The sequence below is a fragment of the Phoenix dactylifera genome, unplaced genomic scaffold (genome assembly GCF_009389715.1).
Source record: "Phoenix dactylifera cultivar Barhee BC4 unplaced genomic scaffold, palm_55x_up_171113_PBpolish2nd_filt_p 000941F, whole genome shotgun sequence".
Lineage (NCBI taxonomy): Eukaryota > Viridiplantae > Streptophyta > Magnoliopsida > Arecales > Arecaceae > Phoenix > Phoenix dactylifera.
Genome location: NW_024068300.1, coordinates 103060 through 169286, shown reverse-complemented (window position 1 = coordinate 169286; position 66227 = coordinate 103060). Strand labels below are relative to the sequence as shown.

Here is a 66227-nt window from a genome sequence, read left to right as displayed (position 1 = left end):
CTTCCGAGCATACCAGCCAGCACATTTCAGTTCAATAACACTGGGTTCGAGCCCAATGCCCAACTGACATGCATGCACCCAAGCACTGTCCACCGTCCGTGGCTCCCCAAGTGATCCAACGGTTCAGAAATTTCCGTCTCCGCATCATGTTTCCAAACTAAGCAAAATAAGGGAGACCTTTTAAATCCATATATGCCCATTTTCCCGTTAAAATAGAGCAAGAAAAAGAGTTTTTCCCCAAATGCTGAAAAACTGTTCATATGAACAGTGTTAAAAAAAATATATATATAAAAAATGACTCAGCCACTGTTCATCTTCTTCCTCCCCGATGAACATCTCACGCGCAGCCCACCGACGGTCCCCCGCGGCATCTTTCGTTGATCTCGCGGCCGCCCACCGTCCGCGGCGTCTTCCCGACGATCCCGCGATCAAATCCGCCGGCGACCAGTCCTCCATGATTCCAGTCGGCCGCAATCAGCCGCGTGCCCACCGTGCCCGTGCGGTCGACTCTTCCCAGCAGCGGAGATCCAGCCCCTTTGCCATCACATCCCGCGTCTTCAGCCGAGATCCAGCACCACCGCATCAGCTCTGTGCCAGCCGCATCAACCGCGTGCCATCCGCCGCCCGTTCCACCTCCCAGCAGCCGGAAATCAGCCATTTCCTCCAAGCATTCCAGCCATCCCGAGCTTCACCCGGATTCGTTCCAAGAAGAAATCCCATCGATTCCCAGCTCCAATCCCTGTGATTCAGCCTTCATCGCGATCCCAGCCAACTGCATTCAACGAGCCGGTAACCCAGCTCCTTCCGGATCGGCACCCGTTTCGAGCTCCATCCCCATCGTCGCCCGAGATCCAGCCATTCTCCCAGCATCACGCCCTCCTCCTCTCTCGGGATCCATCACCGGCCTTCGGCGATCTATAAGAGCAAGATGAAGAAAAAGGGAGAGGGGGGAGGGGGAGCTCGGTTCGAAAGAAAACAGGGGGGCAGCTCGGTTGAGAAGAAAGAAACAGAGAAGAGTTTCGGTGAAGAAGAAGAAGAAGAAAGCCGAGAGAAAGAAATAAAAAAGAAGAGAGAAGGGAGGAAAGAGAAGAGTTTGTGATATTCTGGGAAGAATGAGAGGTGCTCAATTTCATTTGAAGATGGGAGGTCGTCCAGAAGCCATGCTTGGCTAAACGTCTAGTCTAGGGCTGGATGAAGCCCTAGCAATGTATCAGGGCAATTGTAGTTCTTACTTTTTTATTATTTTGGAGCTTGTTTAAATTCTTATTTTCAATAAAATATTTCTTTATGATGTTTAAACCTTGAGCATGCCATTTACTATTCGTGTTTGCTAAAGTAGTCTAAGATAATCCATGCCTAGGAAGATGAGGTGTGCTGCACCCTAGATTAGCATACTTAGGTAGACACTTCATTCTATACCGAAGATGAATTTTCTAAAACTCTTTATGTTTTTTTTTAAAAAAAAGGCTTGTAGCCAATTTGCATGCCTCTCCAAAAGATAAAAATTAAGAACACAATCCCTAATGCCATGCTACGCGGTGGATTCCAAACCCTAGATCCATCAACTTTGATAAATTTCAATTCGTACTTATAGATTAATTTAGTTAAATCAAGTTAGCAAATTCTTCTTCGTGATTTATTTTTAAAAGAAAAATAACTTATCTCCAATCCCTGTGGACCGACACCCGTAATCACTATCCTACGGGATACGTGCTATTGCGTGGTTTATTTTCAAAATTGAAAGAACCGATCAACGACTACCTCACCCTCCGGTTCCGGTCGACGGAGGATCGGGACCGTGCCCTGAGCGAGGGCCCGTGGGTGGTGGCGGGGCAGCTCCTCGCCATGAGCCCATGGGTCCCGGATTTTGAGCCGGACGCCGACGCGGTGAAGACGGCACTGGTGTGGCTTCGCCTGCCCCGCCTTCTGCCGGAGTATTGGTCGACCTCGACCATCCTCCACATTGCGGCTAGGCGGGCCGGCCGATTGCGGTGGACGGGGTCACCGAGCAACAGGGGGCGATGGGCTTTGCTCAGGTAAAGGTGGCTATCGACACCACGGCGCCCTGTTGCCGGGGGTTTTGATCCAAGGATTGATGAAGGTGCGCTGGCAGCCCTTCGTTTTCGAAAACGTGCCGGCACTCTGCCCCCGGTGTGGGCGCATGGGTCATGGGGACGCCGCCGCCTGCCGTTTTCTCAGCGACTGGCCGAGCCGCGGGTGGCTCGTCCTCGGGGGCAGTGGACCCTGGGGGCGGGACAGACCAGTCGCCTCCGACCACTGAGGAGGAGAACCAAGGGCCAGTCTATGGCCCTTGGATGGTGGCGACACGGCGGAGAGTTCCACGGGAGACCCTCTGCCGCGACCGGGGGAGACGATCGGTCCCGATAAGGGGCCTGGGTCGTCATCGACCCGGTTGCCACCCCGGCGGCTTGCCCGACCTCGCCGGCGTCACCGGCGGACACCGACGGTTGGCAGAAGCCAACGAAGGTCGCGCGCCGCCGGTCGCCGTTGGCCGGTGGTGGGGACAGGCCGGCCCTGGACCCCCTAATAGGCCATGTCCGGGTTGCCTTGGTCGGCGACCCAGGACTCGACTCGGTCGAACCGGGGGACCGGGTGCCAAGCCAGCGGGTCGACCCGGTCGTCTCGGTCGACCCGACCCTCCCGCGGGCTGACCCTGGGCCCAGCGGGGCGGTCGTGGCGCCCAAACGCAAAAATGGCCCAAGCCCCAGCGGGCCTTGGCCACAAGGGGGCCCAGGCCCGACACCCAAAAGCCAGGGCTGGCCCAACGCGCACGGGCCCAGCGGGCTGGGCGCCGCGGCCGTGGGCCGGCCTGCATGATTGGCGCGCCCTGCGCCAACGACGCGCCGCTCCCTGATGACGCGCCAGGCGCAGGCAGCGCGCCCCACACGGGGTCCGCGCCCGCTGTCGCGGGCGCGCCCATTGCTGAGGGCGCGCCCGTTGCTGAGGGCGCGCCCGTTGCTGGGGTCCCAGTGAGCGGGGCGCGAGCCCCTTGGAACAGCAGGGCCCGTGGGCCCATCGCGATGGGGCTGCAGGCCCTGATGGATCCGGGCCTTGGGGCTGGCCCGGGGGCCCAGGCGACCCAGGGCCTGGCTAGTGGGGGCCCACAGCACTCTGCCCAGCCAGCCTTGGGTCCAGGGGATCTGTTTGACCCGGTTCCCTTGGCCCAGGACGAGCCGACCATGGCTGGGGGCCCTGTGGCACCAGCAGGGCCTTTCCAGTTTAGCCCACCACGCCAGGAGCTGGCGGTGGGTCTGGGGCTCCCACAGGCCGACGGCCAGGACCACCCCATGGTGGGTGCGCCGAGCGAGCCGCGACTGTGGGATGCATTCGTGGGCCTTGAGGGTGGCCCGGATGGAGTTTTCCGCTTTGGCCCATCCCCCCGGCTGCGGGGGTGCAGGAGGACGCTACCCCAGGTAGGTGCATGGTGGGGGACCACCCCACCCCACACGCAGGGGGAGCATAGCTGAGGCACTGCCATTAGGAGGGGGTACGGACCATTTTACTATCGTGCAGCGTGTCAGGGCAGCAGTCATGGGGGTCGTATCCGTAGCTGGTGGCGAGGAGGAGGGGCGAGACTGCCGGGGCGCCGAGCCTGAGGATGGTCCCGCGACTCTGGGAGAGGATGAGTCTGAGGCCGACTATGTGGACTGTGACCCATGATGATACTTGCTTGGAATTGTAGGGGGGCGGCCAAGCCGTCCTTCATGTCTGCCTTCAAACGACTAGTGTAGGTCCATAGCCCGGAGATCTGTTTCCTATGCGAGACTCGATTATCTGGCGACGGGCTCAGCCGCTTGAGACGGCGCATGGAGAGGGATTGAGAGACCTATGCAGTCGACTCCCAGGGGTTGTCAGGAGGCATCTTGGTTCTATGGAGGCGGGTGTGGCGACAGTCGATGTCTTCCACAATTGCTCCCAATAAGTAATCATGATCGTATCACGACCCGACGCTGTTCCATGGGTACTGTGTGGTGTGTATGCTAGCACGGACCACCGGGCCAGGAGAGTCCTCTGGCAGGAGATCACCAACCTGACCGCCCAGGATATCCCGGTGGTAGCGATTGGTGATTTCAATTGTATCTAGAGTGAGAATGAGAAGCGGGGGGGGGGGGGCGCTGCCTTCACGGATCGAGTGGACAGGAGAGAGTTTCGGGACTTTGTGTCACGGAATGGCCTGGTAGACTTGGGTTTCTCGGGACTACAGTTTATCTGGTGCAATAATCAGTTGGGCAGTGCTAGGGTTTGGGAGCGATTAGATAGGGCTCTTGCGTCCCCTGATTCGATCCTCCGCTTCCTTATAGGCCGGGTTAGTCACTTGCCTCGGATTGCCTCGGACCACTGCCCACTGCTACTGTCCACCTCATCAGGTCCTACGCACCGCATCCCCTTCCGCTTTGAGAAGGTTTGGCTGTCGTACCCCCAGTCTTGGGATATTTTTCGCGACACGTGGCAGGTCTCAGTGCACGGCGATGCCATGCAACAGGTCTCACGCAAACTTGAGCTGACTAAATGGCGCCTTCGCCGATGGAACCGTGAGGTTGTGGGCAATATCTTTCAGCGACTGGAGGGGGTTGAGACTTCGATCGCTGAGCTGCAGAGGAAGGAAGACCTAGGAGGCGTGCTTCCGGAGGACGATATGGCCGATCTCCGGGGACTTCTTGCGACTCACCACTCGCTGCTACGGCAACATGAGATCTTTTGGCGATAGAAATCTCGGGTGCAGTGGGTAAGCGAGGGTGATCGTAACACCAGGTTCTTTCATCGGTCGACGGTTATCCGGAGACAGAGGAGCATGACCCACTCTCTGCGAGCTGGGTCTGGACATCGAGTGGAGGGTGAGCCTGCCATCCGACAGATCTTACTCGATTTTTTCCGTACTAGATGGACGGAGGATGAGGAGGCCAGTGATGGGACCCCCCTCTGACGGTGGATGTGGGTATTTGTGATGCTGAGAGTGTATCCCTGACCCGGCCGGTGTCGGCATAGGAGGTACAGGAGGCAGTCTGGGCCTTGGCCGCAGACAAGGCCTCGGGACCTGATGGTTTCCCCCCTTCTTCTTTCGGCAGTATTGGGGTATTATCCGACCAGCGGTGGTGGAGGCTATCCAGTATTTTTTTGCCCAGGCAGCTATGCCTGAGGACTGGAAGGCTACCTTCATCACGCTAATACCTAAACATCAAAATGCGGCTGAACCTTGTCACTTTAGGCCCATCAGCTTGTGCACAACCCTATACAAGGTTGTGGCAAGAATTATGGTGGGCAGAATGAAGCCCCTCCTGCCTGGTATTATTAGCCAGGAGCAGGGGGCCTTTGTGGCCGGCAGAAATATTTCCCATAATGTTATGTTGGCCCAGGAAATGATGGGATCTCCGACGAGCATCGAAGCGGCACAGCCTGATGGCAGTCAAGCTGGATATGGAGCGGGCTTACGATAGGATCAGGTGGAGCTTTCTTCAGCGGGCGTTGGAGGCGTACGGCTTCCCCAGGCAGTGGATCGGCTGGGTCATGGGGTGTGTCCGGGGGCCAAAGTTTTCTATCTTGGTCAACGGCACACCATCACCTTACTTCGAGTCCTCCATAGGGCTACGACAGGGATGTCCCTTATCCCTTACTTGTTTATTATCTGTGCTGATATTTTATCTCGATTTTTGCAGAGAGTGTGCGCCAGCCGGGAGCTGGAGGCCTATATCCCAGCCTTGGAGGCTCGCCCTATCCCATTTACTTTTCGCTGACGATTGTCTTCTTCTGGCCAGAGCACGGACTCCAGAGGCTCGGGTCCTTCGCATGGTGGTGGCGGCCTACTGCACGGCGTCCAGCCAGAGAGTGAATTTGCTCAAATCTACCATCTCTTTCAGCCCCAGCACAGAGAACGGAGTCAGACAGGAGATCAGAGGGATACTGCAGATACCGGAGCAGGAGGGATGCTTGCCTACCTAGGCGTTCCTATTATTGGCCGGAGGCTACGGGTGGCAGAGTGCTCGGGTTTGGTGCAGCGGGTCCAGAGTAGGCTGGAGGGATGGAGGGCGTCCTCCTTATCCATGATGGGGAGAGTGACACTGGTCAGAGCGGTGCTGGGATCTATACCGGTGTATTTTATGGCCAACACAGTGGTTCCGAAGACGATCCTGTTAAGGATCGAGCGCCTTCTTCAGAACTTTCTGTGGGGGTCATACGGTGGAGGTCACGGAGTGCACCTGGTGCTTGGGAGCAGGTTTGCCGTCCCACTAGTGAGGGTGGTCTGGGAGTGCAGTCTCTTATTGAGAGGCGCAAGGCGTTCATCGCTCGGCATGCGGCTAGGTTCATATTAGAGCCACACGGCCTCTGGAGTCAGGTGATGACAGCCAGATATGGTCGAGGGGCTTCAGGGGTGGCACAGAGGGGTCGCCGAGTCTCCTTCATGTGGCGTGAGATCGGAGGTACCTGCCGTCAGTATCGGCACACATCAGGTGTTTGATTAGCGACGGTCGGAGTATTGATGTGACCAGCGACTCATGGGTGGACTCCTTGTCCCTGAGCTGTTGGCCGACTATGTTTGATACAAAGGCAGTTGAGAGGCTACGGGTGTGCGACCTCCTAGCACCAGGAGGGGCAGTGTGGGATGAGGCCAGACTCAGGCTATTGTTCGGGGTACACCTAGCTGCGAGGATTCGGTCCCTCCCGTTACCAGGATGCGGGAGGCCAGATGTCAGGGTGTGGGGCACCTCGAGCCGGGCCAGTGTCAGGCTGGGAGATCTCACGCGCGCCATTCAGCCAGGGTACGAGCTGGGGCCGGATTGCACTTGGATTTGGAGGTCCGGACTTCACCCGAGGGTAGCTCTCTTTCTATGGAAGGTGTTCTGGGATCGACTTCCTACAAGAGTAGAGCTGAGCAGGCGAGGTTGGGGGGTTCCGGCTGAGTGCGGGACGTGTGGAGCTGAGGAGTCAGTGGACCACGTGCTCTTCCAGTGTACATGGGCGAGGTCGACATGGCAGTGGGCTGGGATCCCGCAGGGGGCCCGGAGTGCGCGGCTACAGTTTCTTAGGGTGATACGGCAGTGGTTAGCCAGTTCACGGACCCGCGAGGAGGGCATTAGAGCTACTTGCACAGCACTTCAGATCTGGCTGGCAAGAAATGCCCATACTCTCGGTGAGCGCAGGGTGTCACCGAGGTTTGCGGCAGAGTTTGCTCGAGCACAGGCCTCAAAGATCAGACCCGCCCCTCATACAGACAGACCTTTGACAGCTCGGGACACCTGAGGTTCCCTCCTTGCTTCGGCAGCTCCTCAGTTGGTGTTCTTCACCTGGGAGCCCCCACCCCGTGCTTCCTCAAGGTCAACTTCGATGGATCGGTTTTGGATGGCGCACACGAGGCGGTGCAGGCTTTGTCATACGGGGCCCGCATTCCAGGGTAGTGGCCGCAGGAGGCTGTCAGTTGTTCGATATATCGGTTCCTGGAGCAGAGCTGCGTGCAGCCTGGGCAGGCCTTCGACATGCGCGGGTAGTATTGCGGGCCAGCTCGATTATTTTGGAGGGTGACTCGGCCACTGTCGTCCGGTGGATTCAGAGGGGATTGGGGGGTGAGGGCACAGACCATCCCTTGATTCGTGATATTGTGATGATGATGAGTGAGGGGGGGCCATTCTGGCCAAGCATGTATTCAGGAAGGCCAATGGGGCAGCCGATTGGGTGGCCTGCCCATGCGGCCACCACTTGGGGTATGCCCTCTGGTCGGGGGAGGCGGAGCTGCCATTGGCACTCCGTGAGGTATTGTATTTTGATCTTATTGGGTGTATTCGTACCCGTACTGTATGAAGCACCCGTTTTCAGCAAAAAAAAAGAAAAAAGGAATAATCTTGCGAATATTTTCCTTTGGAAGTTGAGGGATGGATTTCCATGATTAGTCTTGCAGCCAACTAACCGAGTTTGGACAAGTTTGGACAAGTTTGGATGTTGGAACACATCAGCACAGGGATCCATCGTCAAATCTGCACCCAGATTGAACAAAACTTGTTGCTAAACATCCTAACTCTCGTGAAATGATTGTTTTAGTGAAGCATAGTTGTGGTGAATGGAAACCATGGTGAATCATTCAGTTAATATGTGCCAAATTGTTAGAGCAAGATTAATACTTCACCAAAGCTTGAGATGGACAGCCATCTAATATGGACAACTCTCTGTTCCCTTCAGGAAAGCATAGTTGAGATGGTAAGCATGACCTCGGCAGATATGATCTCGGCTGAGTTAAGCTCGATTGACCTCAAGGTCGGAAAAAAACCCAGTTAAAGGGGAAAACTGACTTCCCACTCCACCGAAAATCAAGCCGACCCCTACATCGTAACATCCACATGAAGAAGGAGTCATCAAGTCCTCCGTATCCGGGATCCAAATTCCGCAATCTTTTGCCACAATGGCTGCCATATTTGAATCCTCACAATCTCAACCGATCGCTAGCCAGCCTGAAATCTCGCGTCGTCTACAGTAACCTATTTAATCCAAGATCTGCGCATTGTAATCAAGGATGAGTAACGCCACAACCTCCTCCTATAAAGAGGGGGCAACGCTGGCGAGGCGGGGGACCTCTCTCTCGATCTTCTCTCCTGGTCAAAAAATGTTTCTCAATTATCTCCATTAAATACCTCCAAATCTCTCTCGGACTTAAGCATTGGAGGGTCTTCGCCGGGACCCCCGGCCAAGGGCTTTTTACAGGTCCGCCGGAGTCAGTCACCTGCCACCGCATCACAGCCGGAGCTCCTCCCCTCGGTTCCGCGGTCACACCCTGGTCCAATTTCCAGCAACAAATACCTTGCAACTCTTGGTTCTAATTGATTTATGGCAATAATTTGATTTTTGTTCCACAATCTCTTCTGAAATTTAATTCATGATTCATAGACATAAACGAATCGAGGAAAAATGATAGTTGGCTCGAGCAGGGACGAATTCATAGAAGATGATATTTGGCCTTTACGAGATGAAGGGTGGTAGCAAGCTAGGACCAGTAGAGCCAAACCCAAGATACAGGTTCTAAATTTTGGTGAAAATGGATTCACGTGATTGCTACATGACAAATATCAACGCAGGGCTGCTTAACACAATGCTTGCTGTTGGCGCTAGAGGAAGAGCCCCACTGAAACTTTCCCTTACGAATCCTTTTCGCTGTGGGGGTAGTGTTTGGGGGGCGGATGGAGGACCCAGGACTTTAGTCCCACATTAGAAGAGTAGTGGAAAGGATTGTACCTTATAAAGAGGGGTCATCCCTTTCCTTCTAGAGGGCCCTTTTAAGAAGGACAAAGTCGTGAGGGGAATATTGAGCATTAAGAGCTGCACACGACATGCGTCGCGCGATACGTATGCACTTCCCCAAAGCGGACAATACCTCTGGTCGGGACGCCGTCACTTTCCCGTTCTAACAGTTGGCACTAGAGGAAGGGCCCCACCAAAACTTTCTTGCACGAATCCTTCCCACTGGGGGGGTAATGTAGGGGGGCGGATGGGGGACCGGGACTTTAGTCCCCACATTAGAAGAGTAGCGAAAAGGAATGTGCCTTATAAGGAGGGGCCACCCCTTTCCTTCCAGAAGGCCCTTTTAAGAATGACAAAACCGTGAGGGGAATATTGCCCATTAAGAGCTTGCACACGACATGCGTCGCGCGATACATACGCACTTCCCCAAAGCGGACAATACCTCTGGTCGGGACGCAGTCACTTTTCCACTCTAACAGTTAGTGATGGGGGGAAAAAGTGGACCACCCCACAAATACAATTAAAGCATCCGAATCCGACGGCAGGCATCAATCTCGATAAGTGTGGCCTCGGCAAGAACACCTCAGCAGGCTTGACCTCGGCACACATGGTTCTCGGCTGAGCAAAGCCCGATTGACCTCAAAATCGAGGAAGACCTAGTCAGAAGCTGAGATTGACCCCGACGTCACCAACAGTCAAGCCGGTCCTCCTAAAGAAGGGATCGCCAAATCCTCCATATCGGGATTAAATCCATAGTCTCCGCCAACAACGACTGTCAATATTTGAATCCTCGCAATCTCAACCGATCGCCAGCTAGCCTGAAATCTCGTGTCATTTAAGTAAATCAAGATTTGTGCAATCACATTCGATTGCATGTAATCGCTACACCCCATCCTATAAAGAGGGGGGGGGAACTCCGGGGAGGAAGGCATCTTCTCCCCTCGCCAGAAAAACACCTCTCCATTAAAAAATATCTCCAGATCCTTCTCTGACTTAAGCATCCGAGGTCCTTCGCCAGATCCTCCGGCCCAAGGCTTTTTTGCAGGTCCACCGAAGACAGCCATACCGCCACCGCACTACAGCGGAAGCTCCTCCTCTTCGGTTCGCAGTCACCCCCGGATTTGTTTTCGAGCAACAGTTGGCACTAGAGGAAGAGACCCGTCGAAACTTTCCCCACACAAATCCTTCCCGCTGGGGGATAGTATTGGAAGGCGGATAGGGGACCCGGAACTTTAGTCCCATATTGGAAGAGTAGCGGAAAAGATTGTGCCTTATAAGAAGGGGCCACCCCTTTCCTTCCAGAGGGCTTTTTTTAAGAAGGACAAAGTCGTGAGGGGAATATTGCCCATTAAGAGCTGCACACGATACGTGTCGCGCGATACGTACGCACTTTCTCAGAGTGAACAATACCTCTGGTCAGGACGCAGTCACTTTTTCACTCTAACACTTGCAATGGTTGAAATATCAAATGGAAGTGTTTCCTGAGCCTTGCATTTCAGTTGAATTTAGTAACTAAGATAACTAAGATAATCCAATGGCAACTAATGAGGAAAATATGGGATATCTTGATCTCGGCCTAAATCGACTTCCTTGACCTCGGTATTAACCCAAAGTGAACAACCTCTATGAAAACCGATGTGCCACTTTGCTCTAGCTAATAAAGACCGAAAGTTATGGTAATATTGCAGTCAATGCACAATCAATGTAATTACCGCCATGTGCTGCTCATATGGGATGATTTCCATATTACTAACATACAGCCGACCGTTACCTTACTATTAAAAAATGTTGCGTCAAATTAGATAACAGATTAGTATTTTATCCCATATAAAGGGGTGGCCCAGAGATCCTTAGGTAAGCTCATTTTGGACTCTACAATTTTTTTTCCTTCCATATTGTTGCCCTTTAGGCATTGGAGGGTCCTCCGTTGGAAACTTTCCGGCAAGTAGACTTCTTGCAGGTTGGCCTCGAAGGTGACCAGTTTTTTTTCACCTCTGTCTCATCCGACTCCATTCAGTGCGGTTCTCACCGACCTCGCCGAGCAGCGCTCCGATCTCAGTTCATAATTTAGCCGCAACAACAACCAAATTTGATTGCTCCTTGCAAATGAACAAGATTTAATTTATCAAAGCATATCTCTTTTTGGAAATATTCCATGCAAGCAACATGCCACCATCCTTAAGGCGAACTTTGTCAATAAGAATAGGAAAACGAAATGAACTGGTTATAATAATACAAATCTGGGAGACAGTAGAGCTTAAAGGGCGTCAATATGATGATAGAAAAGGAATAATCCTGCAAACATTTTCTTTTGGAAGTTGAGGGATGGATTTCCATGATTAGTCTTGCAGCCAACTAACCGAGTTTGGACAAGTTTGGACGTTGGAACACTTCAGCACAGGGATCCATCCTCAAATCTGCACCCAGATTGAACAAAACTTGTTGCTAAACATCCTAACTCTCGTGAAATGATTGTTTCACTGAAGCATAGTTGTGGTGAATGGAAACTGTTGCCCAGTAGATACAACCCAAGAGGGAGGGGGGGGGGGGGGTGAATTGGGTCTTTTAAAACTTTTATACTACTTCTAAAACTTTTCAATTAATTATGCTAAGTTGTCTAGATGCACAGTGGAATTTAAACTTAGCAACAGTTTGATTTATTGAATGAGACTTGATTAAGTAAATTGAGTATGCTTTCAACTAAGGATGCGTAGATAAGAGTTAAGCAAGCAATTTATCTAAGTAAGTAAGTGAGCAAGTTAGATAATGACAAAAAGCATCACAAACACAACAAACATATAGTGGTTCGGTGCACCCCAGCACCTACATCCACTCCCCAAGACCTCTTGGGAATTTCACTATAATCCTTCCGATTACAGCCGGTTGTTTTGCAAGCTCACAACCCAACTTGTTGTTTTGCGAGATCACAACAAACTCGGTCGGTTTTCACAGGCTCACTGACTAGAACCAGCCGATTGTTTTTCCGGATTCACAATCAAACCCAGTTGGTTTTCCCAAAGGCTCACCAACCACAACCTTACAACGATTGTTTTCCGGGTTCACAATCAACCCAGTTGGTTTTCCCAAAGGCTCACCAACCACAACCTTACACAGTTGGTTTTTCTTTTGGCTCACCAACAACCCTTAACCTCTTGATTCAATCTCTTGATTGAATCAAGTTACAAGATATTAGATTAAAAATTTAAAGCAAATACAAGCTTCTTAACTAAGCAAATATAGCAAATATAAACAAATAGAGTAAAGAGAAGCCCTCAAACGAGTTTTGAAGATGAAGGAGCTCGGCTTCTTCTTTACTTGACCCTCTTCTGATTTGGCACGAAGTAGAGGATCACCGAGGCAGCACACGGATGGAGAGGAAGCTTTGGGATTCACTTGGATGCTCTTCTTCTCTCTATTTCGCTTTGAATGGTCCTTTTGTGCTTATGGAGGATTTCCCTTGTAATCTCTTTGAGATCTCTTCTCTAAATGTTCTCTCCCACTTCCATACCTTCTTTCCTAGCTTTCATCTTGATTTTATAGCTTTAGATGGCGTGGAAACAAGAATCTAGCCGTTAGAGACAAAAATAGAGCCGTTGGACACAGTCTGTACCTCCTGACAATATTTCCGTTGGGATCGGAGTCGACTCGCGCGATCTGGAGTCGACTCGCCTGTTGCAGGAGTCGACTCGTGCTTGACTAGAGACGACTCGGCCACTGTTCCAAATTTGAATTAATGTGCTCGCTTTGTCCTAGAGTCGACTCGGACCAAACTGGAGTCGACTCGCCAATAGCTGGAGACGACTCGGGCACTTGGGGGTCGGCTCATTCTCAGGAATCCAGAGGACATATTTTCTGATTTTCTTCCTCGAGTCGACTTGGATTCTCTTGGAGTCGACTCGGCTCTCAGAGCCCGAAAACTGATCCTCTGTCTTTTGGGGTTGCGCTGCCTTGGAGTCGACCCGACCTGTCTTGGAGTCGACTCGCCTCTCAGAGACGAAAATACCGTCTTCTATCTTTGGGGTTGCGCTGTCTCGGAGTCGACTCGGACTTCGCGGGAGTCGACTCGGCTCTCAGTGTCTGAAATTGGCTCTCTGACTTTTTGCTTGTTTTTCTCTGGGAGTCGACTCTAGCTTCCTTAGGAGTCGACCTGCCAAGCCATCGGAGTCGACTCGAGTTCTTCAGGAGTCGACTCGGCTCTCAGGGTCCAAAATAGCTTCTCTGTTTTTTTGTCTGTTACTCTCTGGAGTCGACTCGTTCTACTCTGGAGTCGACTCGGCAAGCATCGGAGTCGACTCGAATTCTTCAGGAGTCGACTCGAGGACTATTCTTTTAAATTTTTCTTTGAATTTGCTTCTCCAACTTGAATCATTTGAACTTGGAACTTGGGCCAATAAATTGTAGCTTTCTTCCAACTTTTCTTGAGAGCTTTGGAGGCCTTCTTGTGTTCTTCCAACATGCTATGTTCCTTGCAAAATAAATATCTTTCTTCTTGCAACACAAACATTAGTATTTATACTTCAAGGTTTTGTGATCATCAAAATCAATCTTTAAATCAATCTTTGGGTCATCAGAAACCATGGTGAATCATTCAGTTAATATGTGCCAAATTGTTAGAGCAAGATTAATACTTCACCAAAGCTTGAGATGGACAGCCATCTAATATGGACAGCTCTCTGTTCCCTTCAGGAAAGATGGGGTAGCTGATCAACTCAACCGTCAGAAAGCATGCAGTGGGCAAATGACGACCCAAACGAACAATCATGCAGCTTTAAACATTCACAAACATGGCCTGGAAAATAACCATCAAAAAGGGAAAAGTGGGGAGGCCTGGAAAATCAACTGTTGTTAGAACTCAGACAAAAATAGATAATAAAAACCTGCTTAAATGTGTTTATTCGGAGCTTAGTGAAAAATAAAAAGCCTCCTCAGCCTTGAATATGTAAAACTTAATTTAAATTACATCCACATTGCTATGGCGCGTACAATAACATTATTTGCAAGCAAATTCTCAGCCTCTCCTATTCTTGTTGCAAATTTCCTACACAGCCTTCAGTTACAGAAGCTATGCTCCTCAACTCATGTTGATGGCTGTCAGATGTAATGAACCAAAAATGAATCTACAGAAGAAAACCAATACATCAGACCTTTAAGATTCACATATTAGCTGAAAACAGATATCAATAACAAAGGCTGACGACAAGTGCTACTGTAAAATTCATATTACTTGTCTGCAGATAAAGCAGTTTGTAGACCACTACCAGTGACACAATGGAGCTTGAAATGATGACTAACACAGTAATTTCCTAAAGTTTTTCTAAAAACTGCAGTTCAGTTAACTACAGAATATTTATTTTTCTTAAAAAAAAGTGCTAGCAATATGCCACTCATGCATGGATGATATTGACACCAAATTGTAAAGAATGATATTTATCCATATTGACATAAATATCAGATTCACCAAGGAACTTTTGTTTACCGGATAAAGCATCTGGAGTTCATGGCATTCATTGTGCATCCCATATTTGTCAGAAATGGCTGACTCAGAATTGCCAGTGGAACCAAAAGCATGATCTAAAAGATAGCAAAACTAGCCTCTTCCTTCCCGCAGCAGTTCCTTCATTTGGAAAGAGGTATGCTCACATGCCCCACTTGTCTTTATCTAATATTTGCTGGATGATAGGTGATGGTCACTCAATAGATGTAATGGATGATGCTTGGATTTCTCCACTTCCATTGGCCTTGTGGCTGACCATGATCAACAACCAATATACTATGAGGGATCTTAAGCTTAGAGATCTGATTTGTCTTGACAAGAGGAGGTGGAACGTCTCTCTCATGCAGTTGTTTGGAGAGGGCTTAGCTGATAGAATTCTATCAATTGCAGTGCCTAATAGTGACATGCCCGACAGGTTGGTGCGGGGTTTTACTTGTACTTCCTAAGTCAAGGCCAGTGAGCTTTATAAACTCTTCAATGCAGTCCCAGAAAGTAGGAAGAATTGTTCATGGCTATGGAAGATTTGGAAACATCCTCAAGTGGCATTATTTCTATGGAAGCTTGCATAGGATCGCATTCCGTGTAGTGGTGTTTTGGTAGAAGGGGTTTGAATATCCCTATCTATGACTCTTGTGAGGGAGTGCAGGAGACTGTAGATCATGTTCTCTTTCACTGCCTGAAAGCATTGTAGGTTTGGCAATTATCTGATATTCCATCTGTAGTTTTCACGACACCAGGCCCGACTGAAGCTCTTTTGCTTTATTTGAAGACAAACGGAAATGATGAGGGCACTAAGATCAAATGCATTCAAGCAGCATATATTGTTTATCACATCTGGAATACAAGGAATAGATGGGTTTTTGAGAATTGAGTCTCTGTCTTCGAGATTGATATTAGAAAAGGCAATCATACAAGCTACAGAGATCACTCAGTGCACTATTATAGGAGAACTAGAGATAACAAGGGACACACGGGCCTCCCCTATCTCTTTATGCATTTAGAGTGGAATTTATTACCTAGGAGCCCCCACCCCGACCTATCTCAAGGTGAACTTTGATGGTAGTGTTACTGAAGATGGTGGTAGAGGAGGAGCTGGATCTATAATTAGAGGGCCTGATTCCCAGTTTTTTGAGGCTGGAGGAGACAGCTTTTTGATATTTCTGTTCCGGGGATAGAGTTGAGGACTGCTTGGGAAGGGATCGGGTATGCTATTCTCACTCTAAGAGCTAACCTTATCCTCCTTGAAAGTGATTCCGCTACAGTGGTTGGAGAGATTTCAAGATGCTCTCCATCAGTGAGCAAACATCCACTCATATTGGATATTTTGAGGCTGACTAGAAGGTGCACTCTCTTTCAAGCATCCCATATTTATAGGAAAGCAAATGGGGCTGTAGACTGGGTGGCATCTATGATGCAAATCATTCTGGCGACACTCTATGGACAAAATTTGCTTCTATCCCTTCTCTCTTCAGAGTTATTTTATTTATTAATTTTGTTAGATGCATCCATACTAGACATATGATTCATTCGTTTCATAAAAAAAAAGACAGTAAAATCCATCATACAACCATAAAAGTTGAGCCTATCAGTGTAATTGAGGCAAATTGATGGGGACATCAGAGCCCTTCATCCAGATGATCCTGAGCCCCCGGATTGAGTCAGACCCGTTTATTTGCATATTTATTTTATTATTTTATTTCTGGGCTTATTTGCATTTTAGGGTTTATTTGTGGTTTATTTTATTTCTGGGCTTATTTGCATTTTAGGGCTTATTTGTGTTATTTGTGGGTTTATTAGGATTTATTTCTGTGTAAGGGGGGTTTATGCAAGTTGTGTATTTGGGCCCTATATATAGGGAACTATTTTCATGATTAGGGTTTAATGAAGAATTAAGAATTTCTTTCCCCCACGTTTTCCTCTTCTTCTCTTCTCCTTCCTTCTCCTTCTTCTCTTCTTCTTCCTCCTTCTCTTCCCCTCTTATTCTGCTTCCATTTAAAATTTGGTCCGGCATCAACTTGGTATCAGAGCCGTCGGCTTTGCCCCTGCTGCCAAAGCCACGACCTAGGTTATCTGCCAAAGCCTTGAGGTCTAGCTTCTCTCTCCCGGCTACTTCTTCCGAACCGAGAGCCAAAAAAAAAAAAAAAAAGAGAAAAAGAAATCCTTTCTTCCCTCTCTCAGTTCTCACACAAGGAACAGGGGAAGATCCCGTCGCCAGGTCCACCCCACCCGTCGTCACACCCGCGCCCACCGCCGCCACCAGTCGCCGCCAGCAGCGCCGAGCCACCGTCGGACGTTCTCGCTGCCGCCGCTGCCCAGTGAAGGCCCAAGCCTGCCGTCGGAGGAGCCATTTCCCCACGGAAACGTCGCCGCTCGGGTTCCCGTGCCTGTTGACGCCGCCCGTGGCTGCCGTGGTCAGCCGCCTCTTGCCGCCGCAAGCTCCGCCGCCGCAGCCGCGACCTCCACCCCGTCCCGCCAGCCGCCAAGCCTGCGGCCACCACTCCCACGCTTCACCGCCGCTGCATCGCGCCACAAAAAGGCGCCACCGGCCGGATCCCGTGATCGGCCACCGCCCGTCGCCGTAGATCCTAGAGCCCCGGCCACCGCCATCGCCGTGAAGATCGGAGCCCTCTCCCGAAACCATCGAAAAGTTGAAGAAAGGATTAACGGGTAAGTCACAAAACCCGTTAACCCGAATCCGGTAACCCGGGTCCCCAAAAACAGCTCCGCACGTGACCGCACGTGCGTGCAAAAAAAAAAGAAAAAAAAAAGAGAAAAGGAAAAAGAGAAAAAAAAGAAAAAAAAAGGGGTACCTGTTCATCTTCCTCCGCGTGAGCACCCTCGCCACCGCCTTCGTCCGCCGTCACCGCCCGCCTTGCCGCCTTCGCCACCCCCACCGCTTCTTCTCCGATCGCACGCCGCCCACTGCTGCCTCCGCCTCGCCGCCACCTTCCGAACTCCCATCGCCGTCCCCTCCACCAAAGCCCCTCGCCGCCTCCGGCTTCCCCTCCGTTTGCCGCTGCACCAGACCGCCGCCACCCGCCTGCCGCTTCCTCTGCTCCGCCGTCGGCCGTCCCCATCCCGAACCCCTGTCACCTGCCACCGCCCCTCTTCCCCTGAAACCCATTCCTATCGGGCCGATCCCACGCGCCTCCCACCCAACTTCTAAAGCCAACACGGGCTGACCCCAGGCCCACACAACAGTAGCCTGCCCCGACTTTCTCTCATAAGCCCAAGTCAGCAGGCCGAGCCACTGCAGAGCCCCTTTCAACGGGCCTTTTTTTCTCCAGGGGCCACACCACCCCTCCCTCCTCCGCACTTCGCTCCTGATCGTCGCCCTAGCCCTCGAGCGCACCACTCTGGTCGTCTGCTTTCCGACAGGTGATAGGTTTCTACTTTTTCTGGCTTGTTCATTTAATTATGTTCTGGTTCTCTTGCATGATAGCCATATTTTGAAAACTTATATTGCTGTCAAAATTCAGAACATTAAACCTTTCACTTTCGAACCCATCCTATTACCCATTAAATCTTGATATTAAATTAGCACACCCTAGCAACAGGACGTTTCTCAACATTATTCGCTCAAATTACTTTAGGATCAGAACAACTGAACTACTTGATTGCAATCTAATTTCTTAAATTGAATAATCTTAATCCTTAATTCTGAATAACCGAAGTAAAAATTAGCAACATTTAAATTTTAAGTTATTATTGTGAAGACTTGCTGATTTCTGAAATCATAATAGATTGCATTAGTAGGTTGTCCTGCATCAAATTTGGTCTTGCATCATAGTTATTAAGGTTTCATTAGTGACACTGCATTTCACATCATCACCCAGTGTCATCATTGCATGCTAACCTGTAGTGATATGGAGTACTATCTCAATCAACCTAAAACCCCTGTAGCTACCATGAATTCCGACATTTTGAGGTCTATCAAGGAACAGATCGTTGCCATGCGGGCTGGATACAAGGAATTCACACAAGAGATCCGTGAGCTCGTGCAAAATTCTAGGACCCCTACACCGCCAACCCCTGTTGCAGCCCAACCTAAAATCGGTTTGGTTGCACCACCTGTAATCCTTCCCCATTTTCTTGGGCACCAAACCCAATGCTCAAGGTGTCAACAATTCGACCACATAGCATCCCAATGTTTCATTAGGACCTACCTGATTATTGAACCAGAAGCTAGGAGCCAAGAGGTCGAATATGTCGAAGAAGTCTATGAACCAAATATAGAAGACTATGAAGAAGACTTTGAAGACGAACCTATAGAATTAAATTTTGTCCAAAATGATTTCCAAAGGGAGACTATTGATCTAAGTACAACCAAGTCATTTCACATCACTACTGTGGAAGAGATAGTGACAGATATTGAGAGTCAGTCACCTGAATTGGCACTTGTAGCTAAAGATACCCATGTGGAGTCCAATCTTGAACATTCCCCTATAGTAGTTTCCCTTTTAGAGGAGTTTAATGATATAGTCCATGATGATCTTCTGGATGCACTTTCTCCGATGTTGGATATCCAACACGCAATTGATCTAGTTCCTGGAGTATTTCTGCCCAACCTTCAACATTATAGGCTCAACCCAAATGCATATGCTAGGACCTGGGATTTAATATTACCGACAGTTGAGTTTGCATATAATAGTTCGGTTCATAAGTCCATAGGCATAAATCCGTTTGAAGTGGTGCATGATTACAAATCTAGGCAACCCATAGACCTATTTTTCATGTCTTATCAGTATAGAGTCTTTGAGTCTGCACAATCAATTGCATCTCATCCACATTCATTGCATCAAGAAATCAGCAATTGCAGTCACTTTATTAACTTAAAATATAAATCCCTTGCTGATTTAACCGGACGTTATAATGAGTTAAGTGAAAGAGATTACGTCATGATAAGAATTAGGTTTGAATGACTTTTTTCGGAAACGTTTAAGAAATTGCAAACTTGTAGTGCATAACCGTTCAAAATCTTAAAGAAAATCAGTTCGAATGCATATGTTGTGGATCTTCCTGATGACTATGGGATTAGTGCGACATTTAATATTGAAGATTTAGTCCCATACAAAAAGATAATATTCCTGCCTTCTGACCCCTTTATTGATATACCTGCCCATGTTGGATACCCTGACCTATTACCTGCTGTTGAGCTACCACCTCCCAAATTTCATGCACGCAGAGAACAAATAGAACATATATTGGATGAACAGGTTATTTCAAGCAGGAACGGTGGTTATCAATGTTATCTTGTTCGGTGGAAAGGTCGACCAAAGTCTGATGTGACGTGGATTTCCAGAGCACAGTTGCAGCGCCTCGACCCCGATCTTCTGGAGTAGTACGACAGCCGGCCAGACCTATACTCGACGGGGTCGAGTTTTTCTCACCCGGGAGGAGTTGATGGGGACATCAGAGCCCTTCATCCAGATGATCCTGAGCCCCCGGATTGAGTCAGACCCGTTTATTTGCATATTTATTTTATTATTTTATTTCTGGGCTTATTTGCATTTTAGGGTTTATTTGTGGTTTATTTTATTTCTGGGCTTATTTGCATTTTAGGGCTTATTTGTGTTATTTGTGGGTTTATTAGGATTTATTTCTGTGTAAGGGGGGTTTATGCAAGTTGTGTATTTGGGCCCTATATATAGGGAACTATTTTCATGATTAGGGTTTAATGAAGAATTAAGAATTTCTTTCCCCCACGTTTTCCTCTTCTTCTCTTCTCCTTCCTTCTCCTTCTTCTCTTCTTCTTCCTCCTTCTCTTCCCCTCTTATTCTGCTTCCATTTAAAATTTGGTCCGGCATCACAAATACTAATGTTTGCTAAGCATACTATACTAAACCAAGCCAATCATGAACAGCTTAAGATTGGCTAGATTATTAGCTTGTTCAATCAGTAAACAAGTGATGCTCAAATCCACTTTAGGCTCCATTGGTAAACAAGTCAAGATCAAAACTTAGCCAGTTCATAGAAATAATTATAAGCTCAAGCCAACTTGAGACTTGGCTTGTATATGGAACTTACAAACCAAGCATGAATAGCAATGGTTGAACCCATCACTCACTCGAGTTGAGCTTGACCGGTTGAAAGAAGCCCAGACAACCCAGGCCTCTTATGATGGATTTTCCGTCCATAAGGCCCGTTCGATATTCCTGCATGAATATCTTATAGGAAACGGGCATGTGGGCCCACCCAACCCGGCATCTTCTAAAGGCCCGCCAAAGTCCTAGCCTAAATCTCAGCTTGTAGACCTATTTGTCTGCAGAAAAAAAAAAAGACCTATGAAGATCTTTTTTCCTTCCCATAGAATTCAGTTTATAAAAGTGTTAGGTTGGTAAGGGCCCTGCTCAAATGGGCTTCCCAGTTTGTGAATCCATTGGGAAATTCAGCCCAAATCCTGTTGGATTACCCAAAAGGGCCCTTAATGTCTTACAATATTACCTCTTCGTGGACATTATCACAGCCTAAAAGACTAGAGTACTTTATATATTCTAAGGGGCTTTGTGTATGATGCATGGATTATTCATAAACTACATTGATTCTTGAATGCTACTTCTTTTGTCTCCGCATTTCTATTTTACCTTACATTCCTCTCGTAATTTTTATCATCTCTCAAAACATTTATACATTTTTCCCTGAAAAATTTGCTAAATTATGTGATCATTTTTTGTCACAATATTCATACTTCAACATTCCATTGGAAACAAGCAAGCATGCTATGAAAAGACATAGCACATAACGTTTCAGAAAAGACATTTAGCATGTGCAATTCATTTGGTTGAGAACAAACATACATATGTAGCAATTCTTAATGTATGCTAGAGTGATACCATGATTTATATGCAAACACTAACTTAAAAAAGAAAGAAAGTAAGAAAGAAAAATTTTGAAACTATAACCAGCATTTGAATCAACTGCATCACATCATGTTTTGTATCAGCCATCTCTGTAATGAACAATATGCACAAAGCATGCTATGACTAAAATTTTGCAGATTCTTTGCTAGGAGAGTGGCAGAAGATAGTCAACATTTATTGTCTATTAAGTCTTTGTAGGTAGGATGACTAGAATACATGAATTTAACCTTCCTTAACTAGACCGCACAAAACATATACTAATGCTAGAATGAAGACTAGCAGCAACTGTGTAAGCGATTCGTTCCAGCTTTAATTTACACAGAAAAAATTTGAGCATCCAAATCAGTCCAATGCACTCAGCTTGCTAAAAAAAACCTTTGATATGAATCTAAAGGAGGCTTGGTGCTAAGTTTATCAAGCAACTCTTTGACCAATACAACTCTATCTTGCCAACTAATCAACGCATAAAGGAACTTTTGCTGAATTTTAAATAGTCACACATCCAAATACTGTAAAACTCCTGCTGAAGAAGTCTATTTTAATTTGACCGCTACTAACCTCTGCCCCAACCAAAGAAAGAAAGAAAAGGAAAGCAAAACAAAAAATCTTCTCTAATGAAGCCCAATAAGATGCAACGGGCTTCAAGGAAAGACATCACTAACAAACAATGTTAAAGGAAGACTAGAGAAGGCATACAAGATCTCAGATTTGAGTTTCAGACTGAAGAGATGACAATCGATTTTTAGCTTCCTTGAATTTATCCCTCATCAAAATGTAAATTTCAAGATGTCAGAACTAATTCCAGCAGATAACTTTATCATGTCTATTAATTTTAGTATTTTCAACTACCTAGATTGTATTTACACCAAAAGGCATCATTCAAATAGCAAGAAAAGAAATTATTCACTGCAGTAGTGCCTGAAAATCCCTTTTTCTAGAAAGTAGAAGGTTATCACCATAAGTGATGCAAATTAAAACTTGACTGAGCTTCAACCCAAATATATGTTGGAATCATAACTCTGGTTAGTTGATGGCTTGAAGACAAAGTTGGAGAATAATGCCGTTTTATTTAGCTTCAATAGACTTGTGAATTTTTCTTAGAGGAGAAACCACCTCTTTAGAAAGGGGTCCCTTCCCAGTACCAGGGAAAGGTAAGTTAACTTGTCCCTAAAAGAATCCCTTAACTTATAATAATGATGACAATGCAAGATACAAAATTGGGATCAACATGGAACTCTAAATAAAAAGGCCCATAAACCACTCATAAGTGACATCTATATAACTCTAGGACTCCACCAACTCAACCTAATACTAGAAAGGGACTGCGATCAAAAACAGAATTCTAAGTCGCTCTTAAAACAATTCCGTGGTTAGTCTCAACCTTGCCTATTCCCAAGTTATAAGAGCGCAGATTAACTTAAGCACTTGACTTAAATTGCCAAAAGAAGGGCATCCTAATGCATGAGACTCCCTCTATTGTAGGATCTGGGGAGGGTCAAATGCATGCAGCATTAGCCAATGTGTCGTTCCATGCAACAAAGGTGACTACATTGACCCAGGGTTATTCTACATTGTAGCACGGATGGCTACAAAGACAGGGGTGGCCTTATGCCTTGCAATGATTGCCATGCTGTGTAGCGAGTTTGCGAAGCATACAAAAAAGATTTCAAAAATTTATAAACATTCGACCCCCTACCCTGGTCATTACTTTTACAGAGTAGTTTTAAGGTCTAAAAACCTGACAAGACTCTTTCTTTCCAGGAAGCCTATCCCTCTTTTTATGTATGATACCAGTTGAGTACAAAAACGTAGCGTAAATTGCTAAAAGAAGGGCATGGAAACACATAGGAACTCTTGAATGAAAATTGAAAAAAAATGTAGCTCCAGTTCCTTCGGAAATGTAAAACGTCGGGCAGAATGCTTGGCTTCCTGCACCAAAAGCGATACCCGAAAGGTGAGCTTCTCGCGTGCGGAGAGGCTATTTCCATATTTTGAACCCGTGACACCCAAGTCAAAATAGTGCAACCTTACCGTCGCGTCTAGAACAAAAATAAGATACACAAGGATTGTAATCAGCAGATAAAAGGAACATGGATTCAGTCTGAGAACTTGGAAATAGTTTAAGAACCCAAACCTCCTGGACAAGTAGTCCTTGACAGATCTATATCCCAGATCTTCATTTAGCTTCAATAGACTTGTGAATTTTCTTAGAAGAAAAACCACCTCTTTAGGAAAGGGTCCCTTCCTAGTTCTAGGGAGAGGTTAGTTAACTTGTCCCTTAAAGACTCCCTTTAGCTTATAAAAATTACCACAATGCAAAATACAAAAAAAAATTGGATGAACATGGAACTTCACATAAAAAGGCATATGAACCATTTATAAGCACCCTCTCCACAAATCTAGGACTCCATTAACTCAACCTAATACCAGAAAAGGACTTCTCGATCAAAATGGAACTCTAAGTCACTCTTAATTCGATTCCAAGGCCAGCATCAACCTTCCCTATTCCCAAGTTATAGGACAGCAGAGTAGCTCAAACATCTGACCTAAACTGCAAAAGAACAAAAATAAGATAAACAAAGACCGTAATCAGAAGCTAAAAGGAACATGAAATCGGTCTGAGCCGAAGACAAATTAGGACCAACTGATATAAGGAATTCCTGCATCTGCAAGAACATGAACAAGAGTCAACACCTGCTCCGTTTATTTTATAGTTATGATGTCAGAATATTTCGAATGCGTCTCCCGAAAACATTGCTTATACCAACAAACAGAAGAAACTGAAGAAAAAAACAAAAACAGTGCATGCCTAGTAAATGCAGAACCTAATAGTAGATGTATTAACTGCACATTTAGATCATGGAATCTGAACATGGCAAGGGAAAGCAACCATCCACAGTTCCTTTCAGTCGATTAAGACATCTTCAATCTTCAGTTTTCTATGTAACTGGCTTTATTTACTTGGACTAACAATGTAAGGTACACCATAAACAGAGCATTGAAAAAATTTAAAGAAAGAATCTTATGGTACTAATAATTGTTAAAGCACCAGAGCAAGCTAGGCTGAATCAATCTTACCTCACCCGCTCAAGTTATCGGCAGAAACATCAACCTCATCCCCGTCCTCATCATTTTCACTCTCCTCCTCCTCCTCCTCCCCCTCTTCCTCCCTTATCTTTGCAATCTCCGCCTGTGCCCTCTCCAAAACCTTCCTCTTATGCATCTCCAAATCCCTCTGCAATTCCTTCCTCATCCTCTCCAGCTCCACCATCTGCTGCCGTTTTCTGCTCTCCATCTTCTCATATATCTCCCCAAACTTTTGAATGGAATCGGCCAGCATTCTGAACGAAGAATCCGAGCTCCCCATCGAAACCTTCTCCCTCCTTGGACGAAGCCCATCGGACTCATCATCATCATCCTCCTCGTCCACATCCTCCTCCGATCCCGTGCCTCCTGGGCTGTCCCTCGTCTCATCATTACCATTCGAGCGGTTCGGATAGATACTGGAGCTCGCAAAGACGTACTCCCCTGCATCAACCCCGTACGACAGCCGCGGAGGTTGCTGCTGCCGCGCCCCCGCAGCTGGAGGCGACGGAGACGATATCAATTCATCCATTTTCTTGAAATAAACCCACTTGCTGCTAGGACTCGCTTGCTCCGCCATCCTCACCTTCTCTTTCTTGTATTTCTTTTTCAGAGTATCGAGTCGGTTCCGGCACTGGGCGTCGGATCGGGTGGTCCTCGAGAACTGAGCGACCTTCTTGGCGACGTCGCACCACTCGTCGGATCGGAGGCTCTTCCGGCCGTTCTGGACATAGCGATCGCCCCAGGCGTCGAGGAGCACGAAGGTCGAGTCTTCCGACCAATCGGTGGGAGAGCTTTTCGCGGGAAACTTGCCCTCCAGTGTCACGATCGCGGGACGAGGCACGCGGGGGGCGAATTCGAACCCTAGGGCGAACTTGTCCAGCTTCCTCCGCTTCCCGCGGCTTTCCGCCTCCTCCTCCTCCTCCTCCTCCTCCCCCCGGATCTTGCGATGTCTATCGCCACCGTCGTTCTCGTCCTCATCATCATCGTGTTCGTCCACGGCTTCATCCGTGTCGTTCCGATCGTCTTCGTCGTCCTCATCGGCGTAGCTACGGCCGATCGGCGGATGGAAGGAGGATTTCCGAGCGGCGGAGATCTTGGATCCAAGGGGGGAGGAGGAGGAGGAGGAGGAAGAGGAGGAGAAGGGGCGGCGGCAGATCGAAGGGGAGGGAAGATTGGGGAGATACCTCGCGTCGTCCTGGGTGGCGTCCATCTATCTGTCTCACACCCTCGCGAGGAGGAAATGGGAGACCTTAGAAACCCTAGCGTTCGATCGGGGATGCCCTAATATTGGGCTCCTGGGGTTCAATTTTGTGGTGGTCGGCGTTCCGGTGGACGGGTAGGGGATTGGTGGGGCGGGATGAGGTGACGATTGACGGGTGACGAGGAAGGGGGTGACTCGTCCCCGTGACTCGGTCGGCCGACCGGGTCCGAATCGGAGTCGAGGCCCGTGTAGGTGGCTCATTGGTTAGGTTGAACCCGGGTTCCAAACCCGAGTCACAGAGAGAGTGTCCTTGTGGGTTCCCTGGATTAAGTTTCCAGGTGAAAGCAATACAATTAAGTCCAGACCAGCCAATGACCAGGCCTGGGCTCGACTCAGCCCGACCAGGCCCATTTTGGATCTCCGGAGACCACAACGCTAATTTTGCTGACCGTAAGGTGCTACAGGAACCAAGTTACACATTTTGATAACTATTGAGATAAGCATGGTATTTTTCTATTTGGCAGTGACGAAGAAAATATTAGACATCTTGACCTCGACATGAACCAACTTTTTTGATTTCAGCCATAGATGAAGTGAATGATTTCAGTGAAAATCGAGGTGCCAGCTTGAAGTGATAAAGATTGACGGTTAAACTAAAGTTGCGGTTAGAGCATGATCGGCGCAATCATCGCCGCATGCTACTCGTGCGGGACGATTACCATATTGTCAGCGTGCAGCGGACCATTACTACACAGTTAAGGCACATAGCGCTAAATCAAGTAATGAATGCATATTTTATCCTATATAAAGGAGGTAACCTGGAGATCCTTAGGTAAGCTTATTTTGGAGATTTTTCTCTACAATTTTTTTTTCCTTCCACACTATTGCTTAGTATTCTTACTTAAGTATTGGAGGGCCTCCCACCGGAAACTTTTTGACAAGTGAATTTCTTGCAAGTTGGCCTTGGCGGCGACCAGTTCCTACAAACCTTGATCTCAACCGACCTTACTTTTCTTTGGTTCTCATCAGCCTGAGAGCATGCCGAGAGACAACCGATCTCAGCTCAGAATTTAGCGGCAATATGCAGCTGGGTTTAGGGACAGCATGGTTACATTTACCAAACAATTTGCAATAACTAAGTATGAAAAAAGAATAGTTATTTCAACCAAATATCCTTATATCGGATGTAACCATTCTTAAGAAAAACTGTCATACGTTGTTCTAGGCGTGAAGCCTTCAAATCCATACCAATATGATTTATATGTGTTGGGGGAAAATAAATCGTCTTGAAGCATGTGAGCACATCGCCAGCACGTGATTGAAGGCGCCCAACCTGAAGGCGTCCGACCTGGAGGCGCCCGACCTGAACGCGCCAGACCTGGCGCCCGATCTGGCGCCCGACCTGAGCGCGCCAGACCTGGCGCCCGATCTAGCGCCCGACCTGGAGGCGTCCGACTTCAAGATGCCCAACTGAAAGCCCGACCTCAGGGCTCTCGACCTGGCCCTCGGCCAGGCGCTCGACTTCGAAATGCCCGACTTAGGCACCCGACCTCAGCATCCTCGACCTCGGAAGTCCGACCTCGCTATCAACCTGCAGCCGTCACATCCTCCTGCAGCTCGATCAAGGACCACGCCCTGCTACTGCTGTCAACAATTAATGTGTATGGCCTCTGTTGATCTTCGGCTCACTTAACAATTAATGCGCATGGCCTCCACCGATCTCTGGCTCACTCAACAATCAATACGCATGCTGTCTACGGATCTCAAGCTCTCCACGGCAAATAGCTGACCCGCTCGGCTACGTCCGATCAGCCACGACGACTCATTTGCTCCGGCCTGATCTCCTACGACAATGCATTAATTCACACGATCGTGCATTAATTCATGCGACATTGTTGACCCCCTAATGGATTTTGATGAACACAAAACACTAGAGTATAATTCCCTATGTATTAACAATTTATTTGAGGATTTCAGGTGTTTATCTAAAAATATTGTTAAGAAATGTCTAGGCAAGTTCCCTTATTTTTCAAGGATTTATTGAAGAATTTTTGAGATGAAGAAAACAGATCAGGGACAGCCGAGACGTCTTCGGTTTATCCCAGAGACGTCTCCGGCACGAATAGGAAGAATTGGCACGTTTGGAGACGTCCCCGGCACCTGGCGAGGCGTCTCGCAGGGTCGGAGTCGACTCTCTCAGTAGCGGAGTCGACTCTCTCAGTGGCGGCAGAAAGGCTGACTTCAAGAGATGCGCGCGAGTCGTCTCCGAAGGACGCGGAGTCGTCCCCACGCATAAAAAGCAAAGTTTCCGAGACGTCTCCAAAAAGCGCGGAGTCGACTCTCTCAGGAGATTCCAGAGGACTTGTTTTTCGGTGATAAAACTGCGGAGTCGTCCCCGACGTCGCGGAGTCGTCCCCATGCAAAAAGCGCAAACATCCCGAGACGTCCCCGTTGTTAGATGTATGCCCTAGAAGCCAATTTGGCTGACACATTGTTGATTCTAGGGACATAATTTTGTACTTGACTGTTTATTATTGAATAAATAAAAAGGCATCTTTTCATTCATATTATTTATGTGTCTATGAATCGTCCAAGAAATTAATAAGATGATGATACATATTCTCAAGAGTTGAGAATTTGAGCCATGTATCATTGGTGATTAATTTCTAAATGCTCCTGATCAATGGATCATCACGAGGACGGTGATCGATCCGATCAGTGCACAGATCACTTTCCTTCTGGATGGACGAGACTTGAGTCCACAGTGTAGGGATACTGAAGTGATAGTGCAGGTGCTTGTTAGAGAACAAGGGTACTGAGCGTGACCAAGACAAGAAGTCACTTGGATGTCTATCCACTCGTCAGTGACTTGCTTGATGTTGCAGTAGTGTGACTGGTCCTTTGACCTGCGGTGCTTCGGCTACTCACAGTGAGGTTATTGTAGTTTGACTGCACACATACATGGTCTCTAGCCATATGGGTCCATGCAGTGTAGATTGGCTGCAGTAAGTTCACTGTAGGAGTAGGGTATGCACCTATAAGGAATCTATCGACCTTGATAGAAGAGGAGTGATCCTATGTGATTTGTTAGACTGAGTTCTAAGACCTTGGCCAGGGCAGTAATATAAAGTGGAAAAAGAGTTTTCCACTATCGAACTCGAGTCGAATAAATTTTGACATATGACAGACGATGGGGTTTGACGAGTTGTCCATGACCTCCGTCCTGTAGGGATCCACGATAGTAGGACTGTATCACACGTTAACTGCACCTAGAGGTTCATCATTCCATTCTGCTGGGTAGCCACTACATGCTGCTAGGTGTCACTGGTGGATGGTGGGACTTACAGGGATTATCTCGATGATCGATAAACCCTAATGAGTTGAGTTGGAATCGTTCCAACCCATTGAAAGGAGTTTTCAATGATATAGTGATAGAGATCATAATATATCTCACTACCAGTCAGAATAGAACCTATGGGGTCACACACACTAGAAGTATTGACCGATCCGATGGTTGAAAAGTGATTATGAATCACGAGTAATCAATTCGATTGATAAGAAGTTGAAGAAGGAAAGGGAATTAATTAATTGGACTTGAAACAAGAATCCTACTTCAGGTAGGATACCTAGAGTCCTAATTGGATTAGGACTGGGAATCCTAGTTGGAGTAGGACTGGGATTCCTACTTGGAATAGGATTCCTATAATCCTAATGAGATTAGGAATTTTGAATTAAAATTGGATTCCTACTTGGAGTAGGATTCCTAAAAATCCTAATTGGATTAGGACTTCGGATTCAAATAGAGTCCTAATTGGATTAGGACTAAAATTAAAATACATCCTAATCGGATTAGGATTCCTTAAGTCCAAATTAATTATCAATCTAATGAATCAACATGACTCCTAATTGGATTAGGATTGAAGAGTTCAATTGAGTCATGGTTCATTCAAGTCCTAATTGGATTAGGACTAGCATAGATTGAACCCAAATTGGCTAATCCTAATTAGATTAGGATTAAACCATGAGAGAGGCACCTAATCCTCTTTGGAAGAGGATTAGGTTAACCAAGTAAGAGGGGCATCAGCCCCTCTCCACTTGGCTAGGGCGACATGAAGAGAGGGGGCCGGCGCCCCCTCTTAGGTAAGTTGTCATGGAGCTCCTAAATGTTAGGAGCTCCACTCCCTTTAAAAGGAGGACTAGGGCCGGCCCCAAGAGAAAACCTCTCTCTTCCTCCTCCAAGCCGTGGGCATCCTCATCCTCCCTTGTTTCAGCCGCAAGCAAGAGAGAAGCCAAAGAAAGGGTGGCGGCCTCCTTCCCTTCTCTTCCTCCATCCAACGCAGGGAGATAGAAAGAAGGCTGCAGGGATTTGGATCTTCTTCCTTTTCTTCATCCTTCTTCTTCCTCCTCTCAAGAGCAATCAAGAGTTGATTGAAAGAGAGGAGATCAGCCATCAAAAGAAGTCTTTGCAAGGGAGCTAGCACCCCGGGAAGACAAGAAAGATTTGATCGATCCTCTACTTCGTGTGGATACCCGTAGAGGCCGGACGTTTGAACGGCTTCAAGCGAACCCTCTTCCAAAACCACGAATTCAGATTTGCGGTGATCATCTACCCGCGCAAGGTGAAGATTTGATCTTCCTAATGGTTTTAAAAGTTTTAATTCTTACCTAATTACGAAAGATCTCGAAACAACGTTCATGCGATGAACGTCGATCCCGCACATGCCTCTTCCGCTGCCATCTGATTTTTGTTTTGAAATATCAGCGGCATGGGCGGGTTCCCAACAGTGGTATCAGAGCCTAGGCTTCGTAGATTAAGGTAAGAATTAATTATCTAAAGGCTTATTAGATCTGAAAATTGAATGATCATGCATGCTGAAAAATTCTGCATGCAGATTTTTCAGGGGTGCTGATTTTTTGCATGCTGATTTTTATGTGATAAAAAGATGATTCTAAATGCATTGTTAATGGGATTACAAAGTTTAGAATCATGATTAGCATGATCAGCGACCTATGTCATGATACAATCAGTTAGTTTTCAGATCTGAAAATTATAATTGTTGCATACGGTGATGATCATAGGATTCAACCCCTTTTGGTATCAAATGTAATGACCTGCGATGTGATCTGCGATGTCATGTAATTTTTCAGATGCTTGCATGCATCTTATTTGATGTTTTGAGAGGCCTGCGTGCCTCCTAAAAGGAGATGTAATTTATTTTTATTTTTATTTTACATCTGGTTGTATTTCTGTGATGTGATGTACATCAACGGTCAAGTTGAAGCAAAGGCATGAGATGAAAGGTGATCTAAGCGGTTGATGGCGATGGGATCAAGAGTTGATCAAGGATCGAATCAAGGAGGCTTAGAACCAATTCAAGAGTTGAAGACCACTTGATCGATTGATGTGCATGTGCTTGTAATACGACCTAATTAGAATCCATGATCATCACCTATTTAAAGTTTAACTTTATTTGATGCTGCGATTATAACTGCCTGTGATGTACCGTTTGCATGAGATGTGAATGCGAGTCGGGTAGATAGGTTTACATGTGATGTAGCAAACCCAATTGAGACCTAAATCAAAACCTCCTCAATCAAGTCGAGAGTGAACCGACATGAGCAAGTCATATTAGATTAATTGATCTAATTGGTGTCTAGGAAAGCATGAAAGGTGGTTACTTAATTAGGACCTTACTCTCTGAGTAAGGGGAGCCTCCCACCTGCTTACCTGGCCAATTGTTCGATTACCTCTTATGAAGGGCTCAAGTTGCAAACACTAAGACCTGATTAACCAATATTAAGTCAATAGGTCTTCCACTGTAGTAGAGCTGCTAAGGCCTTTCTGATGTTGATTTGTCTCGGCTGGACACAGTGGTCAAGTTGCATCGGGGGGCTGGACCTCTCTATAGACATGAGATGTTGTAGGGTACAGGTGGGGTTGGGCACCAATAACTGTTAGGTGAGGACCCAATGACGACTTTATTCCTACGGTTATACGGTGGGTCTGACTTAACTAAGAAATGGGACCAATAACTGTTAGGTGAGGTCTTCATGGCTTAGAGACCAAGTTACACTGCAACATGCTTGAGAAGTATTGTACAAGAGTTGTACACTCATCCATCTATGTGTCACCAATAACTGTTAGGTGAGGTGGAATGTAAATCAGTGGGACCGCAGTACCCACTAGAAACCCTAGTCGTGTGGGATTTCCGTTTTCCTACCAGGGGAGTGTGAGGGATTCGAGAAAATAGTGGGAGTTACATTTGTTCTAAAAGACCTTAGAACAGATTAGGATCAAGTACAAAAGTCTAACTAGAATCTTTACTCTCTGCAGATACAATGTCAGCTTCAAACCCTTTGACCCGTATTCTTGAGACCAACCGACTGACCGGAACCAATTACAAAGACTGGCTTAGAAATCTCAAAATAGTTTTGGACTGTGAGAAGATAGGCTACATACTCGATTCAGATATCCCCACACTACCAGCACGTCCTACTGATGTTCAGCGTGAATTGCATAAAAAGTGGTTGGATGATGACATTAGAGTAAAATGCTATATGATGGCATCCATGTCTAATGAACTCCAATGCCAGCATGAAAATATAAAGACTGCTAGGGACATACTGGCACACCTGCAAGAGTTGTATGGTGAGCAGAGTCGCACAGCTCGTTTTGAAGTGTCCAAGAGGCTTTTCAAAACGAAGATGCGCGAAGGGCAGTCTGTCCATGATCACGGTCTGACCATGATCAAGGACCTAGAGGAGCTTGAGAAGCTCGGTATGGACATGCACAAGGAATTACAAGTGGATTTGATCCTACAGTCACTTCCTGATTCATTTGGACAGTTTATAGTAAACTACCACATGAATAAGATTGAATGCACTAAGACTGAACTAATCAACATGTTGGTAATTGCTGAGGGAGCCTTGAAAGGTTCAAGGGGCAATGTCCTTGCTGCTGAGTTGACTTCTGGTTCCAAGAGAAAGTCTACTTGGAAGAAAAAGAAGCCTGCTAAGAAGCAGAAGAAAGACAAGAAGCCAAAGAAGGAAGTTCAAAAGAAAAAGGCTAACGACAAAGGAAAATGTTTCCACTGCAATGTCGAAGGCCACTGGAAGAGAAACTGTCCTTCATACCTCGAGAGCCTGAAGAACAAGAAAGGTGACACACCTTCGAAAAGTATAGACTTGTTCATAATTGAAACTAATCTAACGATTTCTTCTACTTCTAGTTGGGTTATAGATTCTGGTTCTAGTGCTCATTTGTGCACTACCATGCAGGGTCTAAAGAAAAGTAGAAGGCTGGCGGAAGGTGCGGTAACCCTTCGGGTTGGCAACGGGGCAAAAGTTGCTGCTGTGGCTGTGGGCACCTACCATCTGCGACTACCGTCTGGATTTAGTTTAATACTTAGAGACTGCTATTATGTACCTGCTGCTAGCAGAAATTTGATTTCTGTTTCATGTCTAGCACAGGAAGGTCATGTTTTTACATTTGACAAAGACTGCTGTTCTATTTATTTAAGAAATAAAATAGTCGCACGCGGTTTCAGGATTGACAGTCTCTATCATTTACATATGGATGTATCTGTGAATGTTACCGAGCAAGATGTGAGTGCCAAAGGATCCAAAAGATCCAGAGATGAGATAAACCAAAGATATTTGTGGCACCTCAGGCTTGGCCATATTGGAGAGGACAGAATGAACAAAATGGATAAAGATGGGCTTTTAGGCTCATTGACTTCCGAGTCATATCCAGTTTGCGAGTCCTGTCTTCAAGAAAAAATGGCTAGACTGCCCTTTGTAGGACATGGAGAGAGGACCACTGAAATACTTACCCTAGTACATACAGATGTATGTGGCCCATTCGATGTGCTAGCCAGGGGACGTTATTCTTACTTCATTACCTTTACCGATGATTATTCGCGGTATGGGTATGTGTATCTTATGAGACACAAGTCTGAGTCTTTTGAAAAGTTCAAAGAGTTCAAGAATGAAGTAGAAAAACAAACTGGAAAACCTCTTAAGGCTCTTCGATCAGATCGAGGAGGAGAATACCTTAGTGGGGAATTCCGGGACTATCTCAAAGAAAACGGCATAGTCTCACAATGGACACCTCCGGGTACACCTCAACTCAACGGGGTGTCAGAGAGGAGGAATCGGACCCTATTGGATATGGTCAGGTCCATGATGAGCTTCACTGATCTACCTATGTTCCTTTGGGGAGATGCCTTACTCACAGCGATTTATTTATTGAATAGAGTTCCCTCTAAATCCGTTCCTACCACACCGTATGAGATATGGCATGGTAAGAAACTAAGTCTGGGTCATCTCAAGATTTGGGGATGTCCGGCCCACGTCAAGAGACTACAGGCGTACAAGTTAGAGGCTAGGACCATAAGTGCTCGTTTTATAGGATATCCTAAAGAGTCATTAGGATACAATTTTTACGTCTCAGAGGATCACAATGTGTTTGTGAGCCGTCATGCCATCTTCTTGGAAAATCAGTTTATCCTTGATAGAGGCAATGGGAGGAAAATTGAGCTTGAAGAGAAAGTCTCTGAAAAGCAACGAGTCATGGATCCTATTGAACCCATTCATACAGAGCCAGTACACGATGTCCCTCGACCACCTCGTAGATCTAGTAGGGTCTCCCATCCTCCCGATAGATACTTAGGTATACTAGAAGAGGATACCGAGGAAATGTTCCTAGTGGGAGATAGGGATCACATACAGGATCCCAAAACCTACAACGAGGCGATATCTGATATCGATTCCGAGAAATGGCTGGAAGCTATGAAGTCAGAATTAGACTCCATGCATTCCAACCAAGTCTGGACCTTAGTAGACCCACCAGAAGGTATTGTACCTATTGGATGCAAATGGATCTACAAAAGGAAGATAGGTTCGGATGGAGAGGTAGAGACCTATAAGGCAAGGCTTGTGGCGAAAGGGTATAGTCAGCGCGAAGGCATTGACTATCAGGAGACCTTTTCACCTGTTGCCATGCTAAAATCCATCCGAACATTGCTTGCCATTGCAGCATTTCATGATTATGAAATCTGGCAGATGGATGTGAAAACTGCTTTCCTGAATGGATATCTTGATGAAGATATCTATATGGAACAGCCTTTGGGTTTCACTTCCAGTGATGGAGATCACAAGGTCTGCAAGCTGCAAAGGTCCATCTATGGACTAAAGCAAGCATCTCGGAGTTGGAACACTCGTTTCGATGACGCAATCAAAACGTTTGATTTCATCAAAAACGAAGAGGAACCATGTGTTTACAAAAAGGTTAGTGGGAGTGCTGTCGTTTTTCTCGTACTGTACGTAGATGACATTCTCCTGATTGGGAATGATATTCCCATGCTAACCTCGGTCAAAGTCTGGTTGTCAAAAGAATTCTCCATGAAAGACCTTGGGGAAGCATCCTATATTTTGGGAATAAAGGTCTATAGAGATAGATCTAAAAGGATGCTTGGCCTGTCACAGAAAATGTACATAGAGGAGGTGCTGAAGAGGTTCAGCATGGAAAACTCCAAGAGGGGTCTCTTACCCCTAAGGCATGGAATTCATCTCTCCAAGAAGATGTGCCCCAACACATCTGAAGAGATTCAACGCATGAGCAAGTTCCCTATGCATCGGCAATAGGAAGCCTCATGTATGCCATGCTATGTACACGACCTGATATAGCTCTTGCTGTGAGTGTCACAAGCAGATATCAGTCGAATCTAGGTGAAGAACACTGGACAGCTGTGAAGAATATTCTTAAGTACTTAAGAAGAACTAAAGATTTATTCTTGGTTTTTGGAGGATCATCAGAGTTAAAGGTAGAAGGGTACACAGATTCAGACTTTATGACTGATGTCGATGACAGGAAGTCAACATCTGGATATGTGTTCTTGTGCAATGGTGGTGCGGTAAATTGGAAGAGTTCTAAACAACCGATCATTGCTGATTCTACTATGGAAGCCGAATACATCGCCGCCTCTGAAGCTGCTAAGGAAGGCTTCTGGTTCAAGAAATTTATTGCAGAGTTGGACGTGATGACATCAGATGCCATAACACTCTACTGCGATAATAATGGCGCCATAGCCCTAGCTAAGGAGCCAAGGTCTCATCAGAAGTCTAAGCATATAGAGCGGCGCTTTCACCTCATACGCGACTTTGTGGAGAAGAAATATGTAGAGGTGCAGAGAGTAGACTCCGCGGATAACGTGGCAGACCCGTTCACTAAGCAGCTGAGTCAGCAAAAGACTGAAGCCCACCTTGAGAAGATGGGCCTAAGATATATGACCAATTGGCTTTAGTGCAAGTGGGAGATTGTTAGATGTATGCCCTAGAAGCCAATTTGGCTGACACATTGTTGATTCTAGGGACATAATTTTGTACTTGACTGTTTATTATTGAATAAATAAAAAGGCATCTTTTCATTCATATTATTTATGTGTCTATGAATCGTCCAAGAAATTAATAAGATGATGATACATATTCTCAAGAGTTGAGAATTTGAGCCATGTATCATTGGTGATTAATTTCTAAATGCTCCTGATCAATGGATCATCACGAGGACGGTGATCGATCCGATCAGTGCACAGATCACTTTCCTTCTGGATGGACGAGACTTGAGTCCACAGTGTAGGGACACTGAAGTGATAGTGCAGGTGCTTGTTAGAGAACAAGGGTACTGAGCGTGACCAAGACAAGAAGTCACTTGGATGTCTATCCACTCGTCAGTGACTTGCTTGATGTTGCAGTAGTGTGACTGGTCCTTTGACCTGCGGTGCTTCGGCTACTCACAGTGAGGTTATTGTAGTTTGACTGCACACATACATGGTCTCTAGCCATATGGGTCCATGCAGTGTAGATTGGCTGCAGTAAGTTCACTGTAGGAGTAGGGTATGCACCTATAAGGAATCTATCGACCTTGATAGAAGAGGAGTGATCCTATGTGATTTGTTAGACTGAGTTCTAAGACCTTGGCCAGGGCAGTAATATAAAGTGGAAAAAGAGTTTTCCACTATCGAACTCGAGTCGAATAAATCTTGACATATGACAGACGATGGGGTTTGACGAGTTGTCCATGACCTCCGTCCTGTAGGGATCCACGATAGTAGGACTGTATCACACGTTAACTGCACCTAGAGGTTCATCATTCCATTCTGCTGGGTAGCCACTACATGCTGCTAGGTGTCACTGGTGGATGGTGGGACTCACAGGGATTATCTCGATGATCGATAAACCCTAATGAGTTGAGTTGGAATCGTTCCAACCCATTGAAAGGAGTTTTCAATGATATAGTGATAGAGATCACAATATATCTCACTACCAGTCAGAATAGAACCTATGGGGTCACACACACTAGAAGTATTGACCGATCCGATGGTTGAAAAGTGATTATGAATCACGAGTAATCAATTCGATTGATAAGAAGTTGAAGAAGGAAAGGAAATTAATTAATTGGACTTGAAACAAGAATCCTACTTCAGGTAGGATACCTAGAGTCCTAATTGGATTAGGACTGGGAATCCTAGTTGGAGTAGGACTGGGATTCCTACTTGGAATAGGATTTCTATAATCCTAATGAGATTAGGAATTTTGAATTAAAATTGGATTCCTACTTGGAGTAGGATTCCTAAAAATCCTAATTGGATTAGGACTTCGGATTCAAATAGAGTCCTAATTGGATTAGGACTAAAATTAAAATACATCCTAATCGGATTAGGATTCCTTAAGTCCAAATTAATTATCAATCTAATGAATCAACATGACTCCTAATTGGATTAGGATTGAAGAGTTCAATTGAGTCATGGTTCATTCAAGTCCTAATTGGATTAGGACTAGCATAGATTGAACCCAAATTGGCTAATCTTAATTAGATTAGGATTAAACCATGAGAGAGGCACCTAATCCTCTTTGGAAGAGGATTAGGTTAACCAAGTAAGAGGGGCATCAGCCCCTCTCCACTTGGCTAGGGCGACTTGAAGAGAGGGGGCCGGCGCCCCCTCTTAGGTAAGTTGTCATGGAGCTCCTAAATGTTAGGAGCTCCACTCCCTTTAAAAGGAGGACTAGGGCCGGCCCCAAGAGAAAACCTCTTGTTGCCCAGATAGACAACCCAAGAGGGGGGGGGGGATGAATTGGGTTTTAAAATTAATTTAGATATTTAAAACGTTATGGATGATTAATTAAAAACTATTGCAAGTTATTTAATTAATCCTAAGTGCTGTGAGTGATGTGAGAGTAAGAAGAAAAGAGCCAATCAATCACAAACACAAGGTTTTATAGTGGTTCGGAGCTAACCCTTGCTCCTACATCCACTCCCCAAGTCTCACTTGGGAATTTCACTATAACCCCCTTGGATTACAGCCGGTTGTTTTGCAAGTTCACAACCAAACTTGTTGTTTTACGAGCTCACAACGAACTCGGTCGGTTTTCCCAGGCTCACCGACTAGAACCAACCCCGATTGTTTTTTCCGGGCTCACAATCAAACCCTTACACACGTTGGTTTTTAACTTGGCTCACCAACCAACCTTAGTCCCCTTGATTCAATCCCCCGATTGAACCAAGTAAATACAAGTTATAGAAAGAAAGGAAAATAAGCTTCTCAAAAGCAGATGTAAAACAATATAATCAAAAGAGGAGTTTAGAAGCCCTCAAACGCTTTTAAGCTGAAGTAGAGGAATGGCTTCTTGAACTCCGATCTCCTCTCGAATGAGTAGTCGACTTGAATGCAGGAGGAGGAGGCTTTAATTGCTGGGAAGATGTAGTTGGTTGCAGTAAATGCTGATCTTCCCCTTTTTCGTTGAAGAGCACGTTGCAGAGCTTGAAAGCTTGAATACTTGGAGTGGAATAGTTGTTCTCTGCCTTGCTACAGTCTTCTGTGGCTATTTAAGCCAACCCCCACGGAAACTAGCCGTTACACTGCTTTTTCTGTCCGTTCTGCACACTCTGCGCAGCCTGACAATATGACCGTTGGTGGGTTGGAGTCGACTCGCGCGATCAGGAGTCGACTCGGCTGTAGCGGGAGTCGACTCAAGCTTTTCCGGAGTCGACTCGGCAACTGTTCCAAATTTGAATTAAAGTTGCCGTCACGACTGGGAGTCGACTCGTCTTGGCCCGGAGTCGACTCGCCAACTTCTGGAGCTGACCTGGCAATTTTGGAGTCGGCTCATCCACAGAAGTCCGTGGATCCAATTTTGAATTTTGTCCACTCGAGTCGACTCGACTGTCCTTGGAGTCGACTCGAATCTCAGAGCTCGAACTCCCGATCCTCTGTCTTTTGGCTCATCCAGTCTTGGAGTCGACTCGAACTTCCTTGGAGTCGACTCGGCTCTCAGTTTCCGAAAGTTGGTCTTCTGCCTTTTGACGTGAAGCTTGTCTTGGAGTCGACTCGAGCTGTCTGGGAGTCGACTCGAATCTCAGAGGCAGTAACATGGTTTTCTGTCTGTCGATGGTCGCGGAGTCTCGGAGTCGACTCGTGCAATGCGGGAGTCGACTCGAATCTCAGAGTCCCAAAAATGCTCTCTGACTTTTTCCTTGTGTTCCGCTGAGAGTCGACTCATGCTTTCTTTGGAGTCGACCTGCCAACCATCGGAGTCGACTCGCGTTCCACTGGAGTCGACTCGAATCTCAGACCCGAAAAACTGCTCTCTGACTTTTCTTTGTGTACCTCTTGGAGTCGACTCTTACTACCCTGGAGTCGACTCGTTGAACATTGGAGTCGACTCGCGCACTTCAGGAGTCGACTCGTTGACAGGTTCTGAGATGAGGCTTTCTGTTTTTCTTTCTGTTCTCAGTCGGAGTCGACTCGTACTAGTCTGGAGTCGACTCGAGCTCGTGCCAGTGAACTTGATACGCTTGGAGTCGACTCGTGATACTCGGGAGTCGACTCGAGTCTCAGACTTTGGTTCATGCAGACTTCTTAACTTATCCAAAATACTATGAACCAAGTCTAGAGACACTTGGACAGGATTTTCACTGAAACACTCAATTGAATTCATTAGTAATCACAAGATATACTCAAATGCTTTGAGCTCATCAAAATCAAATGGGGTTTTAATCAATCACTCCACAATCTCCTCCTTTTTGATGATGACAAAACTTTGAGTATATGTAAAATGACTTGCTCAATAAATAATGAAATAAAATCCATAAATGAATTCAAATGTCTGATAATTTAATTTATCCAAGTTTGAAAGGAGTGAAACATTAAATTTCGGAGTTAAAGCTCCCCCTTTCATTTGGAATTATATAAGCCTTCATATTATGCAATCAATTGTGTGGCTTATATGTCATTAATGATTTAGTTTGATTAAAATTTAGATTCTCCCCCTCAACATATGCATTCAACTATGTTTTGATTCTCTGAATTTCCTTTTAATGCTTTGAAGTTTTTGAACTGAATTTTTTGTTTTTAGAGGGAAAATCTGTCAATTTGTTCTTGAGTAGGATTCAGCTAATCTCCGAATATCTCTTGAATAGATTCTGGAGATTACTCCATTAGAAGCCCCAAAAGAGAGATAATGAGCCTCGAGATACCGAATCCACTTAGAACAAATTTGTGTGTGTTTTTAAGAGTTTATCTTTTTATTTATTTCCATTGATTTCTTTTACATATTTTTTCATATTTCTCCCCTTTTACACATTTTATACATATTTCTCCCCCTTTTTGTCATCATACCAAAAAGGAGAAAATCAACCACAATCAATGGCACAACCACTCATTTGGCACATATTTGAAGATAAGATGTCTACTCATTGTATTGATATGAATTGAAGTAGATTTGAGCATACAATAAGTAAAGTAAAACAATACAAAACAAAACTCAAACATATCTATGTCCTCCTCGAGGATGAAGCTCCCCCTCTCGAGGATGCATCTCCTCCTCTGGAGGATGTGGCTCCTCCTCTCGAGGATGTGGCTCCTCCTCTCAATCGGCTCTGCTCCATGAGGAGGGTGACTGCATCTGTGACATGGCCAAGCTGTGTGATGATAGACGTGGTGGCTCTGCTATGTGTAGTGGAGAGCTCTGTCACCGACGCCTGAAGCCCAGTCACCGATGTCTGAAGTGCGTCCAGCTTGTCGATGAGTACATTCGACAAGCGCTCGGCCCCCTCGGTGGTGGTGTGCATGTCACGACCTATCTCCTCTCGCATCTGTCGAGTGGAGCTCGTGACCTCACTCATGCTGTGGAACTGGGCCTGGACCAAACTCCGGACATTGTAGATCTCTTCCCGTACATGAGCCGTCATGTCAGTCACGGCTGTCAAGGAAGGGACCAACTGAGAAGATACGGGTGCAGGAGTGGGAGCAGGCACCGCACCTCGGAGCTCCCGAAGCAGCTCATCCCTCACCTCTCTGACTATCTCCTGTCGCAGCTCCCGGAGCTGCTCAGGATCAATCCGGACCGCCATAGAGGGTGGTGCCGAGGAGGAAGGTCCAGCGGAGGTGGTAGGAGCAGGAGGAGTGGATGGAAGGTCTGGATGGTCTGGAAGGTCTGGGTAGTCTGAATCGGGCTCAGGACTGGGTGAAGGTCTGGTGGTCTGAGCGGTGAGGGTAGACTTCCTAACCCATACCCCCTCTCTCTTTCGAAACCCCATCCTGTGCATGGTCCCCGTACACAAGCGATCTGTCCATCGCAATGCACGAGAGGGTTCCCTCTCAGGAATGAGAATCTCGTACTCCCTAAAGAGAAGAGTAAAAATCATGCCGTATGGGAGGTTGAGCCTAGGTCTATCTAGGGGCTCACACATATACCTATAGATGTGTTTGGGGAAGTTGACCGGGGTGTCCTGAAGAATGTAAGACATAATAGCTAGGTCCCTCTCATTTACAAAATCAAATCTTCCTGTCTTAGGGAAGATGGACCTGGACAGAATACTCAAAAGGATTCTCACTTCAATAGGAAGTGAGCTAGCAGATACCTCGTTTAGGGGGGACTGAGGTGGATGCCCTAAGACGACCGTAAGGGCCTCAACTCTATCCTCAGGGTGTGCGGGAGCCACCCCTACTAATGGAAGGTGGAGGATGTGGGCAATGAGATCCTCCGTGACACGCACAGGGACACCTACTACTGTGCCCTCGATACCTCCATCTCCCCGATGGACGGTACTATAAAACTCTTGAACAAGGCCAGGGTAAGTGGGAAGGTCCAAAGTGAGGAAGTACTCTAGGCCCTGGGCTCTAAGCCTATCACCTATGGTGAACCCTTCCCGGGAGAGATAGTCAAAGTCGACATACCTCCCGGTGGTGACGGCCTTCCCGGCCAACGGTCTTGCGGGAACCGCCCTAGGCGGGGAACGAGCCGGAGGTGGTTCCCTCGCGGGATCGTGCCGCGCCTTGGAGCGCCGCTCGGGACCGGCCTCGGGACGGGACCTCTTCCTAACCACGGTCTTACGAGGCATCTTGACCTAAACGGGAAGAAACACCTAAAGGACGGAGAAAGGTCGACGGAGAAGACTCGGGACGGACAGGAGACGACCTAGGAACGGACGAAAACCCTAAGAACCGGTGAAAAATCGACCGAACAGAGGTTGGAGACGATCGGGGACGACCTAGGAGTCAGCTCTCGGGCTTTTTGAACAGTGGCGGCTTGAAAGAAAAGTGTTTGCGAAACGACAAACCTAGGGTTAAAAAGTCGGATCCCGACTGCGAGTCGACTCCCTTGAGTCGCGAGTCGACTCGACCTCGAGTCGACTCCAGAATATGCGCGAGTCGACTCTCCTTATACGCCTGTAGACTTGGAGTCGACTCCCGACAATGTGCGAGTCGACTCCCCCTCAGCTGCCATCTTTGCGAGTCGACTCCCGCAAATGCGCGAGTCGACTCCCCCTTAGGAGCCGGCTCTGAAACTTACTCGAGTCGTCTCTAACTTTGGCACGCACCTAAAACTCATGCTATAATCGTGCCAAATGAGGGAAAATCACCTAATTATGATCTGATTTGATGATCATTGAAAAGAAACTCTATTTTAACCACATTGTAATCATCAAAATCAATTATTCTAGTGAAAACCACCACTAGGATGGATCAATCACTCCTAATCCCCTCCTAAGCACACTAAACCTCTCTTCACTTAGGGATTTTGTAAAAATATCTGCTAATTGATTATCAGTACAAACAAATTGGAGTGTCACATCACCATTCAATACATGATCTCTTATGAAGTGATGTCTTATCTCAATGTGTTTAGTTCTTGAATGTTGAATTGGATTTTTAGTTAGATTTATGGCACTTGTATTATCACAATTAATGGGAATTTTATCTTGTTTAATGCCATAATCTTCTAATTGTTGTTTAATCCACAAGATTTGAGCACAACAACTCCCGGCTGCCACATATTCAGCTTCAGCAGTGGATAATGCAACCGAGTTTTGTTTCTTGCTAAATCATGAGATAAGGTTTTCTCCTAGAAATTGACAAGACCCGCTGGTACTTTTTCTATCAAGCTTACATCCAGCGAAGTCTGAATCTGTGTATCCTATTAAGTTTAGGCTAGATTCTTTAGAGTACCATAGCCCTATGTTCTTAGTTCCTATTAAGTATTTAAAAATTCTCTTAACTGCAGCTAGGTGTGATTCTTTAGGATTAGCCTGATATCTAGCACACATGCACACACTAAACATAATATCAGGTCTACTTGCAGTAAGATACAGTAAAGATCCTATCATACCTCTATAAAGTTTTTGATCTACAGATTTACCTGATTCATCTTGATCTAATTTGCATGATGAGCTCATGGGGGTGCTGATTGACTTGTTTCCCTCCATATCAAACTTCTTGAGCATCTCCTTGATATATTTTGCTTGATTGATGAAGATTCCTCCTTCAGATTGTTTGATTTATAGCCCTAGGAAGTAGTTCAGCTCTCCCATCATGCTCATCTCAAACTCACTCTGCATCAAATCAGCAAACTCTTCGCAGAGGCGATTGTTAGTAGCACCAAAAATGATATCATCAACATAAATCTGTACTAATAACATATCTTTGTTTTGCTTTTTCAGAAATAATGTTGTGTCTACATTTTCCCTAGAGAATTCATGTTCTAATAGGAATTTACTAAGTCTCTCATACCATGCTCTAGGTGCTTGTTTTAATCCATAAAGTGCTTTGTTCAGTTTATACACATGATTAGGGTATTGATGATTTTCAAAACCAGGAGGTTGTTCTACATACACTTCCTCATTAATATACCCATTTAAAAATGCACTTTTTACATCCATTTGAAATAGTTTGAAATCCTTAGAGCATGCATATGCTAATAATAGTCTAATAGCCTCAAGTCTAGCTACGGGAGCAAAGGTTTCATCAAAATCTATGCCTTCTTCTTGATTATAACCCTTTGCCACTAGTCTAGCCTTATTCCTTATAACAATTCCATTTTCATCTAGCTTATTTTTATATATCCATTTTGTACCTATAATTGGATATTCAGAAGGCCTCTCTACTAGATCCCACACTTTGTTTCTAGTAAATTGGTTTAGTTCTTCTTGCATTGCATTTATCCAATTTACATCATTTTCGGCTTCTTCTATATGTTTGGGCTCAAAGTGTGAAACAAAAGCTAGATGGTTATTCAAATTTCTAAGTGAAGCTCTAGTCCTAACCGGTTGAGATGGATCATCTAGAATGAGTTCCTTAGGATGCCCGTGAGCATACCTCCAAGCTTTTGTTAGCCCATGATCCACAATAGGCTCTTGGCTTGATGATGTTTCTTCAATCAATTTTTGATTATCATCTTGTAATCCCATCTCATCTATCTTTTCTTCAAGTATTTCAACATCATCATCAAAATTAACCTTCTTACTAGATGAGATGTCACTAGAGTCATCAAAAACAACATGTATAGATTCTTCTATAACTAGGGTTCTTTTATTAAAGACTCTATAGGCTTTACTAGTTGTAGAATAACCTAAGAATATTCCTTCATCAGATTTAGGATCAAATTTCCCTAGATTATCTTTTCCATTATTATGTACAAAACACCTACATCCAAAGGCATGAAAGTAATTAACTTTTGGTTTTCTGTTTTTCCAAAGTTCATAAGGTGTTTTCTTTATAATGGGTCTTAATAAAACTCTATTTAATATGTGACAAGAGGTATTAATGGCTTCTCCCCAAAAGTACTTAGGGAGGTTACTTTCACATAACATAGTCCTAGCCATTTTCTCTAGTGTTCTATTCTTCCTTTCCACAACTCCATTTTGTTGTGGTGTCCTAGGTGCAGAAAAATTATGGGTTATCCCCTTTTTACTACAAAATTCGTCAAATAATTGATTTTCGAATTCGGTACCATGGTCACTTCTAATGGCTATGACTGAAGACTCTCTAGCATTTGTTACTTCCTTATGGAACTTCTTAAACATAGAAAATGCTTGATCCTTATGTGCTAGAAACATGACCCATGTGTACCTAGAGTAATCATCTACTATAACTAGACCATATTTATTTCCACCTAGGCTTGTTGTTCTAGTTGGACCAAATAGGTCCATGTGTAGTAATTCTAGAGGCCTAGAAGTAGAGACACATTTTATGGATTTAAAAGAGTTCCTAGATTGTTTGCCAAATTGACATGCTTCACATATTTTGTTCTTTTCAAATTTTAATTTTGGCAAACCTATCACGGAGTCTCTTTTAACTAGTTTAGTTATTGTGTCCATGCTTGCATGACCTAACTTACGGTGCCATAACCAACTAGCATCATTGTCTTTAGTTTCATTTACAACTAGACATTGGTTATGTTTTGCAAGATCTTCTAGGTCTACAACATATACATTTCCACGTCTAATTCCTTTAAAAACTAAACTATTATCATTAGGATTTGTTATAATGCATAGTGATGGTTTAAACATAACATCATATCCTTTATCACATAATTGACTAATGCTTAACAAGTTATGCTTAAGACCATCAATATATCTAACATTATCTATAAAAGTAGAAGGGGTGATTTGAACTTTACCAATACCAATGATGTGACCTTGGTTGTTGTCTCCAAACGTCACAGCACCTCCCTTCTTAGCTTCAAGGGTGAAAAATTGATCTTTATCACCCGTCATGTGCCTTGAGCAGCCACTATCCAAATACCAGCAGTTTTTGTTGACTTTGGCTGCAAGACACTCCTACACAAGCAAATCATGTCATCTTAGGTACCCAAGTTTTCTTGGGTCCTTCATGGTTAGTCAAGTTGGTTCCTTTTGGAACCCATACCTTTTTAATTTTTCTTTTAGTTTTACTTTTCCTAAAATTACACACATTTGCTTTATGACCTACTGTACCACAACAAAAGCAAGTTATTTTCTTAATTTTAGTTTCTCCAGCTTTAACAAAGAAGTTACTGAGAAGTTTTTGTTTATTTCTTGGTTTATATCCTAAACCCGCTTTATTAAATACGGCTCGTTGATTATTAAGTATCATATTTTACTTTTCAGAACTATATGTAAACCTTTCAACTAAAGGTTTGTATCTTCCAAGTTCTTTAGTTAATGTTTGATTTTCTGCTTTTAAATCATTTAGTTCTTTTGTGAGATCATTGTTTAAGATTTGTTTATGGTTTTTAAGTTCTGAAAGTTTCTTAGTTAGTTTTTCATTATCTTTCGTTAAGTTGTTAGTCTTCTTAATTAAGAGTTGGTTGCTTGTCTTAAGTTCTAGATTTTCTTTGGTAAGATTATCTTTATCCTTAATTAATGAATCATGCTTATGAATGTAAGTTTGGTTAGTTACTTTTAGTTCTCTGTTTTTAACATTTATATTCTTATATTCAATCATTAATTCATTAAACGCATCATAAAGTTCATCAAATGTAAAATCAAAATGCGTATCGGAAGTTACCTCGTTTTCGTTGGCCATGAAGCAGAAATTGGCCTTCTCTTCTTGTTCTTCATCCGATGATGAAGATGATGCGTCGGAGTCCGATAGGGTGGTGACAAGGGCTTTCTTCTTCTTCTTGTACTTGCTGCCCTTCTTTAGTAAGGGACACTCAGCTCTGATGTGTCCCGTCTTTTTGCACTCATAGCACCCAATCCCCTCATTTTCTCTTTCCTTACCTTTGTCCTTGCGGTAGGAATTTGAGGGGCCTCTCCTTTGATGATAGGACTTCTTGTGGTTGATGAATTTCTTGAACTTGCGCACAAGAAGTGCCTCACCACCATCTTCCTCATCTTCTTCTTCTTCACTACTGCTACTGCAAGATAAGTCTTTGTTAGATGAAGTAGATTTTAAAGCTATTACCTTTTTCTTATGGGAGGACTCTTCCTCGTTGTGTTGTTTCATGGTGAGCTCGTGCGTCATAAGGGATCCAAGAAGCTCCTCAAGTGGTAGCTTGTTCAAGTCCTTGGCTTCTTGGATTGCCGTCACTTTAGCTTCCCACGACCTTGGTAGACACCGAAGGATTTTCCTGACAAGCTCACTGTTAGTATAGTTCTTGCCAAGGCTTTTTAGGCCATTGACAATATCAGTAAACCTAGTGAACATGCATGTGATTGTTTCATTTGAATCCATTTTAAATAGTTCATATTTATGAACCAAGATGTTTATTTTGGATTCCTTGACTTGATTCGTGCCCTCATGGGTCACTTCAAGTCTGTCCCAAATTTCTTTTGCAGAATTACAAGTTGAAACCCTATTGAATTCATTACGGTCTAAGGCACAATAAAACACATTCATAGCTTTAGAGTTTAATTGTGCCTTCCTCATGTCATGTTCATCCCAATCCTTTTCTAATTTGGGTACCTTAACACCCTCTACATATGTGGATGGGATGTATGGGCCATTCACTACAATGGTCCACATCTCATAGTCTTGGGCTTGGATGAATATTCTCATCCTAGCCTTCCAGTATGAGTAGTCGGATCCATTGAAGAAAGGGGGTCTTTGGGTGGACTGACCCTCAATGTGAGAAGATCCAAATGGGGTTGTCATTTTGATCTTTTAACTCTTGAGTGGAAGAGTTTTTGGCTCTGATACCACTTGTTGCCCAGATAGACAACCCAAGAGGGGGGGGGGTGAATTGGGTTTTAAAATTAATTTAGATATTTAAAACGTTATGGATGATTAATTAAAAACTATTGCAAGTTATTTAATTAATCCTAAGTGCTGTGAGTGATGTGAGAGTAAGAAGAAAAGAGCCAATCAATCACAAACACAAGGTTTTATAGTGGTTCGGAGCTAACCCTTGCTCCTACGTCCACTCCCCAAGTCTCACTTGGGAATTTCACTATAACCCCCTTGGATTACAGCCGGTTGTTTTGCAAGTTCACAACCAAACTTGTTGTTTTACGAGCTCACAACGAACTCGGTCGGTTTTTCCAGGCTCACCGACTAGAACCAACCCCGATTGTTTTCCCGGGCTCACAATCAAACCCTTACACACGTTGGTTTTTAACTTGGCTCACCAACCAACCTTAGTCCCCTTGATTCAATCCCCCGATTGAACCAAGTAAATACAAGTTATAGAAAGAAAGGAAAATAAGCTTCTCAAAAGCAGATGTAAAACAATATAATCAAAAGAGGAGTTTAGAAGCCCTCAAACGCTTTTAAGCTGAAGTAGAGGAATGGCTTCTTGAACTCCGATCTCCTCTCGAATGAGTAGTCGACTTGAATGCAGGAGGAGGAGGCTTTAATTGCTGGGAAGATGTAGTTGGTTGCAGTAAATGCTGATCTTCCCCTTTTTCGTTGAAGAGCACGTTGCAGAGCTTGAAAGCTTGAATACTTGGAGTGGAATAGTTGTTCTCTGCCTTGCTACAGTCTTCTGTGGCTATTTAAGCCAACCCCCACGGAAACTAGCCGTTACACTGCTTTTTCTGTCCGTTCTGCACACTCTGCGCAGCCTGACAATATGACCGTTGGTGGGTTGGAGTCGACTCGCGCGATCAGGAGTCGACTCGGCTGTAGCGGGAGTCGACTCAAGCTTTTCCGGAGTCGACTCGGCAACTGTTCCAAATTTGAATTAAAGTTGCCGTCACGACTGGGAGTCGACTCGTCTTGACCCGGAGTCGACTCGCCAACTTCTGGAGCTGACCTGGCAATTTTGGAGTCGGCTCATCCACAGAAGTCCGTGGATCCAATTTTGAATTTTGTCCACTCGAGTCGACTCGACTGTCCTTGGAGTCGACTCGAATCTCAGAGCTCGAACTCCCGAGCCTCTGTCTTTTGGCTCATCCAGTCTTGGAGTCGACTCGAACTTCCTTGGAGTCGACTCGGCTCTCAGTTTCCGAAAGTTGGTCTTCTGCCTTTTGACGTGAAGCTTGTCTTGGAGTCGACTCGAGCTGTCTGGGAGTCGACTCGAATCTCAGAGGCAGTAACATGGTTTTCTGTCTGTCGATGGTCGCGGAGTCTCGGAGTCGACTCGTGCAATGCGGGAGTCGACTCGAATCTCAGAGTCCCAAAAATGCTCTCTGACTTTTTCTTGTGTTCCGCTGAGAGTCGACTCATGCTTTCTTTGGAGTCGACCTGCCAACCATCGGAGTCGACTCGCGTTCCACTGGAGTCGACTCGAATCTCAGACCCGAAAAACTGCTCTCTGACTTTTCTTTGTGTACCTCTTGGAGTCGACTCTTACTACCCTGGAGTCGACTCGTTGAACATTGGAGTCGACTCGCGCACTTCAGGAGTCGACTCGTTGACAGGTTCTGAGATGAGGCTTTCTGTTTTTCTTTCTGTTCTCAGTCGGAGTCGACTCGTACTAGTCTGGAGTCGACTCGAGCTCGTGCCAGTGAACTTGATACGCTTGGAGTCGACTCGTGATACTCGGGAGTCGACTCGAGTCTCAGACTTTGGTTCATGCAGACTTCTTAACTTATCCAAAATACTATGAACCAAGTCTAGAGACACTTGGACAGGATTTTCACTGAAACACTCAATTGAATTCATTAGTAATCACAAGATATACTCAAATGCTTTGAGCTCATCAAAATCAAATGGGGTTTTAATCAATCACTCCACACCTCTCTCTTCCTCCTCCAAGCCGTGGGCATCCTCATCCTCCCTTGTTTCAGCCGCAAGCAAGAGAGAAGCCAAAGAAAGGGTGGCGGCCTCCTTCCCTTCTCTTCCTCCATCCAACGCAGGGAGATAGAAAGAAGGCTGCAGGGGTTTGGATCTTCTTCCTTTTCTTCATCCTTCTTCTTCCTCCTCTCAAGAGCAATCAAGAGTTGATTGAAAGAGAGGAGATCAGCCATCAAAAGAAGTCTTTGCAAGGGAGCTAGCACCCCGGGAAGACAAGAAAGATCTGATCGGTCCTCTACTTCGTGTGGATACCCGTAGAGGCCGGACGTTTGAACGGCTTCAAGCGAACCCTCTTCCAAAACCACGAATTCAGATTTGCGGTGATCATCTACCCGCGCAAGGTGAAGATTTGATCTTCCTAATGGTTTTAAAAGTTTTAATTCTTACCTAATTACGAAAGGTCTCGAAACAACGTTCATGCGATGAACGTCGATCCCGCACATGCCTCTTCCGCTGCCATCTGATTTTTGTTTTGAAATATCAGCGGCATGGGCGGGTTCCCAACACCCGTAAAGTACCGAGTCGACTCCAACATCGTCAAAAGATTTCTTATATAGCCGAGACGTCTCGCGTTCAAGCGGAGACGTCTCCGGAGCGCCTGGGACGCGACTGACACACTTTTTCAGGTTTGTTTGAATTTCAAACGGCTATATTTTTGTGTCTAACGGATCTATTGCTTGTAGGGCTATAAAAGGGAGCTTTTAAGTGCCTTTAAAACATCTCTTACAAGCCAAACATAAGATCATTCAAGAGAGAAGAAAGAAGAAGAGGTTCAAGGGAGTTGGTGCTTTAAAGAGGAGAAATCAAGTGCATTCAAGCCTTCTTCATCTGATTTCGTGCTCATCTACTCACTCCCACTTGGCAATCAAAGCTCGCATTCAAGCCAACGTGATCCACATCGGAAGAACCACCATCATCCACGCTTCCAACGGCAAAAAGGGGTCTTCCGATTTTGTTATTTCTCATTGCTATATTTGCTTTCATAAGAGCTTTTAAATCTTTATAAAACGTTTGAATATTGTGCTTGTTCCAGTCAAGGAACTTGGAACAAGGGATAGGCGTCCCAAGCCTAAGTTAAGATTGGGGAATTGTAGGGTTCGTTGTTAGCCCGGGGTAAAACAACGAGTTGGGTAGTTCACTCGAAAAACTACCGAATTGTAGGGTTCGTTGTTAGCCCGGGGTAAAACAACGAGTTGGGTAGTTCACTCGAAAAACTACCGAATTGTAGGGTTCGTTGTTAGCCGGGGGTAAAACAACGAGTTGGGTAGTTCACTCGAAAAACTACCGAATTGTAGGGTTCGTTGTTAGCCCGGAGTAAAACAACAAGTTGGGTAGTGCACTCGCAAAACTACCGGACTGTAATCGCTGATTATAGTGAAAATTCCCAAAGGTGTTTGGGGAGTGGATGTAGGAGCAGTGGAAGCTCCGAATCACTATAAACCTTAGTGTTTGCGATTGACTGTGGTTACAACTTTAGTTTCACTTTTGCACATACACTTGTGTATTTTCTTTTAATCAGACAAAAAGTTTTTAAAACACCCAATTCACCCCCCTCTTGGGTTGTATCTACTGGGCAACAAGTGGTATCAGAGCAGGTGCTCTTCTATTAATTATAGTCTTAACCGACTAGAGCTAAAGATTATGACAACCCTACATAACATATTATTTGCCGAGGGACTTTCCATAAACAGACCTCCACTGTTTGATGGAACATATTATATTCAATGGAAAGCTAGAATGAAAATTTTTGTTCAATCACAAAACTATAGAATATGGAATATCATTATAGATGGACCTCACACACTCTCTCAAAATGTCAATGAAAAAGAGTTAGCACAATTGAATGCTAACGCCATGAACTTTCTATATTGTGCTATCCATGAATCTATATTTCATAAGATTTCTGCATGCTTATCTGCTAAAGAAATCTGGAATGCTTTAACAATTATTTATGATAAATCTCAGATTAGCTCACATGTGCTTCAATTGCGTACTAACAATGAGATTGCAGAATCTTCCACATTAGCCGAGTCGACTCCCAATTTGTACGAGTCAACTCCTAGAGAAGAACAGTCTGAAAGACAGATCAGTTCAAAAAATAAAGAGTTCGGTAATGGAAACAAGGATCCATTCCCGAACACCGAAAGATTCAAAAGCTTCCTAAAGACAGAGAAGAAGAGGAAGCAAGAAGAAAGAAAGAAAGAGATAAAAAGGAAGAAAGTTTTGACCAAGGAAGAGTCAAGCAAGAAAATGAAAGCTAGGAGCAACAACGATGATTTTAGCTCCAAAGAACTACAAGAGGTGACTAACTTTTGCTTTATGGCACAAGAAGATAAGGTAAAATCTGAATCTACTTTTACATCAAATGATTTTCAAGAAGAATTTTCTTATGATGAACTTTTAAATGCTTTTCATGATTTGTATGGTGAATGTAAAGAATTAGCTATGAAAAATAAAAATCTTAAAAAGCTTAATTTGAAAATTTCAAAAGAAAAAAATTCTATTGCTGAAATACATGACAAACTAAATTCTGAATATAAAAGCTTAGGGTTAATTTCAGAAGAATTGATTCAGAAAAATCATAGCTTAATCAAAACAAATCAAAACTTAAGTAAAGAAATTAATCAATTAAAATCTTTTATTAGCAAATTTACTGTAAGTTCAGAACGATTAAAAATGATGTTTGAAAGCCAATATGTTGCTTATGATAAACCAAAACTTGGCTTGACTCCTTTACTTAACAATAAATCTCTAGAGAAAAAGGTTATCAATGCATCAAGCAAACCATTAAATAAGATAACTTATTTCAAACATGAAAAGAATGGACATAACAACTTTACCTATCATTCTAACATAATTAAATCAAGTGGTAAAGTTATTACAATTAAATAAATTTGGGTTCCAAAAGGAACCATATGTCCTAACTCTCAAGGACCCAAGCAAGCTTGGGTACCCAAAATGAAAATATGAGGATATAGATGTAGGTGTGCCAAGATACCCATGGAACAAATAGAACTTTCATACAAATGGGTGTTCTAGACACACGTCAAAAAAAAAATGAAACTTAAAATATAATTATGAAAAGTGATTAAAAATAATAATAATGAAATCAGTAACCCTTGCATCTCATCATTATTTTTGCTTTAGTATTTGATTAAAATATGAATTGCAAGTATTGATCAATTTTGTGATATGGAAAATACTTTTGGAAATATAATCAAATCACTTCATCTTATAGTATGATTTACTCACTATTGGATAAGTTGCTAAGAATAACTCTATGAATTCTCTATATGCTTGATTGAGAGTTTTTATCCATGGTATTATTGTTTATCGATCATAGATATGAAAATATGCACTCGGTATGCCTTTGAATATATGCACTATGAATACCAAGATTAAAGAAACCATCCTTGGGATATAAAATCAACTCAAGTTAGTATGTACTTAATCTCAAAAGATCTTGTCATTGGTTTACTTAGATTATCTTCTGCAAGGTCAAAGTTTGCTATGCATATTAACTAAGGAAACAAACAAAAACCAATCTCTAAATCTAAAGATGTTGTTTCCAACATTAAGTTTTCAAAAGCTTACATTGGCCTTGTTCTTGGCACTCAAATTGAAATATTTTCTACATTGGTACAAACTCACAAAAAGGGTTCAAATGAAAAAGGTTTGCAAACTATGAAAATAACGAAGTATCATGGCATAGTTTTGAAAACCAATTTTGTATTAAGTTGTGCATAGAAAATAATATTGAATACAATTGTTTCTGCACCAAGAACACCATAAGTAAAATAGGATTAATAGAATCCTTGAAGAAATAAAAAAGGCAATGTTGTATGATAGTCATCTACTTAATTTTTTTTTGTTAAAAGCTATCATCATTGCTTGTCATATATATGGTTTCTATTAGGTCTATTTTTGATGAAAACTCTATTTGATCTTCTGAAAAATAGAAAATGAACTATTGCATATCTTTCATATTTTTCAGTCATACATGTTATGCTTGATATGTTCTTATGAAAATAATGCCAAATCTGATAAAGATACTTCTATCTTTGGGTATCATTCATCAAGCAATGCATATAGAATATTCAATGAAAAGATCCTAGTTGTAGAAATATCAAGTCATTTTATGAGACTAATGATCTTTCATCAAGTCACTAAAATCAGATTATATATGTATATGTTAATCTTTTTTCTTACATATAACAATCTAAAACTAAAACACCTTAAGAAGAATGAACAAGATTAGAATTGGTCAAGTTAAACTAAATCATTTTTAAAAGAAAGAGAATTTGAAATCTTGTCGATAAAATCTGAAAACTTGTTAATAATTAGAACCAAATTGAGTTTTCAGAAATGCACTTAATGAAGAAAAATTGGTGACTACTAAAAGATTCAATCAAAAAAAGATGAATTAGATCTTGATGAAATTCTTGCATGATTAGAAGTAAAGATCACCATTATCATTTGCTTGCTTCATGAGCTTTATAGTCTGTCAAATGAATGTGTAGAAAACACTCATTACAAATATGATAAAGCAATATGTGATTTGGAACATGCACCAATATACATGACATAAAAGCTTGAGTAACTTTTTGATAGAAAGTAATAGTGATAAATCTATGCATCAAAAAGAAGAATTTGTGATATCTTATTTGCTTAAAGTATACATTGATGATATCACTTTTTGGTTCTACAAACGAGGATTTATATGAAGATTTTACTAAGCTCATGCAAGGTGAGTTTGAAAAATGTATGATGAATGAATTAACATCTTCTTTCAAACTCCAAATTAAGAGAAACAAGAAAAAGGATCTTCATTGACCAAAGTTAGTCCACAAGAAAACTCTTATAGAAGATTGGCATGAAGAAGGTATCTATGACCTCATCTTGTAGAATTTGAAAAGAATGAGCAAGGTAGATTTATTGTTTTTAAAGCTGTATTGAAGCATGATAGAATACTTATTTTATCATACAGCTAGTAGACCAGATTGTATGCTCATCATGTGCAAGATTTCAATCTAACTCTAATGAATCATAATTTATTGATAACAAATAAATCATAATCTAAATTTTGATAGAAACAACTGTTTAAGATAAGTTGATTAAAACTTAGCTAGCGTGTCTTATTGATAATTATCTTAAGCAAATAAAATCTAAACTAAATTAACTTTGAAAATAAGAAATTGATTTGACCTTGATAAATCTTCCTATTGCCTCACATGCTTGTCCTTGAACCATCTTGGTTAATGAAACTATCTCTTTAGTTCAAGTGATATGTGCTTGCTTATACTTAGGCAATCTCTTGAGTAAAGTGACTCAACATTCAACTAGTGTCATATCGTGTATTGAGTCATCTAGTTAAAGATATGGTAGATGAATGTTTTGTATCTTGAAGAAACTAATGACTTTCTTTCAAGAAAGAAAAGGAGTTTGCAGGATCCTTGAGCAAGAAAATGAGAGATTTCAACTTGAAGGACACCTCCATAAAAGGTACAATAAACATTCACATGCAAACAAGAGAGAGGACTTTCTTCAGCCAAAAGGTTACACATAAGAAATCTAGTAGGTATTTGACTTGAAGAATGCAGAATGATTCGATAATTTTAGGTACCTCTCTCATAAATTAGCTGAGCAAAGTCATTAACTTAAATCTTACTATGGCATGATTAAAGTCTTTAATTATTAATTTCTTGATATCATGTCTATATATGTATTGATTGACTTGTGCTTTTAGAAATTGTTTCATGGTTTGCCCAAACTAAAATATATCTTTACCTATGTCATAACCATGAACTACACAAGTTTATGCTTAAAATTTTGATTTAAAATGACTTGTGAGAAGCTATGAATTCTTGAGCATAATGAAAATGTGTTTGCATGATATACCTCTATATGATACATTTGATTATTTCTTTATTCTGCTCTTTCAAGAAAATTACTTGAGAATAACAAAAAGAAAGAGAGATAAAGAAAAGATAATGGATATTAGTCAAGAGAAGTAAAATCTAAGTAAAGGCAAATACTCCAATCTTAAGAAAAAGCAAAACAAGCGTAATATATTCAGCACATTTGTAAGACTTGTGTGAGCACTCTTTTGGAAGAATAAAATCCGTAATGAATTACACTTAAATAGAGGGAGAGTTTAAAGTAAATATTTTAACCTTTCTATATTGCTCATCATAGGGATGGTGCCAATGGGGAGGCTAGTGGTAGTATTCGGCACTATTTGACCCAACTATTCGGTGTAGGGCATATTAGGGACGGCACAAGAGGGAGGCTAGTGGTAGTACCTCGTGCCCCTTCCAACTCCACCGGATAGGGAGCAAATAGAGTATAGAGCATAAGAAAGTAAAAATGAATGACAAAGTAAATGAAAGTATATAAGAAGAATCAAGTCAAGCTTTAATCACTTGAAAACACATTTCAAGGATGAAATCAGTGCAAAATTATATTTAAATAGGAGAAGTTTATTTGAAAAGAATTGATTTTGATCCTTGACATTCTTTTTCTTATTATTTTAATGCATGACTTAACACATAATATATTTTGCATGTGGCATGATGTCTTGAATTATGAGTTCTCAATATTTTGTAATGCTCCATGCTTGGACAATTTGATTGAATGTTTGGAATACTACATAAAATTTTTGTTTGGTAATATTGAAAAGAAATTTCAGATTTGTCGTACACAATCATCGTCAAAATCTGAAAGTTGAATAAATTTGTAAAAAGGAGAAGAGAAGGATATCTCTATTTAGGCAATGACTTTAGTATATAATGTTCTAACTCATACCAAAACTCAACATAAATACAAATATTCTGAATATGCTCTTGTATGTTTGAAATATGTATTTTCAATCGTAATGATTTAAGATGAGCTACAATGTGGAAGATACATATCTCAAATTATGACTTTGAAAGCCTTTATTGAAAATCTTTATGAAATTCAGAATCTGATTTTGTATAAAAGCTTAAACTCAATGTGATTTCTAAATAAAATCTTAATGTAAGAAAAACAGAACTAATTTTGATGCCTTGGTTGATTGCTCCGATACGCATCCGAAACATATCATTTCTTATCTTTAGCATGTACCAATATTGGTCCAAATGATGTGTCTTTCGATGATCTTGATTGCAAACAAAAATTTCTAAATATATGACTTTATTTTGATATTAAAAAATTTATTGTGTTTCATGTATACATTGCTGAAAAATTGTGATTAAGAAATTGAGCTCTATAAATATATATACCCCAATGGTAATCTATATGTTTTTCTCTCTTACATTCTTAAAGACTTCCATCAGAATATATATAGAGTGAATGATCTTAAAGCTAGAAATATTTCAGCTCACTCAAACGAGTCTGAAAGAAAGAAAATGTAAATGCTTTTGAAAGAAACTGAGCTTCAAATGAATCATTTTCTGATTAATATTTCTATACATTTTCTCTAAGATTAAGAGAAAGCATAACTTGTTCTTGAAGGATTAGAAAGAGTAATTGCTACAAATTTTGAATAATACTAGATTACTCTACATTCTCGATATCATAGAATTTCAGTTTTATTCACGTTTATCACTAAAATCTGAAATTCAACAATAGAAAAGAATGATTAAAGAAGAATGCATCTTTTGAGGGGGAGCTTTAGATATTCAGTATCTCATACCTTGATTTTTATGGATTGATTTTGATGAACCTCCTTATATTGCAAGACTTGCTTTAATTATATAATAAGTTTATACCTTGAGATGAGTTCTATAAAGGCTGTCTTATCTCAAATATTGAGTCTTATAAAAATAAGGTGAAACTTATAGAAAATATATTTTTTTTAGATTGACAATTTTATTGAACATTATCTTCAAATTCTAAACTCTTAAATGGAATGATCAATTGAGGGGGAGAAAGAAAATCTCAGAAGGAGAGATCTTATGGAACTTAATCGCATAAATCTATAACTAAAGGAGAGAGAAAGCATACTAAATGAGAAATGATCCTAATGCTCTCCAATATGTATCATCTGAAATTTAAATCTGAAAATCCTTATGATACACCTTGAGGCTTGTTATTGGATTAGTATATCTTATGCATCAATCATGAACCAAGTTGCAATTCAAATAGTTGATCTTAAGAGCCTCTAATTTAATGAAAAAGGAGGAGAATGATAAAAAAAAAAAAATGCATGAATACATATTTTGGTATTTGTGCCCCAATGCTCTTATTATCATAAAAGAACTTTGAAGTCATTAAGAATTAATGATCCAACATGATGATATGTTTTTCAAGTATATAAGTTTTGATCTTATACTCAGAAAATTAATTAAATTGCTCTCATGTTGATAAAATACTTAATATATTGGGCAAAAGATCTTAAATGAACAAGCTCTCATACTTATTATTGAAAAGAGGTTAGATTTCCATTCGTGCTTTCCTTGAATATCATTTGTGGTACTTCTTGAATTAACTTAAGAAAGATTCCATCTACACTTGAGTTGAAAACTATCCTTGGAATCACATTAGATGTGCTCTCATCATAATTTGCTCTGAAATTATCCGAAATGGCTCTGATCTATGCTCATTTATCTTTTTCTAACATTATTGCCTTGAGCATTCTTATCTTTGTGCTTAATGTTTCACTATTTTTTTGATGTTGTCAAAAAGGGGGAGAAATATCTGAGTATATGCTCATAATGCTTTATGTGTTGCATTTACTCCAAGTTTTGTCAAAAAGGGGGAGTAGAACCAATATGGAATGCAAAATGCAAAATTTAAACTCATACTTGAAATTTTAATTAGAATCAACAAAATGTAAAGATAAAATTGAAGAATATTGGCTTTAAGACAATTGTCCTTCTGGAAAAGAAAGGGAGAGTCAAAAGTATTTGGTTTTTAATTGTTGTTAGCATCAATATTTCATTAATTTACATCTTAACTTGATTCAAATTCAGTTGATATGCTAAAATTGCTCAAGAGCTACTAAGATCAATACTTATGCATAAGGATAGAACTGAAAGTTGACTATTTTGAATTATGCACACTGTATCTAGCTCTAACCAAAACACAATACTTGTACATCTGATCAAATACTGTGTATATGTTTAAATTTCGAATTTTACATATACTCAGTGTTTTGTCATCATCAAAAAGGGGGAGATTGTTGACCCCCTAATGGATTTTGATGAACACAAAACACTAGAGTATAATTTCCTATGTATTAACAATTTATTTGAGGATTTCAGGTGTTTATCTAAAAATATTGTTAAGAAATGTCTAGGCAAGTTCCCTTATTTTTCAAGGATTTATTGAAGAATTTTTGAGATGAAGAAAACAGATCAGGGACAGCCGAGACGTCTCCGGTTTATCCCAGAGACGTCTCCGGCACGAATAGGAAGAATTGGCACGTTTGGAGACGTCCTCGGCACCTGGCGAGGCGTCTCGCAGGGTCGGAGTCGACTCTCTCAGTAGCGGAGTCGACTCTCTCAGTGGCGGCAGAAAGGCTGATTTCAAGAGATGCGCGCGAGTCGTCTCCGAAGGACGCGGAGTCGTCCCCACGCATAAAAAGCAAACTTTCCGAGACGTCCCCAGAAAGCGCGGAGTCGACTCTCTCAGGAGATTCCAGAGGACTTGTTTTTCGATGATAAAACTGCGGAGTCGTCCCCGACGTCGCGGAGTCGTCCCCATGCAAAAAGCGCAAACATCCCGAGACGTCCCCATAAAGTACCGAGTCGACTCCAACATCGTCAAAAGATTTCTTATATAGCCGAGACGTCTCGCGTTCAAGCGGAGACGTCTCCGGAGCGCCTGGGACGCGACTGACACACTTTTTCAGGTTTGTTTGAATTTCAAACGGCTATATTTTTGTGTCTAACGGATCTATTGCTTGTAGGGCTATAAAAGGGAGCTTTTAAGTGCCTTTAAAACATCTCTTACAAGCCAAACATAAGATCATTCAAGAGAGAAGAAAGAAGAAGAGGTTCAAGGGAGTTGGTGCTTTAAAGAGGAGAAATCAAGTGCATTCAAGCCTTCTTCATCTGATTTCGTGCTCATCTACTCACTCCCACTTGGCAATCAAAGCTCGCATTCAAGCCAACGTGATCCACATCGGAAGAACCACCATCATCCACGCTTCCAACGGCAAAAAGGGGTCTTCCGATTTTGTTATTTCTCATTGCTATATTTGCTTTCATAAGAGCTTTTAAATCTTTGTAAAACGTTTGAATATTGTGCTTGTTCCAGTCAAGGGACTTGGAACAAGGGATAGGCGTCCCAAGCCTAAGTTAAGATTGGGGAATTGTAGGGTTCGTTGTTAGCCCGGGGTAAAACAACGAGTTGGGTAGTTCACTCGAAAAACTACCGAATTGTAGGGTTCGTTGTTAGCCCGGGGTAAAACAACGAGTTGGAACACCCAATTCACCCCCCTCTTGGGTTGTATCTACTGGGCAACAGACATGCTCAATCATGACGGTAACTCGTTCGTCCCGTCACATCACAGGTAATCCTGTGCCCCTCTATAAAAGGGGAACCCCTCTATCTTAGAAGGGACTGGACTCTGAATCTCTGGGATATATTTTCTCTCCCTCCATACACTTGCCCCCTCTGACTTAAACATCGGAGGGTCGGTGCTGGAAACCTCAGCCACCGACTTTTTGCAGGTCTCCTGGAGGACGCCGATCGCCGACGGACCGCCATCCGCCATCTCACGCCGGAGCCCCTCCTTCTCAGCTAGTGGTCGCCCCCGGGTCCAATTTCCAGCAACAGTTGGCGCTAGAGGAAGGGCCCGAGTTGTGGCCATGAAGTTGAGAAGCAAAGGAGCCTCCAATGCCTCTCGCCATCTTCCACCAAGTCCTGGACACTCTGTCCAGAATTCACCATCTCCGGCTGACCCAGTTTCCCAAGTCCAGCCGGAACAGTTTAACATCCCGGTGTAGCAGGTTCAAGCCTTGGCCGCAGCCGTCCAAGGCCTGCAATATGAGGAAGCCCCACCTATGCCGCCTCCACAGGCCCAGGTCCAGCCAGTGCTTCCTCTAACGGACCGGTGCCCCAGGGCCAAAATCTCCATGGCTCCTCGAGGGCCAACAATGAAGAATGATGCTGTCGCCAAGGCTCAGCCCGAGCATCTCCTCGGAGAGAACTACTAGGAGGGAGCATAGACAGAAGGCCGCATCTCTCGGAAGCTGAGTCAGCCCCGGACCGACACGAGCCGGAGCAGACTACTGTGGTAATCCCCCAGGCTGGGAAGCTCGACAGTAAGGTTGAGAAGCTTGAGCGCCAGATTGAAGCGCTTCACAGCAGGAAGGCAAGGCACGAGGGTGACTTCGAGTTTACCACTAAGTTCCTTTTTTTCCGCCAGATCGAGGATGAACCAGTCCCACCGAGGTTCAAAATGCCCCAGATGGAGCCCTACAATAGATCTGCCGACCCCCTCGACCATTTGGAAAGTTACCGAGCCCTCATGGCATTGCAGGGGTCCTCGGAAGTTGTGCTCTGCAAAGCCTTTCCAGCAACTCTTCGAGGAACGGCTCGGCTCTGGTTCTCTGGACTGAAGCCGAACACGGTATCCTCTTTCGAGCAGCTCGGCAGGCAGTTCGCTACCAACTTTGCTGCCAGCCGACGTCAGCGATGAACGTCGGATTCCCTCCTCGATATCAAACAAAAGGAGAGAGAGTTCCTCAAAGACTACCTCGACCGTTTTACCGCTGTAACCTAGAAGGTCCGCGAGCTCGATCAGTCGATAGCCATGTCAGCACTAAAGACTGGGGCTCGCTCCTACAGGTTCCTCTTCTCCATCGAGAAGAGCTTTCCCGCCGACTTCACTGAAATGCTGGCCCGAGCTCGAAAGTATGCGAAGGCTGAAGAGGCTATCGCCTCCAGACAGGGCACGACCGAGCAAGCCTCAAAGAAGCAGAAGAAACGCCGCGAGGAGCGCAACCGCTTGAGGAGCCGGTCTTCTCGCCGAGATAAAAATCTGTCTTGGCTAAGGAATCCACCTTGACAGCGGGGGCAGCTTCGACCAAAGTCCCCGCCTCGACCGAGATCTCCACCGCGGCCGCAAGTGCCTTCGGGAAAGTACGAGAACTACACTCCCCTCAATGTTCCCCGAGCAGAGATCCTAATGGAGATAGAAGGTCGAGACTACTTCCGACCTCCACCCCCGATGCGGGATACAGGGGCTCGGCGCAATCCTAGGAAGTATTACTGTTTCACCGGGACCACCCACGATACGGAGGATTGCTTTCAGCTCTGATGACCCAAAGATTGATTCATAGATTGATTTTGATGATCACAAAACCTTGAAGTATAGATACTAATGTTTATGTTGCAAGGAGAAAGATATTTATGTTGCAAGGAACATAGCAAGTTGGAAGAACACAAGAAGGCCTCTAAAAGCACTCAAGAAAAGTTGGAAGAAAGCTACAAGTTATTGGCCCAAGTCTCAAGTTCAAAAGATTCAAATTGGAGGAGCAAATTCAAGGAAAATTTAAAAGAATAGTCTTCGAGTCGACTCCTGAGGAATTCGAGTCGACTCCAATGCTTGGCGAGTCAACTCGAGAGTAGAACGAGTCGACTCCAGGGTGTAAAAGGCAGAAAAGTCAGAGAGGGATTTTCGACCCTGAGATTCGAGTCGACTCCTGAGGAATGCGAGTCGACTCCAATGGTTGTCGGGTCGACTCCAAAGAAAGCGAGAGTCGACTCTCAGTGGTACACAAGGGAAAACTCAGAGAAGCAGTTTTTGGACACTGAGATTCGAGTCGACTCCCACAAAGTCCGAGTCGACTCCAAAGACAGCGCAACCCCAAGACAGAAGACGGTATTTTCGTCTCTGAGAGGCGAGTCGACTCCAAGACAAGTCGAGTCGACTCCAAGGCAGCGCGGCTCCAAAATACAGAGGATCAGTTTTCCGACTCTGAGATTCGAGTCGACTCCCAGACAGCTCGAGTCGACTCCAAGGCAGCGCTACACCAAGATGGCAGAAGGCTGTGTTTCGCAAACTGAGAGCCGAGTCGACTCCAAGGAAGTTCGAGTCGACTCCAAGACTGGACGAGCCAAAAGACAGAGGATCGGGAGTTCGGACTCTGGGATTCGAGTCGACTCCCAGGATAGTCGAGTCGACTCGAGTGGACAAAATTCAAATTTGGAACAGTTGCCGAGTCGACTCCGGAAAAGCTTGAGTCGACTCCCGCTACAGCCGAGTCGACTCCTGATCGCGCGAGTCGACTCCGATCCCAACGGTAATATTGTCAGGAGGTGCAGACTGGTTCCAACGGCTATATTTTTGTCTCTAACGGCTATATTCTTGTTTCCACGTTATCAAAAGCTATAAAAACAAGAAGAGAGCTAGGAGAGAACTTATGGAAGTGGGAGAGATCATCTAGGAAAGAGATCTCAAAGAGATTACAAAGGAAATCTCCCATAAGCACAAAAGGGCCATCCAAAACGAAATAGAGAGAAGAAGAGCATCCAAGTGAATCCGAAAGCTTCCTCTCCATCCGTGTGCTGCCTCGGGGATCCTCTACTTCATGCCAAATCAGAGGAGGATCAAGTAAAGAAGAAGCCGAGCTCCTCCATATTCAAAACTCGTTTGAGGGCTTCTCTTTACTCTATTTGTTTATATTGTCATATTTGCTTGTTTAAGAAGCTTTGTTTTGTTTTATACTTTGTTTTAATATCTTGTAACTTGATTCAATCAAGGGATTGAATCAAGGGGTTAAGGTTTGTTGGTGAGCCAAAGAAAAACCAACGGTGTTAAGGTTTGTTGGTGAGCCAAAGGGAAAACCAACGGTGATAGGTTTGTTGGTGAGCCGAGGGTAAAACCAACGTGTAAGGGTTTGATTGTGATCCCGAGAAAACAATCGGGGAGGTTCTAGTCGGTGAGCCTGGGAAAACCGACCGAGTTCGTTGTGCGCTCGTAAAACAACAAGTTGGGTTGTGAGCTTGTAAAACAACCGGCTGTAATCGGTAGGATTATAGTGAAATTCCCAAGAGGTCTTGGGGAGTGGATGTAGGTGCTGGGGTGCACCGAACCACTATATGTCCTTTGTGTTTGTAATGCCTCTAGTTATTGTCTAACTAACACACTTACTTACTTAGATAAATTGCTTGCTTAATTCTTATCCGCACATCCTTTAGTTGCAAGCATATTTAATCAAGTCGCAGTCTATACATCAAACCCTTGCTAAGTTTAACTTTCACTGTGCATCTATACAACTTAGCATAGTTAATCAAAAAGTTTTAGAAGTAGCATAAAAGTTTTAAAAGACCCAATTCACCCCCCCTCTTGGGTTGTATCTACTGGGCAACAAGTGGTATCAGAGCAGGTGCTCAAATATTATTTGTAGTCTTAACCGACTAGAGCCAAAGATCATGACAACTCAAATAGATAGTTTTCTAGGAGAAGGACAATCAATTGATACACCACCACTATTTAATGGCATAAACTATACACATTGGAAAATACGCATGCGCATCTTTATTCAATCACAAAACTATTATTTATGGAAAATCATAATAAATGATCTTCACACACTCTCTCAAACTTTTAATGAAAAGGATTTAGCACAATTGAATGCTGATGCCATGAACCTTTTATATTGTGCATTAGATAGGAATGAGTTTAATTGCATATCTTCTTGCATGACTGCTAAAGAAATATGGAATATGCTTGAAGACAAATATGAATGCACTAACAAATCTGAAACATCATGTGTAGAAGGAGAGCAGTATCATATTGAAAATCCATGCTTGGTGGCACAAGAGGTACATGCTGAAACTGAAAGCAATTTTACATTTGATGAACTCCATGATGCCTTTTCTGATTTGTATTTAGAATATAAGAAACTTATTTGTAAGAACAAAAACTTGAAGATTGAAAATCAAATTCTAATAGATGAAAAACTGAAACTAACCAGTAAAACTGAAATCTTAATTAAAGAAAATCAAGAACTAAATCAAAGAGATCAACTTCTCACTGAAAGTCATGATAAACTTAAGAAAAACAATGAGTCACTTTCAGAAGATAACAGAAGATTAACTAAAGAAGTTGACAGATTAAAACCTGTTGTTGAAAGATTTACCCTCAGCTCTGAAAAATTGAACCTAATGATAAATGATCAAGGAGCTGAATTTGATAAAGTTACATTAGGATATCAACCTTGGTACACCCAAAAACCTTTTAAGAATATGTTTGTTAAAACAGTTTTTAATTACTCTAAAACAGATTCTCATAAACAAAAGCTAAGTAAAATCTCTTCTGTTGTTCCTAAATCTATACATTACAAATTTGATGAACCAAAAAGGGAGAAACAGAACATTAAAAGTTTTCCTACTACTCATGTTCGATCTAAGTTTGTTAAATTCAACAAGAGGATACAGAAATACATCCCTTGTAATCCTAAAATCTGTAAATTCATGGACAAAATAGCTATTAAGAAAATATGGGTTCCAAAAGGAACAATTATAGCTAACCTACAAGGACCCAAAAGAGCTTGGGTTCCTAAGTTGAAAATATGATTATTCTTTCAGCAAGCATGTCTAGCTATCCAAGGTTCTAATGAAAGATGTTATCTAAACAATGGGTGCTCTAGACATGTGTTAAAGAATTGAATTTAAAATGTAATTAAAAAGAATGATTTAAATAAAAGAAAGGATGAAATAAGTAATTCTTACATCTTCTCGTATTGAAATTACTTTATTAGTTGATTAAAACATAACTTGAAAGTATTAATCATTTTTGTGATATAAGTGATATTTGTCTTTTTGGGTATGAAAAGAAAATATATTCAAATCACTTCATTTTTTTTTTGTATGCTCCACTCACTATTGGATAAGTTGCTAAATGATTAATTAATTCATTAAAAATAACTCTATGAACCCTCTATATGCTTGATTAAGAATTTTTGTCCATGGCATTATTTTTATTGATCATCAATATGATAATGTGTACTTGGTATGCTTTTGAATACCAAGATTAAAGAAACCATCCTTGGCACATAGAATCAACTCATGCTAGTATGTACTTAATCTCAAAAGACCTTGCCATAGGCTTGCTTAGATTATCTACTTAAAGGTCAAAGTTTTGCTATGCATGCTAACTAAGGAAACAAACAAAAATCATTTCTAAATCTAAAGATGTTGTTTCCATCTCTAAGTCTTCAAAAGCTTACATTGGACTTGTTCTTGGAGAATAAAACTGAAGTATTTTTCTGTATTTACTAAATCTTGTAGAAGCGTTTCAAATGAAAAAGGTTTCCAAACTGTGAAGATCATGGCACAGTGTTGAAAACCAAAATCCAGATTAAGGTTATACAGAAAATAGTATTAAATTCAATTATTTCAGCTCCATGGAC

General features: G+C 43.5%; 1 protein-coding gene across 1 annotated transcript; it reads right to left on the bottom strand.

The window, feature by feature from the left end:
- Positions 1 to 14064: 14064 nt before the first annotated feature.
- LOC120107641 (trihelix transcription factor ASIL2-like) lies at positions 14065 to 26021 on the bottom strand. The gene is made up of 2 exons (XM_039120991.1): positions 24673 to 26021; positions 14065 to 14357 (listed from the first exon to the last, which is right to left on the bottom strand). The coding sequence occupies exon 1, from the start codon at positions 25889 to 25891 to the stop codon at positions 24674 to 24676; it is 1218 nt and encodes a 405-aa protein (XP_038976919.1). The 5' UTR covers positions 25892 to 26021; the 3' UTR covers positions 14065 to 14357; position 24673.
- Positions 26022 to 66227: the final 40206 nt, after the last annotated feature.

Bases quoted from the DNA above. Each gene is read 5' to 3' on its own strand.
- LOC120107641 (XM_039120991.1), bottom strand. From the start codon at position 25,891: ATGGACGCCACCCAGGACGACGCGAGGTATCTCCCCAATCTTCCCTCC.